Source organism: Vigna unguiculata, chromosome 3 (genome assembly GCF_004118075.2).
Source record: "Vigna unguiculata cultivar IT97K-499-35 chromosome 3, ASM411807v1, whole genome shotgun sequence".
Taxonomy (NCBI): Eukaryota; Viridiplantae; Streptophyta; class Magnoliopsida; order Fabales; family Fabaceae; genus Vigna; species Vigna unguiculata.
This window is the reverse complement of record NC_040281.1, coordinates 52,008,580-52,080,668: the sequence shown is the minus strand read 5'-3', so window position 1 is coordinate 52,080,668 and position 72,089 is coordinate 52,008,580. Positions and strand designations below refer to the sequence as shown.

The 72,089-nt window shown below is 30.1% G+C and overlaps 5 protein-coding genes and 1 long non-coding RNA gene across 9 annotated transcripts; 4 read left to right on the top strand and 2 right to left on the bottom strand.

The window, feature by feature from the left end:
• The first annotated feature begins 14,864 nt into the window (after window positions 1-14,864).
• Window positions 14,865-15,828, top strand: LOC114179697 (transcription factor WER-like). Its single transcript, XM_028066111.1, has 3 exons — window positions 14,865-15,134; window positions 15,208-15,337; window positions 15,412-15,828. Exons 1-3 carry the CDS (start codon window positions 15,014-15,016, stop codon window positions 15,770-15,772), a joined length of 612 nt encoding a protein of 203 aa, XP_027921912.1. The 5' UTR covers window positions 14,865-15,013; the 3' UTR covers window positions 15,773-15,828.
• Window positions 15,829-23,967: 8,139 nt separating this feature from the next.
• Window positions 23,968-33,250, top strand: LOC114176157 (peroxisomal membrane protein PEX14). 4 transcript variants are annotated; one of them, XM_028061098.1, is made up of 11 exons: window positions 23,968-24,500; window positions 26,599-26,846; window positions 26,989-27,028; window positions 27,266-27,459; window positions 27,631-27,814; window positions 27,955-28,044; window positions 28,428-28,465; window positions 28,597-28,639; window positions 28,722-28,789; window positions 31,145-31,189; window positions 32,366-33,250. In XM_028061098.1, exons 1-11 carry the CDS (start codon window positions 24,446-24,448, stop codon window positions 32,846-32,848), a joined length of 1,488 nt encoding a protein of 495 aa, XP_027916899.1. In that variant the 5' UTR covers window positions 23,968-24,445; the 3' UTR covers window positions 32,849-33,250. The 4 variants fall into 4 exon arrangements, with proteins under 4 accessions (XP_027916899.1, XP_027916901.1, XP_027916898.1 ...); XM_028061097.1 differs by having other exon boundaries at window positions 23,969-24,500; window positions 27,631-27,820; XM_028061100.1 differs by lacking the exon at window positions 31,145-31,189.
• An 11,414-nt stretch (window positions 33,251-44,664) lies between these two features.
• Window positions 44,665-48,897, top strand: LOC114179211 (1-deoxy-D-xylulose 5-phosphate reductoisomerase, chloroplastic). The gene is made up of 12 exons (XM_028065460.1): window positions 44,665-44,894; window positions 45,213-45,388; window positions 45,790-45,876; window positions 46,418-46,543; window positions 46,623-46,685; window positions 46,824-46,973; window positions 47,151-47,218; window positions 47,470-47,581; window positions 47,697-47,801; window positions 47,961-48,082; window positions 48,226-48,372; window positions 48,479-48,897. Exons 1-12 carry the CDS (start codon window positions 44,804-44,806, stop codon window positions 48,645-48,647), a joined length of 1,416 nt encoding a protein of 471 aa, XP_027921261.1. The 5' UTR covers window positions 44,665-44,803; the 3' UTR covers window positions 48,648-48,897.
• A 10,576-nt stretch (window positions 48,898-59,473) lies between these two features.
• LOC114179787 lies at window positions 59,474-60,288 on the bottom strand. The gene has a single exon (XM_028066244.1). The coding sequence runs from the start codon at window positions 60,213-60,215 to the stop codon at window positions 59,565-59,567; it is 651 nt and encodes a 216-aa protein (XP_027922045.1). The 5' UTR covers window positions 60,216-60,288; the 3' UTR covers window positions 59,474-59,564.
• A 3,131-nt stretch (window positions 60,289-63,419) lies between these two features.
• On the top strand, window positions 63,420-64,747 carry LOC114175655. The gene is made up of 3 exons (XR_003602873.1): window positions 63,420-63,558; window positions 63,661-63,730; window positions 64,541-64,747. It is a non-coding gene; the product is annotated as an uncharacterized LOC114175655 (long non-coding RNA).
• A 1,485-nt stretch (window positions 64,748-66,232) lies between these two features.
• On the bottom strand, window positions 66,233-70,036 carry LOC114179004 (probable inactive poly [ADP-ribose] polymerase SRO5). Its single transcript, XM_028065186.1, has 5 exons — window positions 69,276-70,036; window positions 68,905-69,143; window positions 68,671-68,804; window positions 67,844-67,939; window positions 66,233-66,910 (listed from the first exon to the last, which is right to left on the bottom strand). The coding sequence occupies exons 1-5, from the start codon at window positions 69,704-69,706 to the stop codon at window positions 66,830-66,832; spliced, it is 981 nt and encodes a 326-aa protein (XP_027920987.1). The 5' UTR covers window positions 69,707-70,036; the 3' UTR covers window positions 66,233-66,829.
• Between the last annotated feature and the right edge of the window lie 2,053 nt (window positions 70,037-72,089).

Genomic DNA, 72,089 nt, shown 5'->3' with positions numbered 1-72,089 from the left:
ATTATTAATATGTGCGTGTATATATAATTTGAATTTTATTAGCTAAAATAATTGTTATTTTTTTTAAAGTGTTGTTTTCAAATAATTTTATTCTAAATATTTTAGTATCATTAAAATAATTTCGTGTAAATTATTATATTTATACAATATTTTTATTTTATAAATGTACTTTTATTGGTCAAAAATTGAAAAGATGCTTAAATTATAAATATATTTTTCCTATTGTGATGGTGTACAGGTATTTTTATTTAGAAATAGTTAATATCCACCCTATTATTTAGGGATGGTGTGATAGTGAATCTTATGAAATAAGATAGACAAAAATTATGGTTTTAGTAAATTTTTAAATTTGTATGAAATATTTGTAAAAAAGAAATCTATACAATATGAAAATTTCTAAATAAACTAAATTACTTTTTGGATTCTGCATTTATATAAATTATTCATTTGGTCTGCATAATATTTAAAGCTCCGATTAAGTCGTCAATTTTAAAAATAACATAAATTTGGTTCCTTCATTCACATCAACACAAATACTAGTTAAATAGTATTGTGACTACAACCACTACTGTTGCTACTAAGCTGCACTTGCTATTGTACCTTCGTTCTCCATTTTGAGAGGAAGAAGAAGAGAGAGAAAAATTGGATATTAGTGGAAAATTTTGTTCCAAAAAGCTAGTTTTAGAAAATTTGTCTTAAAATTTTTGTTCTAAAAAAGTCGTTCCATAAATCATTTCATATATTACAAAAATCTAATTCCAAAATACATCTCATACCTTCTAAAAATATTGTTTTTCAAAATTTGAAAAAGGTTTAATTATTTTTTTGTCACTATTTTTTTTTCAAAAGTTTTTAAGTTTCAAATTGGACCCAATTTTTAAAAAATTGATACAATTTGGTCACTTTCGTTAAATTTCTTGAAGTGAATCAATAATTTTTTTTATCAAAATTGACACTATGATTATGTTAATTACGTCATTAAAACAAATCATCATTATTAACAACTTCAATTTTGATGAAAAATCCTAGATTTGTTACAAGAAATTTAACGAAAAGGACTAAATTGTATTATTTTTTTAAAAATCGGGACCAAATTAAAATTTAAAAAACTGGAGGACTAATTTGATATTTTAAGACAAATACAATGACTAAAAGAGTATTCAAACCTTCGAAAAACTTGTTCCGAAGGATTTCCAAAATCATGAAGGATAGAAGGGTCATTTTAAAATTATGAGGGTGTTGCAAGAAGTAAAAACCTTCATTTTTTTAAGGTGGCAAAATGGGCTAGTCCAGCCATTTTTGCCCAATCCATCGTTGGCCTATCAAAAATGAGTCGGATTGGACTGGGTTCGTCCGTCATTTTTTTTTTAATTTAAAAAAAGTTAATTTATGTTCTATTTTTTTATTTTTAAAATTTATTGATATATAAAAATAAATATTAAAATCATATTTAATCATATAAAATATTTTCTAAATTTTTAATTGATAAGTTAATATTTTTAATTAGATAAATTAAAATAATCATTACATTTATATATTAAATTATTTTATTATAACCAATAATTAAAACTTAATTGATAAATGTTAATAATTTAAATTATAATATTATTATATATTTACACTTTTAAAAAGTATAATACAGAAAAATTAATCTTTTAAATTATTTTTAATTAAAAAAAAGGCCAATAAATCGAATAAAACTAATCTATATTTTAGTTTGTTAAATTGATAGACGGAAAATACGGTCAAATTACCTAACATGTTAAAATTTACATCCTATTTCGTCATATCAATCCATTTTGTCATCTTATTTTTTTGTTAATTGTATCATGTTGATGTTGGGTTGGTGTATAATACAAGCACTTTCTTTAACTAAAGTTTGAACCGTGATTTGTTATATTGTTGAGACCAACCATTTTTCTTATATTTAATCCTCGTAGATAAGTTTTTGAAGAGAGGCAAGAAAATGTTAAAAGAAAAATTGTAATTCAAACATTTTTGTTGGAAAATTTATAGTGAAATACATTAGGGAGATTCACCACTTTTGAGGATTAAGTTGTCTCTATAATAGAACATAACACTACTTTTAACAAAAAAAATCCTTAAAAGCTCAATGTTAATAGATATTTTCCTTTTATATATTACTCAACTTTTTTCATATTTACATATGAGACTTTCATCTTATATTTAAATTTTTAAGAATTTTATCTAAGTGTAAATTAGGTTTTACAACAAGTTTCTACCATAATAAAATATATTTATCTCCACCCTTTTTCTAAACCAAACAACTTTATCGTTGGATCTTACCACAATCTACTTACCTCCCTTTTAAGTTGAATATCAACAAAAATATTAACTATGATATCAATGTTGAGATTTCTTTCATTGATAGATCGGAAAGAATTATTAACTATGATATCAATGTTGAGATCTTTTTCATTGATAAATCGAAAAGATTCTTTGCCGATTAAATATAAGTTAAGAAACCTAATATCACATTCAATATAAACATTAAGATTCTAGATTTGTGGGTTTTTTTTTTCTTTTTCTCGTATATTTTATCTTTTTTATTATTATTTGATGTGAAATTTTGAACTCAAACATATATTTCTAATAATTATTTTATTACACACTAGCTGTATTCGTATTTTTAGAAAAAATATTGTCAATTATTATTTATTTTATTATTTGATGATTGTTGTATTCAAAAGTTCCTGGGATCTCTTAAAAGTAAATTATTTTACATCAAGATCTTATGTTTTCTTGGATTCAAAACCTTTATTTACAATTTAGTTCTCCTCTTATAATTATGTCTAAATTAAAGATTCATAATCCTTATGTTTAATTATATTACTCATTACTTTGTTTTGGTTAATGAAATTTAGTTAGTTGTACAAATTCATTATGTAATTAAAAATTATTGTCGAATAAAAGTACGCTTAATGATGGAGGAAATTATTAGAATTTTTAGATTTATATAATTATCTCATGAAAAATCCTATTGTGACATCTCATTTAATAGATAAATTATAGTAAATAAAATATCTCATATTATGATAAAAAGAACACAACAAACAATATATAAGAATTTACTGATTACAGTTATCCATAATATACTGAAAAAGAATATCAAATGCACAACACAATGCCATTAAACATAACTTAGACATAAAACAGTTGTCCAACAGGATTGCTCACAGAATAAAAAATTACTAAGATAACAATTTCTCCAAAAAATGTTCAAAAGAGCAATAACTAATACACATGAACTAGACAGTAGCATCACCACCATCTGAATAATCTCTAGGAATCTCCACATATGCTTACACCAATTTTGGTGATCATCGCAAAAATGAAAACCAAACAAGAAACAAATACAAGAAGAAAGGGTAGACTAGAGAAAATATTTTTTTTAACATAGAAATGAGCAAGTAGATTATAAACAAATGAATTAGTAAGCATACAAGACATGTGATGGTAAACAATACAAGACCCTCTAACTCAATTATTCAGATACATGTAATGAGATCGAATTCACTGGTTGTTTGCACTTGTGGCGACCTCTATTGTTCTGCAGAGTCATTGTCAATGGATTTCACCCTACCACGCACAAGGTTAGTCCATGATGATCTAAGGTCATTATCCTGCCAGAGACTAGGACCTCCTACTACTCTCACCATTTGAACCAATCTACTTTATGTAAGTCTGACTGGTTCATTAGAATGTCGGGATGCAACCTTGCTTGAATCCTTATTCCATTACATACACTACCAACACCACCATGAAGTCTTTCCAAGAGCCTCATGGAATTACATTAAGCTCATACCATATACATGTTCTTACACATCCATAATCATTTCATACCGAGCACATCAAAATGTCGGCCTCATTATATCACATAAATCATACATGACATCATACTTCATACTTTAAGGTAATCATGGAGACAAACAACCAAATTAGAGAGGAGAGCAGCAATAAAGCATGTCCTTGCACCAGTCTCGCTCAAGCTAAAAGTCCTCCCTAGGGGTTCTCGCTTAAACTAGGCGTTCTCGTTTGGGCAAGAGCTCGAACAATGAGCACTGTGAGGTTCTGTGAATTCTCGCTTAAGCGAGACCTTCTCGTTTGAGGGAGATTACTCTTCGCTCAAAACAGAAGTTCATCGCTTGAGCAATAACTCAAGTAGAACCTAGGTGAGTTTCTACTACTCTCGCTTAGGCGAGGCTTGCTCGCTTAGGCGAGAATAGCATATTTCTCCCTGCTCACGCATGCAAACTAGAAAATCAATACCAAATCACGGTCAGGCTCATTCTCACACAACCATAATCATCAAATACATCTTAAACATGAAACAAAACCAAAACACACAATATACTTAAAAAACGTGAACAAATCTAGCTCCCCTTACCTTGACAGATGTTAGCCCAATAAAAACAAGACCCCAAAAGAAGAGTACCACAGTACAACTTAAGCTTACGCCGGCACAAAAGAACAAGGGGGACAAAACTGAGATCCTAGTAGAGATTGAAGTGAAATCAAAGCTCCAACATATAATAGAAACATAAAGAGACTAGGGTTTGAGTCCTACTTATGCGAAGGGAGAGCATTCGGTTGACTCAAGAGAGTACCTGTTTGTCCTAACTCAGCTTCTGGATCACAAGAGAGCAAGGGTAAGAACAAATTTTTGAGTGAGTGAAGGAAAAAAAAAGATAATGGTTGAATGGAAAAACGAGGAGTTTTTCTAAAATTGGAAAAAAACTGGTAGACTGACTTGGGCCTCATCACTTCACTTGGCACAACTAATGAAATAAAAGTGAGTCTCAAACCTATACTTACATTTAAGAGTTTATTATAAGGGACTAAGTATAGCGGTAAAATATAAAGAGAGTCTCAATTACAATATTTGTAATTACAATATTGTTTCAGTAGTAATTTTAAATTATTTTACTACTGTGCTACCGATTTGAGAAAAGTGAATTCCGGTATATTTTTTCACTTATCCTATTAAGTACAAAGGACATGGTACGAACTTATATAAGTATAACTGTACCTAATTTATTTATTATTAATATTGACAATTTCAGAAAGAAAAACAAAACTAATAGTTTGGTAGAAATCAATATTTTTCGTGCATGTATTTATAATAAATAGTGATTTCCATCTTGTTGCTCTTACTGGAAATCGGTTAACTAAATAATAATTAAACCGAACCAAATCAAATCAATTTAAATAAGTAGGTTTTTCCTAGAAGGACGACTATTTGGTATGAATTGGTTAAAAAAAATCCATTAGGATGTTTTCTGAATTCATTTTTAATCGACGATTCATAATTATTTGTACAAGGTTTGGTAAAAAAAAATTGGAACATGATCATTGTTCAAAACATATTTGTCGTACTCTGAAGGACTCGTTTGAATGAAAATGAAAATTTCCCAGAACAGATTCTTGCATATTTGGTTCTAAGTGCCATACACACACTATGTTTTTACTAACAATGGTTTTCAGAGAATTAAAAAGCCCTTGATAAAACACAAGTAGACCCAATTGTCTTTTTTTATTATTGTTCTAAAATAACAATTAAGGCAGTACAACCAATTATTTTAGCTTTATTTAGTTTTATATTTCGTAACAATTTAAGGAATTATTTTAACTTTTACTTGTCATTTATGAAATCCAACCGGTTAAAATATAAAGTTACTTTCATTGTTTATATTGTATTATGTTTGATTTAGATACTTATAATATATGACCGTATTTGATATTTTATATTTGATGATTCAAAGATCAAAGTGGTCAAAATTTAAAGAAAGTTATTTGTGCAGGTAGTTTTTCCCCATTCATTAATGACTTTTTTTTATTAGAAATGAAGGTATTTGGGACTTATATTAAAGTAATATTTTTATTTTTAAACTAATTGGAAATTATTAATGGGATCTAAAAAAGGTAATTGGATGTTTAATTTTTGATAGAAAGCTTTTTTTTTTTTTTTTGAAATTGACATAGTAGAAAAGAGACGGAATTGGGTATTATGTCCTTTTTGCTTAGGTTTAGTAGAAGAATCCAAAGGCCATTGATTATTACACGGACTCACGTACACCGTCGTCTTCTGTGCAAATCAACCGCACAGACACAGTTAAGATCTTCCTGCCCCCAAAACAAACTACATACAATATCACTGCACCATATTCACCGTCAAAATCAAAGTTTACCCAAACACAAACGAGGTGAAGAACAAAATCATAATAGTCTAAAATAATCCTTTAGGTTCTCTTATTTTCCTTTGAGAGGAAGATCAGAAGAAGAGGGAGAGAAAGAGACGAGAAAGATTAAAGGGTGAAGTTGATATTGTTTCTTTTAAGATATTAGGAGGTGATTTAAGAATAGATTAAAGAGTAAAATTTATAAAAGTTTGTGATTGAATTGAGTGATGTTAACATATAAAAAAAATTAAAAGATAAAAAAAATGAGATTATCAAAATATCCCAAATCTTAAAAGTAATATAAAATGTTATATAAATCATTTAGAATAATCAAATTTATTTGGTATGAAATTAAATTAGAAATTTATCAATTTAATGTTTAAATGAAAAATAATTTATTTATGTTATATATATTTTTTGTTTTTAAGTCTTTCAAATATAATTTTTTTTGTTTACTTGATATCAACATATTTTTTTAATTTGATTATGTTTGTTAATAATATAGGTAACATTTTTTAACATTTTTTTCCAAATTTTATAGAATTATATATTGTTTATATATTTTTAACTTTTAGATTTTTAGATGTTTATCAATAATAAAATTTTATATATTTTTATTAATAAATTAAAATTAAAATTACATATATTTATTTGTTAAAAAATTAAAATCGATAAATATTAATAAATTAAGTAATCTTAAAATTTTAAAGGAAATAATAATTTCACATGGCGTGTAGAAAAAAAAATATCAAAATTGAAAGACTAAAATAAATAAAAATCATATTTTTACTATTTCATTAAATGATTAACAAATAATTGAAAACAAAATTTTTTTGGAAAATTTATTAACAAAATAATTTAAAATTAAAAGATAAATTTATGGATAAATTATAACGTCTTATTTAATTAATAAGCGTAATTAAAAGAACGCTACAACAGCGCAGTCCTGAAGTTTAAAACTCAACTCCTTACAACCCAAGGCATACCACGATGCCCAAAGGAAAACTGGATAAAAGTTTACAAAATGTATATAAATCCAAGGACAAACAAATACATGGGCCATAGCCCGAAAAAAAAAGCCCATAAAGAAATTTAAGTCCAGTCCACGTGGACTCTGCAGCGGAACCATCACCTCCCTGTTGTCCACGGGTGTTCCTCGCATCTGCTCACACCAACAAGTTGATGATCATCTCAAGAGAGAGTACCACACAACAAACACACTACAATAAAAGTAGGGTAAGCTAGAGCACAAAAGATTTCATCCATACAATCAACATATTTTCACATTCCCATATACACATATCAACCAAGCATGTTATGACTTCTCAAACAATACACTAAGACACGACTCGACTCATCTAGATACATATAACTCGGTCGGATTCAACGGATGCTTGCACTTGTGGTGGATACCTCTGCTCACCCCCGAGCTATGTGTTATAAGTGTTACAATGAATCAATTTTCCCCACACACAAGGTTAGCCCTTAATGGGTTTCAGGCCTCCTGCTACTCTCACCACAAGAGTCAGTCTGTTCTAAGTGAGACTAACTGACTCCTTAGAGTGTCAGGATGCAATCTTTACCTTGAATCCTTACTAAGTTATATAGATGGGGCATCACTATGGACACCCACTAACAGGGGCCATGGAATTACGTTTCGACCACTGAAGCACGACCTTAAAATCCCACCTAGAGATTTTCAAGGAATTACGCACTGACACGGACCAAGCATACCAGATCAATCAAGAAAGATGTATCACACACATACATACACATCACATACCAGCTCTTTATAATTCACCCCTTTCATTTCTTTCCCAGTGGTTCCATACCCATTCATTACTCTCAAACCATAGTTGTGGAATTTCATCTCATGTCAATACCATGCCACTCTAACACCAACCATCTCATTTGTTTCACATGCCGAGATCATACAATCATATCAATCCAATTTGTAACCACAACTTATATCATGCATATCATTTCGTAGGTCTCATGCATTATATAAGGTACATCATAAACCAAACATTTCATTGAAATCGCATGCCAAGATTTATCCAAGTTTATCATTCACAATCCATGAATCACATCACTCATGCAAATTCATTCATCTCATACTTTATAAATGCATACCAAGACATACATATATCACAAAATAGTATTCATCCCAAATAAATGTGTGCCAACATTTAAGTACCTGCAATTCCATACAACCAAGCACAACCCACAACCATAATTCTTACACCAAAATTCCTAAGAAAATTTATTATCACAAAACCAAAATCATTGCAGTAATGTGTGACACATTTCACAAGCTATAGACATCTAATCAACGATCCAACCGGTCAAACCATAAAATAGCATGTTATGAACCAAATATCAAAATTTAAGCTTAATCCAACGGTTAATGAGTTGGGAAATTCAATTTTACTAAAACTGCACATATTAGAAAAATACACAATCGTCCAGCTACCAAAGGCACTCACCCAACGACTGTGCGACGCATCAGCAACGATAAATAACGTCAGATATCACAGTTTCATGAACATTTGAACCCCTAACTCATAAATATACCAAAAACTAACGTTTTCCCCAATCTATTCTCATATTTCATAAAACACTATTCGTATAAAATAGAAATAACATGAAACCCTAACTTCCCTTACCTGGGAAAGGTTTAGCAGAGGATTCTAACACCACAGTAGTGACTACAGCAGCTCCAAGAACAATTTAGGGAGCTGGAAAACAGTGGAACCATTTAAAATGGGTTACCAAGGTGAATCCTAGTTAGACTCAAGACCTCAAAGCTGAAAACAAAGAATACACGGGGAAATTACTTATGTGAGCAGGAACAATGGAGTTGTGTGAGCTCGAAGAGGGAAATGTCCAAACCTGTTAGAAGGGAAAGAGGTAAGAGCACTGTCTTTGAAGTGTGGCAGAATGAGAAGGGTTAGGTTGCCTTAAGGGCTTTGGACACCCTATGGGTCAGTCCTAGGCCCAACTAATTTGGGACAGCCTTTTTAAATTAGGGCAGAAATAAAAAGAGGGTCTTACACAAATTACAAAATTAAACATACAAATAGTTTTTGATATATTAAACACAATTAAAATAAATTGTAAAATTAATTTAAACATACAAATTAATTTAAACACATGCAAAAAAAATGACGAGGATAAAAAGATAAAAAATAAATATAACGAGAATAAAATTCTAATCTCTTAAAAAATAGAGGGATGAAATCTTTTAGCCATCCCTCTGTTCCATCCCTGTCATTCCCTTGCATCACCTCAAAAAGAATAAGGTGATCATCCTCCATGTCTTCCTCTCCAATCTTTTTGAACAATATATTCCTTCAAAATAACACAACCTTAGTGTTATTTTATTTATTTTTTTGTCAACAAGATTATATAAATATTTCTATTTTTTTTCTAACTCGATGATGAATTTGCATTTTCTTTCAACTTTTTCCAACTTCTTAATCAACTCGTTCTTAAAAAAGAAAAAAGAGAGTATTGATCAATGAGTTAAAAAATTGTAAATGAAGGAAGGAAGTAGATCAATGACTTAAAAACAAGACAAGATTAATATTTGCATCATCTCACAACAAAATTAATTAAATATATGATACTTAGAAAAAAACAAAAAGTAATTTAAACACTCAATATAAATAAAATTCTTAGTAGAAGCTTAATTCAAAATGCTTCGATCTATTTAAAATACAATGAGTAAATTCCTTTATTCACTCGCTATACAAATGAGTTACTTATCGAGCAAGAGAGTCATCAAAAATTCTTAAATTCTCTTTAACCTTTCACTCCTTTACAAAAGTTTCAATATAATTAAGGGTTAAATATGTTTTTGGTCCCTCAAGTTTCAGCGAAATTTGGAATTAGTCCCTCATCAAAACTTTTGACCAATTTAGTCCTTCATCTTTCAAAATGCGTAAATTTAGTCCTTTTAACCAAATTTTGTTAAGTTTATCTCATGTTTCAAGCGCATTTCATGATAGTATTTAAGTTAACATTGAAGCAAAAATGTGTCAAACAGTATAAATAATTTAAATACTATCATGAAATGCGCTTGAAATGTCAGATAAACTTAACAAAATTTGGTTAAAAGGACTAAATTCACGCATTTTGGAAGATGAAGGACTAAATTGGTCAAAAGTTTTGATGAGGGACTAAACCCAAATTTCGCTCAAAGTTGAGGGACCAAAAACATATTTAACCCTATAATTAATGTAAAAAAAACATTTAAATCTTAAAATTAAAAATAAAAGAAATTCATGACATAAAAACAAATAAAAAGTTTAATAAACATGATAAACAAAATATTATCACATTTATTAAGAAACCTCGTATCCTTTTATTTTTTACTTTGTAAATTTCAAATATTAATGATTCATTTATAACTTAATTAAATATTAACATTAACTTTCCTTATAATAAATATACGTGATAGATACAGAAAATGAAGCACGTCCTGATTTATATTAATAATTGAAGGGTTTACATATAACCAACAAAAATAAAATAGTTGTAATAAAAATATAATTCTTTATTATGTTAAAAATAAAATATATCAATTATAATCATACTCAAATCACGTTTCTTATTATTAAAATAATCTAACTTCTTCGCAGTAAAGCAAAAAGAAAATAACATAACCTTGACCTTTTTGACGGTGCTGTAAAAGAAAATAACTAATTTTAATACTAAAATCAGGGATGTACTTATTTCGATACTATGAGATGTGAACGGGGTAGGTAGGATATAAGTAATAGTTTTTTCGCATCTTATTTGTTGGATAAATATTTATTTTTGTACCCATATCTATATTCGTCGGATATTCGTTATGTGGGTACCGACATATGTTTTAAATATCTATGTATATTTACGGATACCAACACATATTTATAAAAAAATATTTAACAATATATTTTAACTATAAATTCAAATAAAAATACAATACATAATATTTATAAATTTTAAAAAAGTGCAAATAATCTCATTTAAACTGTGTTAAATGATAGTTTATAAGAATATGAAGATTTTTTAGAACTAATTGATAAAAAAATAACTTATTCAATTTCAATGTGTTAATGTTTTAATCATATTTTTTTCATTTAAATTATAATATAGCGGATATGAATATCACATGTACGGATATTATAATACTCGTATCTACTCCGTTAACATACGGATATTAAAAATATTTATATTCATTATTCATGTATATCTATTTACAATATTCATTTCTTACCTATTATATGCTTTATTATAAACTTTTTAGACATATTTAGGTATGACTCTTGTTTGCAAAAGAAAAATATATAGCATATATTTTATCTTTCATCAACTCTAGGTTACTCAACATGTTTTTTTTTGTTTTTTTAAAAAATAACCGCCTTTTAGTTTTTTTTAGTTGTCCTAAACCTATGTTTGATTTACGGTGAGTTTTGTTTATAACGAAGCATATTATATGAATCGTGGTTATGTTGAAATCATTTTAAGTATTTTTTTAGTTTATGAATTTTAGCGCGAAATTAAAATTTGACACATTTTAAAATTTTAATATATTTTAACTTTTAAATTTAAAAAAAATATAGTTCTTTTAAATGTTAAATTTTTGTTTGTTAAATATATTTTTTAATAAATATTTAAAAAGAAATGTGTTAAATGGTATAAACAATTCAAATATTATTATAAAATATATTTGATAGGTTAAAAAATATTAATTTAATGAAGTTAAAATGATTATATTTATTAAATTTAAATTTTTAAGATCAAAATATATTAAAATTTTAGATAATGACAAATTTTAATTTTTCATGAAAGATAAAAATTAAAAATATATTTATTCCAATTAGTATAAACAGATATACCTGTGGAAAATTGCAAAGAAAGTAAGACAGATATGGTTCTCAATTTTGAGAAGAAAGACCTAGGAAATCACATAATCAATCGTATAATGTCTTGATCGCCCTTAGTTTTTCCTAGTGCAATAATACACATACACACAAGAATGATGAATCAATTCTCGTTCTACTCATGGAGAATGGATTCTCGAGTTTCATAATTCTTTAAGAACGATTCTTCTCTTTTATGGTTTTTCAAGAACCCTTTACGGTGTTTTAGTGACCGCCTAAAGTCTTCGAAAGAAATAACGTATTATTTTCAGAATATTTATTGCTTCCTTTTTCCTTTCGACTTTGCTTCTTTATCATGTTTTTTTTATTAAATATGTTTTTTTAGTTTTAATTAAAAATTAAAATTAATTATTGTTTTAACTTTTATCCAATTTAATTTTTCAATTCTAAATATTTGAAAATTTAGTCTTTTAAACTAAATTTTGTTAAATCTATTTGATAAGATAGTTGAATCATCAAATAAATTTAACAAAATTTAATTTAAAAAATTACACAAACAAATATCTAAAATTAGAAAACTAAATTAATTACAATTCTCACAAAATCATATTTAATTTTTTTATACCAAAGTCTTCATATACCAGTGACCAGAAAATAAGAATTAAACTACAGTATTTTTTTTGTTATTTGAATTAAGGTGGCTGCTGGACCCGAACAAAATGGAATTAATAATAATAATAATAATAATATAGTATTATAAGTCTTAATAGTACAAAAAACTAATAATATTAATAATAAAATTAATAATAGTAATAATATAATAATAATAATATAAATAAATTTATATATTAATAATAAAAAAATTAAATATTAATAGTAAAACTTAATAATAATAATAATAATAATTTTTATGTTTGAGATAATTTAATCATCTTATAATTTTATCTATTATTATTTTCTTTATTATTTACATTAATCGATTCATTCAAAATTTTTCTTTTAAGTTTGTATATTTTCCTTCGTTTCTTACAATATTTTTCTTTTTATCTTTATCATCTCACATTTATTGCTTCTTCTATCTTCTCCCTCTATTTTTGTCATGTCACCTGCAGGATGTCATTGATATTTTTGTTACGCATACCAAAATTTTCTATTTTCAAACACCTTCTTTCAGCGGTACCCGACACCACTGAACCCTGCTACGCTGCTTTATCCTGCACTCATTAAATGGCCAAATGAATTAAAAGGGTGTAATTTAAAAAGAAAATTAAATGTAAATAATTAGGAGATTGCATGGACGAATAATTTATAAAAGTTATAAATATTATTTGAATTATTTATAATTGAATTTTTATTTATTAAATAATTTGTTTTTGTTGTTTAGATTCAATTTTTTTAATAAAGTTATTTAATTTTAATTTTAAGATAAATTTAACTCTAATTTTGAACCTGAGTTGAGATAGTTTGATTTTTAATTTGGGATAATACATCTCGATTTTTGATTTGGTTCAGCTCACGATAATTCAACTTGGGCTAATTAGGTCCGACCTTCAATATGAGCCAAATCAGTTTGACCTTTGGTCTTCGTCAACTTGGTTTGACTTTCGAACTAGACTAACTTGACTTGACCATCGGTTCTGGTCAACTCGCCTAGATCTTTAATCAAGTCGACTCGGCTCAACCTTTGGCCCGAGTCAACTTAGCACACCCATCAGCTTGGCTTTGCTTGACCTTTGGTATGGGTCGGCTCAATTCGACCTTTAGTCCGGACCAACTCATTTCGACCTTCGACAATGACCAACTAGGCTCAACTTTCTACATGGGCTGACTCGACTTGACCTTCGACCTAGACCAACTCAGCTTGACTCGGTTTGACCTTCGACTTGAGTTGACTTGGCTCGACCTTCTGATTTAGATCGACTCAGGTTGACTTCAGCTTAGATTAACTCAGCTTAACTTTGGCTTGGACCGACTCCGGTCTACCTTTGACCTGGACCACTCGACTCAACCTTTAGCCTAGACCAACATGGTTGCACCTTTGACTCGAGTCGATTCAGCTCGACCATTAACCCAACACTACTTGGCTCAACCTTTGTTTTGGGCCACTTGGTTCAACTTACTGTACTTGTTGACTCAGCACAACATTCACCTCATACCGACTCAGCTCGACCTTCATCATGGGTCTACCCAGCTCAACCTTCCTGAGTGAATTAATAATGGAAAAAAAAAGGAATAAATTTTCAATTTGCTTCTTTTTTTTAATGAATTTCAAATTTACTATTTTAATTATTTGAAATACTTTCATGTCAATTTTAGTTTCCTTTTAATTTTTCCATTCAAATAAGTCATTTTATTTAAAAAAAATTCAAATCTTCTAAATAAATAAATTATTCTATTAAATTGTCTCGTCTAAAAACAACCTAAAAATTTAAAATTGTAATTTCTAGCATAATTTCTATTATAGAACTAGATAGTTACAACGTATTGTACCATGAAGTTAACTTTAATTTTAACTAATTGTATAAAATTAACTTAAAATTTAAATCTATTTATATAAAATAATTTCACCTTATGTGTCGTAAAATTTTAACTAAATTGTCTTTTCATATCACTAAATCAAATCATCACTCGACTTCTATTTTTCTTAACCTAGATCCTCCTCTCTTTCCATCTTCTTTTTGCTACTTCTTCCCCAAAGAATATTTCATTTAGAGAAAAATTAAATGTGAACTGTGCCTGCTGCTATATATATGTATATGAGGTAATGTAAGTGTGTTATGCCGCAGGTTGTTTATATAAGCTTCGAAGCTTATATATTCATACCGAAAAAGAGTAAGACCATTGATCCCATTCAAGACCTCTCTCGAAGTTTCTAACTTATAGTTCCTTTGCAAGTACTTTCAGAACTGAAGCAAACAAGAGAAAGGCTTAAGCTTTGCAACAATGGAAGCTTATGAGAACGAATCCAAGAAGGGGTTCTGGAATGCGGAGGAAGACTCAGTTCTGACTAATTACGTGAAAAAGCATGGAACTGGGAAGTGGAACCGGATTCCTAAAGTGACAGGTATACTATAATGTCGGTTTTCACAGTACTCTCATCGATGCTCTCCATTAATTTCTTCTGATTTTGATTGTAGGGTTGAAGAGAAGCGGCAAAAGTTGCAGGCTGAGATGGATGAATTATCTAACTCCTGATGTCAAGCGTGGAGATTTCTCAGAAGAAGAAGAAGACCTTGTTGTTCGGCTTCACAGTCTCCTTGGAAATAGGTTCTTTCTTAATTCTTACAAGAAAAAACTCTTGTTTTGATGGTACTTACGATCGATTAAACAATATTGTTAAGGTGGTCTTTGATCGCGGGGAGGATTCCTGGGAGAACAGACAACCAGGTGAAGAACTTTTGGAACACTCATTTAAGCAAGAAGCTTGGTGTTGACAAGAAGAAAAAGAGAAAAGCTTGTGTCACTGCAAAATATATCCCCAGAGTTGAAGCTGGTGAGCGTGATTGTAAAAGTGCATCATCATCAAAGGGGAAGCTTGTTCATGAAAGTTGGAGTGATGATTTAATGGAGTTGGGAAGCATGCATGAGGGGATTATGAGAGATGATTTTGGATGTACCTTTTCTTTTCCTAATACTGTCTTTGATCTATGCACTTCTCCTTACTGCACTCAATCTTTTCACCACTCTTTCTTTGCCCTTTGATTGCCTTCTATGTAAAACCAATATCCTCTCTCAACAAATCCATCATCTCTCTCTATGTTACTTTTACCTAATTTTTATATCTTATATTTTTGTTTTAATTTATGAAAAGCAATATTCAGCTTGGCGTTGTGTGAAAATTAGTAGAAATGGTTCTTCTTAATCATCTAATAAGTTGTTTCTTTTAATATATTACATGAAACTCAAAAGGAACCTAAATCACATTTTAATCAATTCAACCAAACTAATAATAAAATTTAAACATATTTTTGGACCTAGAAAAAACACGATTTACCCAAATTATCTATAAAACACTGAATTTTTACCCAAGTTTAAAATTGGTATAAATGTACTAACTCATCTAATTTGATTTCGATTCACACATGATCTATTTATATTCATGAATAAACACTAGGATCATAAATGCTTTATTTAAATTTCATACGATCCCGGTTTAAATGTTATTGTCACTAATCGTTGTGCTAAAAAAAAATTCAAAAGGACACACACTCTCACTCTCTCTCTCTCTCTCTCTCTCTCTCTCTCTCTCTCTCTATATATATATATATATATATATATAGTTGAATAGGAAACATGTTAATTATATAAGGATAGAGCAATTAGGGACGCTGATCGAATTCAAAATTGCACTTTCAATGTAGGCAATAAATTAAAGTTTAAATGATCACCAATTAGTTGAATCCTCACAATAAAATATCGGATCTTTAATTTCTAAAAGATTAAAAAAATGAGTATCTAAAATTTGTGAATATAGCAAGCAAACGTTTTTTATTTCAGTGATTTTATTAGCAGAGACAATCGCCGCGATTTTAAAAACTAATAAAAATTAAAATTTTAAGTTATATTGAATATATAGATTAAAATTATAATGGTTAGGTTATTATTTTTATATCTTATTATCATAAATCGAAATTTTTTTTATGTCTTTTTCTCTAAATTTTCAAAGTTGTAAACATATGTTCAAGAACATCTTGTTCATCTAATCTAACCTCGACTAAAAAGACATAGCAAAATGCAAATGAAATGGAAAGATACATAAAAGAGACATGAGTCCAATCCAGGATTGATATCACTCTTAATTCAAAACTTTAAAGTAATGAGTTTATAATTATATGGTGCTTATTTATCAATTTTACTCAACGTGAAATTTAGACTCACACTTTGTTGATTCTCAAGTGGGTATTCACCAAAGTCTCACATCGAGTCACATCGAGTAATATGAAGAAGAGAGTAGCAGAAAAGTATTATAAAAATAAAGAGTTGGTTTTAAAGTCTCTTGGGTGTATATGAGACTTGGGTAGTTGTGTGTCATTGGAAAGTTTACAATTTTTGCTAAAAAAATTGCACTGTGAAGGATTTGCAGTTTTGGTCCATAAAAAATTGTATGAAGGTTTGCAATTTTTCGTTGGTGATAATATTTCTTGTTGAGTGTTTGTAGATGTAGGCTTTAATAATTTAGAATATATATATATATATATATATATATATATATATATATATATATATATATAACGTTTATACAGTTTTATATGTTAAATCTAGTTAAGGATTCAAATACAAAAAAGTTAGAAGATAAATTACTCGATTTTATTTATTTGTTAGTTTTGAGACTAGTTTAAAAATTTACAATGATTTGTGGATCAATTAATTGGTTTAGTATGAATTAAATATAACCTAATTACGAGTGTTTGATGTCAGGTTGAAACGAGTTTACATGTACTTTTACCGAACTCGAAATATAAATTATTTTTTAAATATGTGAAGTGAAACAGAACCATGAAATGACTGAATGAGTGAAAATAAAGCGGTTTGGTCTGACCACATTTTTGTTAATTGAATCTAACTAGGCGTCTAAAAATATAATATTAGAAAAACATTATTCATTAATTAAAAATTATACTTTTTACGCGATCAAACAATTAGAAATACTCTTTTCTTTATTTCTTTTACCCTTTGGTCTATGAGAAGAAAAAGATAGATGAGAATGGGCAAAAAGAAAAAATGGATGCATATAGGTTCGAAAGTGAAAGAATCCAAAGGCTATTATTAATCGATTTACGTACACTAACTTCTGGTTCCATGTTTGGTGACAGGACATGCTCCACCTGGCCAAATAACTACAGAGGCCATTGCTATCTTTCTGCCACAAAACAAATTCAATGCTTCTCTCTGTCACTGCACCATAGATACCCTTCGTGCACTATTCTTGTTTCTTCCACACATTGGGATGAACATAGAGATGAGTATGAATGTTTGGTGGAGGTGATAATAGAAATAGCTTCAAAACTAATGATATTCGCTTATTTACTTTGTTTTTCATGTATATCTCTTCTTCTTCTTCTGTCCGTATCTTTCTTTAATCTCTTTTTTTCCGTTTATTTTAAACTAAACATATCTCATATTTTTAACTGTTGTGTCTTTCAAATTAAAGAAGAGATACAACATTAATGAATCATGAAGTTAATCTATATATAAATGATTGATACTACTCTTAATTCAAAGTATTAAAATAATGAGTTTTTGGATCTTAATCTTATATGATGTTCAACATTCTCATTTTCATTTAATGTGGGACTTTGACTTACACTTGAATTCCCAATAATTTTTATCTTATATATTTTTATGCCAATAGCTGAAATGGATCACTAAAGGCTATTCCTTTAGTTCAAAAATGATAAAAGGGAAGCACAAGTTTATCTACTGCAGTGAATTTGAACGCAAAATGAAATCGAGGATGGAGTCGGAGAGGGAATCTAGGGGAGGGAAGGAGGGGCCATGGATGACGGGTGAAGGAGAAGGACATTATATTAACACATGCATGAAAATATTGAAATAGTAACGTAAACATATGTGTAACGTATATGTAATAATGTCGTCTGTCATATCACATATATGTAACATATATGGAAAAATATTGATTGCCATATCATTAAATTTTTAATATCGTTTAAATTTTGCATAACAGGAACTAAAACACATTTAATCCAAAATTAATTAAAAAAAGGTGACAAGAATTTGGAAGGAGGAGAAACAACTTTAAAAAACCTTTATAATAAATATAAAAAAATGAGAAAAAAACCAACAAAAAAAATTACAACTAGAGGAATACTTAAAAGAGTTTGTTAAAGAGACTAGAAAGCATAAGCATATTTTGTAAAAGTTGAAAATCTTTTGCTTTAAATGTTCTATAATAACTTGGTTTCTTCTAGAATGAAGTGAAAAGAGATATAAACTAACTTGACTACCGGGTGGTTAACTTAGTTTATGAACTTAACTACCTTGTTGAAGAAGTTGCAACTTTCCTCTTCATCATAGGTGCCATTGTGGACAATTTGAGAAAGTTTATCCCATTGGTTGGTTTGTGTTGCTCATTAAATCCATTTTGTTACATGTTTTATTGTAGGACACGTTTAACTGACAAGGTCAAGAAGACTCTATTGGGTCTTTCGAGAGAGGATCACCACGGAGACACAACACTCATGAGACATGAGCCCAATTCATACACAAGGAATTGACACCACTCTTAATTCAAAACCTTAAGGCAATGGTTTTAGGGTCTTTATCCTTGTATGATGTTCAACTTTCTCATTTTTACTTAACGTGAGACTTAGACCCATATTTGGATTTCTAACAATTAGAATATTGAAAATTTTTAAATATCTTTTTACTTTAAGTGGTGAAATGATACATTTACTTATGAAAAGGTGGTGTTGTTATTCCATTTTAACCTTTATTTGCTCCATCTTTTGCAAAAACTTGAAAAATAACAGGGAAGAAATTATTAAATTTTTTAAATCATATGAATATTGAGATTTATTAAAAAAATTGTTGTTAAAATATCATATTTTACATGTAAAATATGCCAGTTCAAACAATGACAATTGAAAACATCATAATTTACTTGCAGAATGTGACAATTCTCCAATTGTTGTATTATACTTAAAAAGCAATGGTTTTAAACAACAATCATATTAAAATCGTCACATTTTACAATATTTTTTGTAGTGTCATAAGTTTCTACACATAGGTAAGACACTCTTTGGTATTCTTGGTTAACTCTTTTTTAATTCTTCCAATGTTCTTGGTTAACTCTTTTTTAATTCTTCCATGAGTATGAAAGACTACAATATGGTTTCAAAGAAAGAGTATAGAAAATAATACCAATACTCCACTTATAACATGATTTCATTTGTACAAAAGCATACATCATTAGTAATTGAATCCAAAATTACTTGATTAAATGACATAAGTATTATCATTTATGTCAACCAATGTTAATAATTGTCAAAAAGTTGAGATGAATTATTGGTGTTTTAGGGAAAATTCACTAGGAAGGTTCAATATTATTGAGCCATGAGTAACCCATATAAAATAATATGACACCACTTCAAATCTAAAACTTTAAGATAATGTGTTTGTGATCTTATTTCTCATATGTTCAACTTTCTCATTTCTACTTAATATAAAACTCAAACTCACATTTCGATTCCTAATAATCTATCCACTCAATCACACAAGTCACTTTCACATTAGTACACTCCTCAAGCAAAAACATTTTTAACCATGAGTACTTATTGGTGACCTTTACTTATCTTATTGTTTATCTTAGTGGGACATAGCTTGCCTAAAATACTTGCTAAGAAGATTTTCAATACAAAGTTTCAAACTTTAATATCACTGTTATGGGTCCCAATGTAAATAAGGATGATGAAAAACTTGTTAACAATGAAGAATAACAAAGATGAATAGTGTGACATCCCATTTAATAAAATAACTTTAATAAATAAAACATCACATATCATAATAAAATAGTACAAATAGCTGAAAATATATCAGAATTTAACCATTATAGTCATCCCAGAATATACTTAAAATAAAAGTACCATGGGCACATAACAAGGTCATAAACATGTCTTAAAACATAAAACAGATTGGCAAAAGATTGCTCAACAGAGCAAAGAATTGCATAAGACCAATTTTTCAAAGGTTGCTCAAAAGAATAACTTTAATAGAATAAGGATGATGAAAAACTTGTTAACAATGAAGAATAACAAAGATGAATAGTGTGACATCCCATTTAATAGAATAACTTTAATAAATAAAACATCATATATCATAATAAAATAGAACAAATAGTTGAAAGTATATCAAAATTTAACCATTACAGTCATCCCAGAATATACTTAAAATAAAAGTACCATGGGCACATAACAAGGCCATAAACATGTCTTAAAACATAAAACAAATTGACAAAAGATTGCTCAATAGAGCAAGGAATTGCATAAGACCAGTTTTTCAAAGGTTGCTCAAAAGAGCAATAACCAACATGGCTAAACTACACAACAGCATCTTCACCATCTTGATGTCACCAAGAGTCTCCTCATTTGCTCACACCAACATTTGGTTATCATTGCAAAAAGGAAAACACAACAAGGAAACAGACACAAAAAGAAAGAAAAGTAAGCTAGTGTATTTAAGCATTCATATGTAAATATTGTTACATATAAGTATGTGTTAGGAATCCAAGTATGAGTCTAAGTCCCACATTGACCAAAATTGAGAAAGTAGAGCACCATATAAGGATCAAGACCCATAAATCCATTGTCTTAAGGTTTTGGGTTGAGAGTGGTGTCAGTGTCTTATGTGGTTAGGCTCAGATCAAGACCATCACCCATTAATACAACACCAACATTTTTTGATTCCAAATTCAAAGCAATGCCTATAGTACCTTCTTCAAATTCCACCAATTCACCCGCCATTACTTCATAAATACGAGCAATACCATCGCCTACTTGAAGTACGGTACCAGTATTTACAATTTTTACTTCTGTATTATATTGCTCAATGCGTTCACGGATAATTTTACTAATTTCATCTGCACGAATGGTTACCATGAAAATATCTTAAATTTATTTTTTATAAGAAAAAAATGATGTTGTTCTCCCTAGTGAAACCCCCTCTATAAAATCTAACAAGTGGTATCAGAGCCAACTTATGACTCTTGACTCGATATCCAAATTATGCTCAAGTTTTCACTCAATTAAACACCCAACTGACTCTTGACTCGATATCCAAATTATGCTCTCGATATAGAATTCTAAGGAAGTATGCACTTGTGTTGATTTCTAAACTTTGCAGAGTCTAGCTACAAGAGGTTATCACCCAATCAATCACCAATAATTTTCCTTGAAACTATTTTATCATCAACATTCCACATGTTATCTCAGAATAATTATCATCCCAAGCTAAAGACATCAAGTACAGGTAAAAAAAATGTCACATCATTCATGCATAGCTTCATACATCATATTTTTAACATTAACTCAGTCAATCATAAGTTAAAATAAAGAATTAAAATTATGTAGCAATTCTTGCTTAAGCTAGACCGATCTCGCTTAAGCTAGAAACTCTCACTTAAGCTAAAATTCAAACAGTGAGCAAAGTGAAATTCTGCTATTCTCGCTTAAGCTAGATTTTCTCGCTTAAGCTAGATTTTCTCGCTTAAGTTAGAAATTCTCGCTTAAGCTAGACTGATCTCACTTAAGATAGAATAACATGTTTTGACTTATTTCAGCATGCAAAAACCAAAAATCCAAAACAACAAAAAAACAAAACACAACCACAAACATCAAACCAACATTTTAAGCACGATTCAAGACCAAAAACATGCAAGACACTTACAAAAAGTTTTAAAGCCCTAGCTTCCCTTACTTCAAAACTGAAAGCGAACCTGCGGGGAGAGAGCCCTAATGGAATGAGCACCACAACTCTAGAAACAAACTGAAAAACTGAAAAACATGAGCATAGGAACAAAAATGATGCTCTAATAAAGACACCAAGACTGAACCAATTACAATCGAACTGAAAAAAAGAAAAAAAATTGAAAGATTGATCTAAAATCAAGAAATAAGTGGACTGACTTGAACCTTTTTACTAAAGTTGGACTCAAAATATTAAGATAAAAAGTGAGCTTTACAAACCCAAAAAAACTTGACAAAAAGATTAAAGAATTAAAAATAAACAGAATATTTCAAGGAAGGTTTATAAGGAGAAAAATAAACAAAGAAACTTTCAAATTTGTAAAACTCTTATATCATAGAATATTTCTTGATTCACTTGAAATATTCTACAATTCAAAAAGTTACCTAAAGAACAACGTCGATAATTTTTGGAAGAGATAAATGAAGAGTTTAAATCTAACCCATGTCACTTTCATAAAATGTTTGGTTGTAACTTCGCATGTGTCTTAAACAAACTTGGAGTCAAGTATTTTGTAATTACCATGTGCTATAGGAATTAACTAAATAGTTAATTATAAAAGATTTAGCTCTAGATTAGTGTTTTATTTAAGTTTTCTAAGATTAAAAGATGTCTATAATAGGAAATATTCCCTTCTTGGAAAATCACTTTTAAAGATTGAATAAAATTTTCCTTTCATTGAGTTGAACTTGTAAGAGTATTAAGAGTTTTCTACTCTTATTTTAATTTATCTTAATAAGTTTTCTCAAATAAAGAATCTTCCCACACTTATTTTTGGCATTTATCGCATAAGTGACATTTTTTGTTTTTGTTTTTAAGACTGAATCCATTTTCTTTTTCAATTGGATTTTCCACAAGTGTCACAAGCTTAACCATGCTACCAATGAAACTCCCTGTTTTTATGGTTGTTTGAGTTCTCTGTAAATTGATCGTACCGTACCAACTTTGGAATCTTCAGATCAATTGATACTAGAGTTCTGTGTTGAATCATGAAATTATTTTGGTATGTTTTAAAACTTTAAAATATAATAAATTAAAATTATTTATTTTTAAAATTTAAATCATGTTAATAAAATTAGTTTAAATTTAAGTCAAACTAATAAAATTAATTTTAATTTTACACGTAATACTTTGATATATAAATTATAATACAGAAATACCACAAAATATAATCATATGCTTTCCATCTGCATAAAAGTGATGTTCTTATACCTACATTCAGAGGCGGACATGAAGTTGAGCCAAGATTTCATACATGAAGACGTTTTCAGTGAATTTTATAGTAAGTATATATTTAAAAATAATTATTTCATAATAAAAATTAACTTTTAAGAAAATTATTCTACATAGAAGTTAAAAAATCTATATCCTACTTATATAGCGTACCCAAATTTCAATCATCACATCAATCAAAATAATTTTTAGTTTCCATCTTTATCTTCTTTCCTTTTTCTTTCTTTTATTCTTTCTTTCTCTTCTTATTAAAACAACTTCAAGATCAGTTTCATTTTCCGTTGTTTTTTCTTTTTTATCTTGCTTAGCTTTCTTTATCGGGAAAGCATAGAGATTTGGTCTGCTGAAATTTGTGCCTGTAAAAATTTACAGAGGGGAATGAAAGATGTTGGTCGTTTTTTTGGGTCAATTGGGTATTGCGTAGAGTGGAAGAGGATATGGTTGGAGAAGTAGAAGAAGAGAAGAGCAAAAAAAACCCTTCATTCTGTTTGTTTTCTTCAGCTAATCCACTCATCCACTTCCTCCTTATCTTCACTATAATCTCATCCTCTGTTTTCCCTTTCTCATCATCACTCACCCTTACTATTATTGTATATCTTTTCGTTCTTTCGCTTGAGGGTTGAAATTCCAAAGCAGGACTGAGTTCTCAGTAGAGTAGTTGCCATGGCCACCCAATCGCCGCCGCCTTCCACTTCCACCGCCACGGACGAAAACCCAGGTTTTCATTTCCTTCTCTTTTGCCGTCGATTCCACCTTTTGCTTTGAATTGCAACTTTTTGCTTTCTTTTCTTCCTGTCTTTAGTCACAACGTGTACTATTACTATTCATTACAAATAAAAAATTGCTAAACTCTTCTTCTTCTTCTTCCGCTTTCTGGTACTAAACACCCCACACCATGTTTTAAATCATTGGAGTAACGGAATTACTATAGCTTTCTGAACGTCAGACATAATGCATAAGTAAAATGAATTCACAAAATTTGTGGTTCCAATCAGACTATAGATTTGCTCCAGAGAATATGGACTTCTAAAATACTATTATGCTATTTATGTAACTTGATTATTATTATTTTCTTAATTTCACCAAATGACCAATTTGTGCTTCCAACTAGTGTAAATAATTTTCTGCTTACTTTTTTATTCTCGCTTTAGATTAATGATTAACCGCCTACAGTAATCTTCATCAGATGCTACAAGAAAGATTCGTTAGTTTCTTCGATGACTCCTCCCACTTTAAGTCCTATATTCAATTGGAATTGGACATTTGCTCTAACTTAGATAGTCGGTCTCGAGCTTCTTTTTCTTTATTTTTTTTATTTATGTATATATGCACTACTACTATTGCTAATACTAAGGAATGAGCGGTGAGGGGCAGAGCATTTGATGGGTCATATTCATCCTTAGGCAGGACCGAAGAATGTACAAGGCTGCTAAAGGTAGGGAAATAAAATAAGATGCTTTGACCGAATGAGATGTATCGTTGAGATCCCACATTGATTATACATATGACTAAAGTAGAGCTTATAAAAAGGTTTAGGTATTCCTCACCTTGTTAGTTAGTTTTTGAGGTTGAATAAGGGCATACCCTAAATTTAGAAAGGATGAGAAAGATAAAGTTCTCTAATCACATGGCAAGATACCAGGGATCGATGGTAGGGCTACTTTCAAAATCATGTAATGAAGGACACTTGATTTTATTGCCCTTTGATAGGCTACATACCATAGATGGAGCTCCAAAATTATACCTTCGATTATAGACTTTGCTTTAGGATTTTGAGGTAAAAGAAGCATTGAATAGGATGGATACCGGAAAAGTAGTTCAACCTATAGTACACCTAAAACTTGAGTTGTGAAAGAATCAGGGAGAAAAAAGCATAGGATGGCTCATAAAGTTGTTTAACATGATTATAATCATACCGGATGAATGAAGAAAGACTTTGATCCCTATCTATAAGGACAAAGGTAATATAAAAATTGTCCAAATTAAGGGTGGTTAACCTTATTAACCATTCCGTGAAGCTAGCTTCTGAATAGGATCATTGTATCTGATAATATGTGATAGGACTCCAAATAGGGGTCATATGGTGAGAAGTGAGCATGGGCCTGTTACTCATCAAGGAACGATTATAGACAGGATAGTTAAGCCCAGAATATGGAATGTTTATACCAAAAGAAATAAAGTCGGGTCAAGTGGGGAAGGAGTGAGAAGTTAGTTAGGAAATGGGGATGACGTATAAGAAATCTCTATTATGTGGGATACTGGTATTTGAGAGAGAAGGAGAGTTTGTTGGAGTGGGAGGGGAATTGTGGTCCTTTTTGGACGAGAGTTACTCTGTTGAGGAGTCTATGACTCTATGGTTCACTGTTGCTATAGAGCTATCAACTCATCACTATTTTACTGCATAATCTGTTAAATAATACACACCTAGCTATTCAGTTCGCTTCTAGTTTCTATCAATATGCATAAACTTTCACATGGTAAGACACCCTTTAGGTGCACTACTGGTAATTTGTAACTTAAGCTAGAAGACATATAACAATAAATTATATTTTTTGACAGATTCTATCATGAGCCAAAATACCAATGGCTTATATTGTTAAGTGAAGACACACAAATGGTTTTTATACTGCATCTCTATCAGATTCCTTGTTTTTCTTATATCAAAGGTTTAGTGGCCTTCATCATTTTATTGTACTATTTGGTACTGAATTTGAATGTTTTCGTACTTAATTGGATTTGATAATGGATTGTTTTAGCTTAAGTATTGTTTTGAGTATGATAAAATTGATTTGCCGAGCCTTCTTTTTGAGGTTTAGGTTCTGAGATTGCGCAACCAGCAAATATGGATCAGCAAAACACCAGAGAAGCAGAGCCCGCTAAACCTAGTTCAACTCCATCAGTATTTGTAAACTCCCAACCGATGAGGGAAGAACAAGTTCAGAATGCTGTGAAATTTCTGTCTCACCCAAAAGTTAGAGGTTCACCTGTCATGTATAGGCGATCATTTTTAGAGAAGAAGGGCCTTACAAAGGAGGAGATTGATGAAGCATTTCGGCGAGTGCCAGTATGCCTGTTTTCTTAAAATTATTTTACCAGTCACCCAAAATTTTCTAGGTTGTTCTATCACAGGCAACCAATTGATTATCAGTGTATCAATTTCCTACATGTTCATTTGTTTTAATCCTTACCTTTGGTTCCAATCACAGGATTCAGCTCCAACTGTGCAGACAGGCGGTGTAAATCAAGGTGAAGTGTCTAATATTGAAGTTTTCCTGCGTAACTTTGGATCGAGTCAAATTGCATGTGAAATCTCTGTTTTTCTTTGAATAAATGAAGTTGTTTCTATGCATGGTTTCCATTATTTTGTTCAATGGGAACAAGAGAAAAAACATGACATGAAATCTCTGTTTACTTGATTTTCAATAAAGCTGGATAGGTATTGTTGGGTTTCACTTTGAACATGATTTATCGTAATACTAACAGATGGGCAACTGAAATCATCATCAAACAATCAGCAACAAACTCAGCTAAAAACATTGCAGCCGGTTTCACCTGCTTCTACTGGTGTTAATACTTCATCTGGAACATTACCACGGTCAAGATTTCACTGGTCCCATGCCCTTATTGCAGTTGGATTACTGGCTGCTTCAGGTGCTGGAACAGCTATAATAATTAAGGTATAACTCTTACCACGTACTGTCATGCATAATGTCAGATATTTTAAGGGGTGAGTACTTTTAATGACATTTTACATCCTTTCTTGTGCTTGATATATTGCTTTGTCTACAAGTTTTATCATATTGCTGTTTGATCTGCATATAACCTTCAAAGTTCACTTCATGTTTTAGAAATCTCTTCTCCCTCGGTTAAAATCTTGGATACGTAAGGTTGTCCTTGACAATGATGATGAAGAATTGAAGAAAAGTGATGACAAACCAACATTGATGGAAGAAGCTGCACAAGCTGCAAAATCAGCTGCAGCTGCAGCTGCCGAAGTGGCAAAAGTGAGCCAAGAAATTCTAGCTTCAAAAGGTGAAGGTGGGTTTATAGAACTTTAATTTGCATGCTATAAAATGTCTTTGATTTGTTTTAGTACTCCTACTCTCCTTGGGCTTCTTCTATTTATGAGAAATGACTGTAGTTATTATTGCATCTGGTGTTATAATTTGCAGAGAGGAGATACTTTGTGGATGTTGTGAGCCTTTTAGACAAGCAAGTACAAGAAATGAAGTCAATGACAAATGCCATAAGAAGATTGGAAGGTAATTGACCATTACCATTTAATCTATTAGACTGGCATAATAGCTTTTCAATGCTTTGAATATTTTATACAGGGTTTGATTTATAATTTTCCAAACTTGTATATTTATAACCCCTTAAGAGCCAAAAAAGGGGCTCATGGTGACCAAGAGTTTTGACAAATATTATGCACATTTTAACTATTCTAATTGGGTTCTAGCTTTATGATTCCCTTGTATTCGGCTTTCATCCAATTGTAATTATTGATGGCTTATCATGCCCAAAATTTTAGCAGATTTATGCTGGAGGTTTTAAACAATATTTCAGATTTTTTTTCCTTTAAAATTCTTATTTATCTGTTTGTCAATTTGTGAACAATATAACTTATAACGGAGTTCCGTCTCAGGGCAAGAAGATCTTCAAATCAGTCAAACAAGTTCAAAGGTCAGATATAAATAGACTTACATGGGACTGTCTCAGCATCTTTAATGAACTTTGTCACAGCTGATCCTCTTTTAAGTTGTTTTAAATAAAATTTTACTTTTGATGACTGCAACTTTTTTAAATATATGCAGCAACTGATTGTGAATGGCAAAGCGGATTATGACATGCGTTCAGGTTTTCATATTAATAATTAAGTCTCAGTTAAATTATTCTTATCTTCTGGACTATTTACCTATCATCAGAATATCATGTGCAGTGAGATCTTCATCTCCACCTGCATCTGTTCAACCATCAAGTGGTCTTCATCCAAAGTCATATATGGAGGTATTAATTATCTTGTTTTTTTCCATCCACTGCTTTATTTATGGGTCATATCAGAATGTTAATCGTTTTCCATTTTTGGTTGTCTTGTAGATTACTTGAATACTAATCAAAATATAAAGTTTAGGCATTAAATACTTTGGGACATGACTATAGCTTTCCTATTGTGGCCACTGACAGTGCTCAAGTCGGCACTGTTTATTTAGTGAACACATCTGATTTTTTTTTTCTTTTGTTGGATATCTTATTTTCTCTTAGCTGTATCATCTCTTCCGTCTCTAAATTTCTTTAAACAACTATCCAATTTATTTTGAATTTTTGCTAAAGTAGATAATTGAAGGAACAAAAGCCCATAAGAATATTTAGATGCTTTTTGTAGGAACTTCTACCCATCATATTCATAAATGTGAAAACAGAAACGATAAGTTATAGTGTAATTGTACTTATAGAGTTATTGACATGTCCTACGGTCCAAATTATTGAAGTTAACTTTTGCAAATGCTCATTAAGAAGCAAATTGGTACCAATGCTAGGAGGAAGAAATATACGATGCCATCAAATTGGCTGAATTTAGCTGGCTGGGTTTCTTGTGTTCAAAGGAGGAATGAGGTTGGAATTAGAGGGATTGTCACTGCTCTCACAGTAGAGAAGAGGACAAGTTTGTAAATAGTCAGGATAGTTGGCATGATGAGATTGGGGAGGGAATGGTTTGTGGGTGTAAAAGAAACTGAACAAGAAAGAATCTTGTAACAAACTGAATTGTATACATTTCATTAACATGTAAAAGAGGAAGGATACAAGTGAATTTATAGCTAACCTCCAACAGGGGAGATACCTGTTAACAGTAATTAAGAACTTTATTTAATTGATACAGGAGATAGTTGTTTGCAGTGGCTAAAAACTCTGACTATGTATACAATATTTACATACAAAATATAACTAAATATAAACTCTAATACCCCCCTCAAACTCAAGGAGAGAATTTTTCAGGAGAAAAACTCTTCACATTGAGTTCGCCTCTGTGAAAAGAAAAACGAGCTGGAGAAAAGGGCTCGGTCAGCACATCTGCCCACTGATCCAAGGCTTGTAATGTGATAGATGAAACGCAATTTGGTCACAATCTTTTCCCACACAAAGAAAACGTCAATCTCCATGTGTTTTGGTGTGGCCATGATGCGCCAGATTATGAGCAATTGACACAACATTCTTGTGGTCACCAAGAATAATCCGAGTAGTGAGTGAAACAAGCAACTCAATGAGCAAACCAAAAATCGATGTTAGTTCGATAGAAGTTTGAGCCAAACTTCTATACTCAGACTCATTATTGGAGCAAGTAGTAACTTTGTTTGCAGGACCACCAAGGTATTAAATTGGGGTCAAGATAGATGGTTGTTCCTGAAGTAATCATCAACATCATAAAAGGCTTTGAGTGACAGATTATGCAAGAGATGCAGGCTGAAGATGTAGTCCATGAAACAAAGTACCTTTAAGGCACCTTAGTAGCCGTTTAACCACAACCCACTGTGATTCTAGTTGTTTGCCCATACTTTGACAGAATTTGTTAACAGTGAAGCTAACTTCTGGTCTAGTGAGAGTAGCATATTGCAAAACACCTACCATTGAACTATATAGTGTATGATTTGAAAAGAGATTAACCCCAAATTTTAGATAGTTTGTAATTAACAGCTTTATTTAATTGATAAAAGAGATAGCTATAGGCCAACAGCTCTAACTGTGTACTGACAATATTTACAAACAAAATTAACTAAGAGGTAGGCATGAATTGTGAGGTTTTAGATAGGGAATTCTCTTTGCATCAGGGGCCCATTATTATCATTTTCTTTTCTGCATTTTTCCTGAGAATTATTTACTGATCTCTGAGTAATGGAGCTAGATCTCAATATATATATTCCTGTAGTTTCCAGTTCCCATCATTCTAAGGGTTTGTGTAGTGCATCCGTAATGCTGAAAACGTTGAATATAGACTATTATTAGCTATTTTCTGGTGAGACCCCCAACTTGTTGAAGGGGCTAATCCAGTCTGAGTGGTGCAGCCTTGCTTTTAAGAAAATACGTGCACTTTTTGCTGGCTCTAATAAATGCATCACCTTTTGAAAAGTCATCTACTCAAAATGATTTCTCTTGTTGTCTGTCATCTGGACAAGGACGTAAAGATTTGAAAAATCTCATGTAGAGCAGCTCTTGTAGTACACATGAAAGTGTTAATTGCCTCAGTTTTGAGAACTTCTTACTAGTAGTTAATGATTTGTTTGTAGTTTCTTCATATGTGATGGAATGGATACAGAGTGCTATCTATTTTTTTAAGATTTTGTTGAGTTTTACAATTTTTTCTTGCAGATAATGGCCATGGTCCAAAGAGGAGAGAAGCCTTCTAATACTAGAGTAAACCTTCATGCTTTTTAATCTAGATAAAATTAGTTGCTTAATAAATTATACACCTCGGGCACCATCAATATAAAATTATAAAATTGGTTGACTTTAAAGTTTGATTTGTGAGGAGAGGTGTTAATGTGGAGAAGACTATGGTGTGGAAATAAGATTACACGACAAGTTATGTTTATATTTTGAGTTTATTTCTCTCGAGACTATTAATGTCTATCATTAGAGAGATAGACACTGGATTTGAACATGCAACAATAGCGCCAAAAGATTTAAACATGACCCTGTCATACTAATTAGAATTTGACATGAGAGGATTCATTTCTACTCCCCTATATACTGAATTTTCAAATTTTATGTGGCCACTGTTAGTTTTATATAACATTGGGTTTTAGTGCAGGATATCAGTCATTTACCCCCCAACCGTAGTCAACAACCATCAAATCCACTCTTAGTGCCTAGATCCAAGCTTTATTACAAAATGTTTTGCGTTTCCTAAATATTTGAGGTTTATGAAATTTTTTATCTAACTGACCGACCCAAGTCTCAATATTTTTGAACTTTATTTTGGTAATCTGAGGATTTTCAATGAACCAATCTACAGCGTGGTAGTTTCCCGATTTTGGTAATCTAATTACGGGCCATATCTGTTAAAATATGTTCTGCAATTGGATCATCAAGGAAAAACTATTGATCTAGTTATAAATTAATTTCTAGATTTTGTTGTCAAGATCATAATATTTCAAACTTAAAGAAACTGAATTCTCTGGTAATTTTGTAATTATCTACTGTTTGAAAACATCAAATTACTGGGGGCAGTTCTAAATAGGTTTTTATATCTTTTAGAAATGAACTAAATTGTGTCGTAGTGCATGCCTTTTATACTTGGCCTCTACTTCTGGCTGAAGTTTTATTCAGGCGAAGATAGGAAAAAGGATTGGAAAGAACTGGAAAATGAATAATTTATTCGTTATATTTATGAAGACATGCCAAAGGCAGGTTTTTATGTTTCTAATCTGAAAGATATAATATTTGTTCCTTCTATTTAACCCATGCAACGAACATTGAGTAATGCAATAAAGTCACAAAAACATGCTTATGAAACGGTATATTCCTTTCTCAGTTGTATTATTTCAAATGAATCTGATTTTATGCTTCAACTTTTCTTGGTATATATAGCCTTGGGAGGTTGGTCAGGTGCAAAACACGTCTACTCAGATTCTTCAATCTCAAGTAAATGGTGAAGACCTGAATACCAAGACCCAGGATACGTCTCTAGTAAATGGGGATGACCCATTGCCCTGGTGGCAGAAGAAAAATGTGAGAATCACAGAGATTGACAATGAAAATGGGTCTAATGGAGTACCTTATGCTGCTGCAACCAGTCAGCAACCAGTTCAACGTGTATGGGTTCCTCCTCAACCTCCACCCATAGCTATGCCTGGAGCTGCAGAAGCAATCAGACGCCCAAAGCAGGTGGCCCAAAAGGAACAGAAGTCAGATAATCAGTCAGTGGCTCAATCTTCTGACACCTCTGATGACGTTCAAGGGGTCTCAAAACCATTGGAATCTGAAGGTGCAGTAGAGAGCAGCAATGTCAGCTCAGTTCCGAGCTCCAATGAGATACAAGAGGAGCATGAAGTCAAATATGATGAGAAATGAAGGTGAATCATAATGTATCACGAAAAACAGAAAGTTGGAACTAGCACTTGAAGTAGCCCGTGTTCTGAATAAACATGTCAAAATCTTTGTCAATCATATATATTTGTACTTTGAACTGGACATCAGCAAAAGATGCAAATGCACGTGTCTTTCTATGCAAGAAAAATGTTGTCTACGATTATGGATGCAGCCAGTCTCACAATCCTAAATACTTGTGGGGAATATGATGATATCATGTATTGTAATATTTAGAATTTAAAATATCTTAAAAACTAGTATTCTACTTGAACAGATCTTTAACAAACTAGCGGCAATTAATCTGAGGAGGAGCAAAGAAAATGTATCTTCACAGCTTAGGATCTCAAACAGTATGTTACCTCATAAGAATTTTGTTTCCATGAACTGCATCTTGAGTGGCAATTGGTGACTTGTGACATCGAAATTTGTGACGAGCAAAGATCGAGATTTGTGACTTGTCACATGTTGATATGCACTTTTAATGGAAAAAGATATATGTTGTTGTTTAGTGCACTTTTACTTGAAATAAATCTTAGTTTTTGGTGCGACAACTGATTTGGCAGTCATCTCCACATAACTGTGAAAGGAGATTTGTTAGGTTTTTCTATCTTCCTTCATTCTCTAGTCAAAAGTACTTAGTATGATCCCTAGTTCTTATAATTAGAACATCATGAATTGGATGTCTTTGCTCATGATGAAAGATGCATTTTATAGGTTTTGGTTGATTGTTTTTTGTTATCTGCATATAAATGGTATTCTCTATCTCTTAAAATGACATTAATTTTCCAATTGATTTCAAGTACCACAAGCAATTATTTCTATTATGTTTGCTTAAGATTATGGTAGTTTTATTGAACTTCTCTATTAATTATTACCAAACCTTGCAAGTGACTTGACATGTCGATTATATTTCCTTTTAATAAGTGGTTTAACTCTCTACCTATATACTTTCTTATGTAAACCATCCAGTCACAAGACAATTAATGGGCTAAGAGTAGAATAATGAGATTTTCTTTCTTCTTCATAATCTTCTACAAATTGTCTAGATGTAGAATATCTTTGTATTTTTGTGAGAATTTGTACGAGTATAAATGGGTTTTCTTTGAACTTAAATTAGACCTTGATTAAGACTCGGATAAAAAATCATTCAAAGAACACTAGAAAAACTCAATTTTTAAGCCATACATTAAAGGATGTCTTTTAACTAGAAATCTTATGTCTTGGTGATAAGATTATTCTTCTTTGTTTTCTTGCTCTTAGTGTTACTCGTATATTCTTGAAAGTTATAGACAAATTTATTCTAATACTTGTTGTTCTATTATTCAATTATTATTTAGTTATTTTGATATATCCCATTAAACGAACATATAAGAAAATTTCTTACAGTACCCGTTATATGAATTTGCCCGCGATAGGAGGGAAAGACATCTTTAGCCAACAAAGAGACATTGACCGGTGGAAGTCCTTTTGTTATTCATCTTGCTCATACAATAAAAAATATTTGTGCTGATTCAGAACATTGGAGGACCATTTTCCAGGTATGAAACCAAATAATCTGTAGCGTTCTCTCTCTTCTTCTGCAGTGGTGGTAGTGATGATACGGTGCAACGGGAAGGGTGTCCTGTAATTGTAGGGTGTAGTTATTAATTATGGAGGTGTAAGAAACAACAACCTTTATACTATACTCTATGAGTTTCTTACCTTTGTGTCTGACATGGGTCCAAATCATTGTTGACTGAAATCTTAAATGAGTTATTAACGACATAATCAGTATTAACGAAGTGGTTTTTGTGTAATTAGATGATTATGAATTATTTTAGAGATGTTGTAGGATTGAAGGGTAATGAAGATGTGTTCTCATGACTTGACTCATCTGAGTATCAGAGTTGTATCGTACACTTACATATATTATTGTAATACATATAACACATAGAAATCGGAATAGAAGAAAGGAGAAACATCATTTAATGGTTCTTTAGAAGCCTCTATTGTTGAACCAAATTTTACTAAGTCCATTTTGAATTGTCAATGGTTCTTTTTTTAATGTTCAATCATTTGTTTTTTGTTTTCCATTTTGGCTCCTCACTACAGTTGCAGCAGCGAATATAAAATACAGAGAGCCAGAACAATGTCAGCAAATTAATCTTTCTCAAACATGTGTATACTAGTACTGTTTTTTGTTTAAATATTGTGAACTAAAATTAATTTATTTATAATTAAAACTATTTTATGAAGATCCTAAAATAAAGATCTGAGAATGGCAAAGTCAAAGGAATAAACACATGAGCAAAAAGTTTAGTAACTTTTTAATTACACTGTGTTTGCACGGTAAATAAGGAGAGTGAATTAATACTTATGTGGATCTCTCTGTGCTCTTGAAAAAGTTTTACTTAAGTCATGTTTTCTGCGTTAGGAAGGAAAAAGTCCCTTCAGATTTCTATTTAAGAGGCGTAAATGTTGACATTTTTCGATTTGGATTGCGTTAAGAGAAATCCTCAAACGAAAAAAAATAAATAAATCTTACTATATTAAAACTACGTTGAATTCCTGGTTTCATGATAAAATTGGGTAATTTTGACCATCTCTAAGCAAGTAACACTAACCCACAGAATTTGATACATTCTATGAACATAAAATAAAGATGAATATATATAAAGCCCACTGTGTCGGCGTTCAAGAAATGCCGAACTATGAAGCATCTTTTTCGTTCTTAATTGATTTATTCCTTTGCTAACTTTTATGTCCAACAATTTGACCTTATAATAAATAATTGTAAGGAATAGTAGATAAGGATGCATAATCATTTATTTTAGTTAAAGGGTTTTACGATTCTAATCTGCTAAAATTTAAAGCTATACTTTGCTCAAATACATATTATTGTAAACTATTATTTTTAACTCAAATTTTAAAACTTATTTACATTTTTAAAATATTGCAAATGACTTCATATATACTATTATTTACTTAAATGTAGAAATACGTAGTGATTATGTTTTTTCTTAATAATAAATTACTTTAAAATACTTTCATAACTAGATGTAGTAAATGCGTCATCTTGCGAAATTACTGTCCCAAGATAACGCATTAATGTTTTCGAAAACGAAAGGTTGATAACGTATGTTTAGTTTGACTTAATAAAAGAAGTGATACAGAAATATCTTAAATCGAGGTCAATGTTTCTAATTAAAATCGATTTGAATATTATTATTGTTTTATATTATATTAAGTTTGAATTAGAGACCAGTTTGACAGTTTGAATTGGAGACCAATTTGAGGTATAAATTTGCAAATTTTATATATAGCAAAACATTTGACTTAGAAGTAATATATTTGAACTTTGAATGTTTACCACCACGACGTCGTTACGTGGTTGCTGGTATTTATTCAATCTTTATCCTGTTCTCAATATAATAATATAATAAAATGAGCGTTTTATTGTTTTAATTATGATTGATATTACATGAAAAAAGTCACAATTGATCATATTATTCATAATATTTTTTAATTACTTTATTTCTCATATGCTATCATTTTATTTTTATTTTAGGGTTAAATATGTTTTTGGTCCCTCAAATTTCAGCGAAATTTGGAATTAGTCCCTCATCAAAACTTTTGACCAATTTAGTCCTTCATCTTTCAAAATACGTGAATTTAGTCATTTTAATCAAATTTTGTTAAGTTTATTTGACGTTTCAAGCGCATTTCATGATAGTATTTAAATTATTTACACTGTTTGACACATTTTTGCTTCAATGTTAACTTAAATACTATCATGAAATATGCTTGAAACGTTAGATAAACTTAACAAAATTTGGTTAAAATGACTAAATTCACGCATTTTGAAAGATGAAGGACTAAATTGATATAAAGTTTTGATGAGGGACTAATTCCAAAATTCACTGAAACTTCAGGGACAAAAAACATATTTAACCCTTTATTTTAATATTATCTTTTTGATCCGCTACCTATCACTTGCCATATTATATGTATAACTGGTTAGATAAGTTTTCATATGTTAGGATAATATAATTTTACTTGTATACCAAGTTAAATGGTATAATACAATATATATATATATATATATATATATATATATATATATATATATATATATATATATATATATATGAAGTAGTTATTAAAGCATGGGGTACTCCTACTTGAACATTTATTTTGTCAAATTTTAAATTTATCTTTTTGTTGGGATGCTAGCAAGCACCATACTCATCTTTTGCAGTGCGACAGTATCAATCATTGCATTACAACGATAGGAGTGCTCCAATTAATTTAAAAAAAAATATTGAAAATTAATCTTAAATGACTTTATTTTATTTTTGAATTTATGTTTTCAACTGATAATCTTGATTTGGAATTAAAAATAAAAAATTTAATTTGTGTTGTAGTTTTTATATATAAAATTATTTAATTTATTTATAAATATAAAAGAAAATTAAAATTACAAAAAAAGTATAACATATCTTTTTATTTAAAAAATTGTAACTTGTTTTGTGTATGTTTCAGAATCTGTGACAACTCAAATTTCTTTTAATATGTATATTCATTAAATATTCAATAATTATAAGGTTATTGTAATATTAATAGTTGGACATGAAACTAATTTATAGTACATTTTTTAAAGTTAGATCATATTGTGTTTTAAAATATATTTAAAATGAACTCATAAATATTTCAAAACATGAAATAGAAATTTAATATAATTTTGTTTAAATAAATTATCTAAGATATATTAAAAAGAAACTAATAAATACACAAATGTAAAGGTAAGTTAATGCATGAAAGAATGATTGAGTAATAATATACCAAAAATAGTAGTATATCAAACTAATTATGAATAATATCGAAATATATTTCATGGAAAATAAGTTTCTGAATTATCTTACCTTGTTTCTTCATATATTAGTATGCAAGTACTTACTCGGTAACTATTTTCTTTATAAAGACCAATATATAAACTCACATAATGCATTTAAAAGAATAAGCTTAATATAAAAATAGTAATAACTTATAATAAAGATTATCAAAATAATTTTTTGCTAAAAATCAATCATTAACTTGTCTTTTTTTTATTATTTATACAACTCCATTACTTAATTCCTAAATTCCTATAACTCATTCAACAATACATATTATTACATGAATCAACCAAAAATGATAATTATTTCACATTCATCAATTCAAATACCACTTATTAGTCCACATGGCTCAGTCTAATGGTTCAAATAAACATCATTCCAAAGCTAATCAATAACAAAATAAACACAAATATCAGTTCCAAAAAACTAGTGTATTGAATTGACTCATGAAACTCTGCACATGTCATGCTTACCACCATCTAATTCTTTTTCTACAACTTGTTATCAAATGGAACTCGCATATCTCATTCAGTCATGACATGGTTAACCTCACTAGCTCCTCTGAGTATAATCATCTTTCATATCATATCGTGTCCCAAGTGAAGCTTCTTTTGATTCACACACCTAGTTATCGTCCTCTATGTGAGTTAGATATTAGTAGAGTCAGGATAGTCTTATATAATAAATCTCTTCAATACATTTTGATTGACCCTATATTCATAGTTCCTCTTTGAAAATAACTAATTTAAACTACTATATCAGAACCAAAATATCTCAAACAAACATACATCAATGGACGCAACTCAACCCAAACATCATTTCAAATCGAGGTATGAAAGCATCATTATAGATTTCTCTAACATAAAATTATTAAATTCTAGAAATTTCTTGAAAAGCACGTGTTTGTAATCGATTACACTCGATATGTAATCGATTACCAGAGAAGATAACATATGTATCCATGTTCCTAATTAGCCCATCAATTAAACAAAATTTAAAAATCACAAATTCTAACTATGTAACCCAAGTCAAACAATGCCAAAATAAATTCATAAATTTCTCAACAATAGATACCTTAATAAACTTCATATTCCTTAATAATTCATTCCTCATATCTTTATATTCATATTTTTTTATGCTTCTACTCTATAAGTGTTACCCTTCATATAATAATAAAGTCATAAGTATAATGACAAGTATACTTCTCTTAAAAAGTTCTCATTTTTTTTGCAGCAACATTCAATCAAAACAATCATACCATCAATTAATATCTTTCCAAAACAAAAAATTAGATTATAAAAGAACAAAAATAGCTTATCTTACTTGATAAAGTTTATCTAACTCTGTTCTCCAAACCTAAACAATCTCACATGTGAAAAATCACTATCTATATGAAAGGCTTGATCAACGATCAAGGAAAATTTTTCATGATTATAAACATATCAGGATTCCTTAAGAACGAAAGAGGTAACATGAAATTGAATATAAGCTTGCATGCAAGGAAAAACAAATTTCTCTTTGAGAATGGATAAAATTTTTACCATTAAGAGAGATTGACTGAGGGTTTTAATAGGGTTCTTCGCGTAAAGTAGTTCAGTAGTGTTGATTCTTAAGGATGAAAGCTGATTCAAAATTTTGGAAGAGAAAGGAAGATTTTTGGGGAGATCTAAGTTTATAGAGAAGAAAATGATCCTTATAATACTAGTATGAAAGATTGTATTTAACAAAATAATAAATTCCGTACAAAAATTTAATGGTACAAAGTATAATTTCGTACAAAAGTTTAATTGTACAAAGTTATTATCGAGGAAATCTACTAAGAGTAAAATTTACATCCTAATCCTATCAAATTATGGTATATATTGTTGAGGAATTTATGAATTTATTTTGACATTGTTTGATTTGGGTTACATAGTTAGAATATGTGATTTTGAAATTTTGTTTGATTGATGAGCTAATTAGGATTATAGATACATATGTTATATTTTCTAATAATAGATTACATGTTGAGTGTCATCGATTACAAACGCGAGTTATTCAAGAAATTTCAAGAATTTAAAGATTTTATATTAGAGAAATATACAATGATGCTTTCGTACTTTGATTTGAAATGATGATTGGGTTGAGTTGTGTCCGTCGATGTATGTTCGTTTGAGAAATTTTGGTTGTGATATAGTAGTTTAAGTTAGTTATTTCCAAGGAGGAAGTACTAATCTAAGGTCAGTCGAAGTGTATTGAAGGGATTTGTTATACGAGACTACCCTGACTCTACTGGCATCTAACTCACATAAAGGAAGATAACTAGGTGACCAGTGGCGGATCTTCAGTCAATATGGTGGGGTTGCCCAAATTTTGGTTGAATTACTTTTTTAGTTTATTTTTTGGTCTAAAAATATTGGTCGTCTAAAAATATCAAGTTGACCGTCTAATGTTTTTTAGTCTCAAATTGGTTTTGATTTTTTAAAAATTTATACAATTTGATATTTTTCGTTAAATTTCTTAAAGCGGAGTAAAAAAATTTCACCAAGATTTATACTAGGATTATGTCAATTACACAAACAAAACAAACCATTCTTATTCACAACTTCAATTTTGATGAAAAAATATTGGTCCGATTCAAAAAAAATTATTGAAAATATGACAAAATTACATCATTTTTTTCAAAATCGGGATGAAATTAAGAATAAAAAAATTCGATGACTAACTTATTATTTTTGAACGAAAATAGAAACCAAAAGAGTAATTTTAAAATTTTTATATAAATTAATAAAAACATTGTATTTACTTTTTTTTATAATAATAAAAAATAATAAAATTATAATTATTGTTATCATTATAATTATAAAATTAAATATAAAATAATTTTTATTTTATTATAATTAATTTTCATTAATAATATTTAAGTTTGAAAATAATCAAATAAAAAAATATTAAATTAAATAAATAATCACTTAAAAAGTAATATTAATAAAAAAAATTATTTAAAAAATAAAATTGAAAAATAAATGTGAAAAAAAAACTATTCCTAATCTATAAATATAAATATATAAAGTTTATTAAATATAAATATATAATATATATTAAAATTTTAAAAATTTAAAAATTTTAAATATATATATATATATATATATATATATATATATATAAATATAAGAAAAAATTGGGGGGCCATGGCCCCTATACCTACACTAAGGTTCGATACTGTAGGTGGCCAAAGTCAAATGAAGCTTCACTCGACAGACAGACGATATAATATGAAAGATGATCATACTTAGGGAGCTAGTGAGGTTAACTCTGTCATGACTGGATGAGATATGTGACTTCCATTTGATAACAAGTTGTAATGAGACGGTGGTAAGTATGACAGGTACAAAATTTCATGCGTCCATTCAATACACTGGTTTTTCAGAATCGAGATCTGTATTCATTTTGTTGTTGATTCGCTTTGGAATGATGATTATTTTAACCATTAGGCTGAGGCACGTGGGCTGATAATTGGTATTTGAATTAATGGATGTGAACTAATTGTATTTTTTGTTGATTTATGTAATGAAATGTATTGTTGAATGGGTTATTGGAATTAAGTAATGGAGTTGTATAAATATAAAAAAAAGAAGACTAAGTTAAGAATTGGTTTCTAGCAAAGATATGTTTTGATAATCTTTATTATAAGTTATTACGGTTTCCATATTAAGCTTATTATTTAAAATGCATTATTTGAGTTTTTATGTTGGTCTTTAAAGAAAATAGTCACTGAATCAGTATTTGTGTAGTAATATATGGAGAAATAAGATGAGATGATTCAAAAGCTTATTTTTTTATCAATATACTTCAATATTATTCACAATTAGTTCGATATATTATTGTTTTTGGTATATTATTGCTCATCATTTGTTTTATGCATTAGCTTAACCTTGCACGTGTGTGTGTTTTTTGTTTTCTTTCTAATGTGATGATCATTTATATTTTTTGGAAACAATGTTAGGAGCTGAAGGTGACAGTAGTGCAAGAACTGGAATGAGAGACTCAAGAATTAGTATAACAGTATCCTAGATAATCAATTTTAAAATAAATATATTAAGTTCCTATTTATGTTTTGAAGTAGTTATAAATTTATTTTTAATGTATTTTGAAACACAATATGATATAGTTTTAAGAAATGTAGTATGAATTAATTCATCTTCAATTATTAATATTACAAAGACAGTATGATTATTGAGTACTTAAAATATATATATATATATATATATATATATATATATGAAGAAATTTGGAATATTTACTATTATTACATTTACAATAATAATAAATTTACAAATTATTATTTTAATAATATTTTATAAATATATTTATTAAATTTTGGAATATTGACAATTAATTTATTATATTTTTGTTTGACTATGAATTCCACATTTTTTTTATCAACTAGATTAAATTTCTCTCATAAAACTTTTGGTATGAAATGATAGGACCACAAGGTTAGAAGGAGAACTTTATAAATGAATTTAAAACGTGAAAAAGAAAAAGAGTAGGTACGTGGACTGCTGCATTATTATCAAAATTGAATCTCAATGTATCAATTTTCCGTATCCTAAAAAGAGAATATATTAAATGCAAACAAGTTTCATTGAAAATAATGAAAATAAAATAAATATACACACCGTTTGATTAAAAAAATAAAAATAAAAACAATAAATCTCATCATATTTTAAAATTATATTTTAATATATAATATTAGAAAATAAATTTTAAATTAACTCAATCCTAAAAAACCGTGTTCCAAGTTTGTATCCATAATAAAAAATTTTAGATATTAATAGTAATTTAAAAATTAATTTCTAACGATCAACAAATCTTATTAAATATGTTTTAAGGCTAATTTCAAGTCTAATTTATCCTCCCCAAACTATTTATTCCAAAGTAACTAAAATTTATACCCATTCTTATGTTATAAATTCGAAAACTCTAAATTGTAATTTTTTAAGTTTTATTTTGTTTATTACTCCTCGAATTCATGTCCAAAAACATAGTGTGTTGAAAAATGGAAACAACCATTGGTTGATCGGAGCTGTCCCGTGAATAGAAGCACGTGTTTTTGTCAGCCTACTTGTCACTTCGTGAAATGGACTTGTCTTCCGCTTAATTATGGCTAACAACCTTTTTCCACTCTCCTCACACAACAATTTTTTTTTCTTGTCTGTTATTAAAACATGTTTATCTTTTAATTATCATATTTTTGCTTCTAGAGTTGAGATTAACGACCTATTTCGATAAATAGCTCTAAGTTTAAATGACTACATTGCATTTTGTTTAAATAATTTGCAATTCAAAATACGATGATTGATCATTTTTAATGCTTTCATTTCTATTATAGGTATTACCTTCGTATTTTATTACCATTTAAACGCATTTGGAACTTTATTTGTATTTTTGTTTTATAATTAGTAAATTAAAATTGAATTTGAAGTATAAAGGTGAAAATTCATCTACCATTGGCTTGTATGAAAACAATTTTTAAGATATAATATCACTTTACCGCTTTACATATGGAACAAACACCTTAATTATTTGTTTAGATGGATGGAAATGTTACACTTTTTTTTCATTTGTTTGACAGAAAAATCGAAATGACATGATAGCATCTAATTTTGTAGAGTTTATGAAAGTTACTTCTATTTCAAATAAAAAGCCAAAATAAAAAAAATGTTCATTTTTTATTTGTGTTGAAAGTCTCCTATAAATTAAAGATAAAAACAATTTATTATATATAATTGAATACAAAAGTTGAAATTGAATTGTGTTTAAAATTTATTCTTAAAATGGCATAACAATGATAAATTATAACTAATTTAAAGTTCAACCATTTATTTTTTAAATTATAAATACCATTTTTTAAATAGTGAAAAATTATAATAATTATTATATTACAATAGATTAAAAAAACTATTTTCATACTTGTTATATATAACGTATTTGTTTACACTCTTTCAAACAAAAAGAGAAAATATTATGTTCTATTTACTTGTTTTCTTTCCCACATTTAATCCAAACCAAGCAACATATTGTTAACTATTCGTTTTACATGACACATATTTGTAACACTTTATTTGTATTTTGTTTAGAATACAATATTCTTTAAGTTGTAAAGAATCAATACGAACACCAAAAGAAAACTTTTGATTATTCGCAACAAATACATATCCAAAATTTTAATTTAAGGCCCCTTGGTAGTAAATTTAAAATATTAAACATAAATTATGATAAATAAAAGTACATAAGTATTTAAAGTTGAGACACGCATCAAAGGGCATCATTCGATAAAAATGTTACAGCATTTGAATTAAAATATCCTGATTAACGTCTCATTAATTATGTCAAATTTATTAAACCAATTAATAAATAGATTCATAGATGAGAAAATAATCAATTGCAATTTAGAACATTAATAATTTTTTTAGAAAAAGACAAACACCAATAAATATAAAACTAAAGTTATGCTTGTTCTTTAAATAAATAAATAAATAAAATATTAAATGTGAAATTAATAAATATTAATTCATATACCGGTGAACACTAGAGAAGTATAAATTTTCCTAGAGAGATTTGATAGTATTTGATTAATAGAAAATGGTGATATACCAAATTGTTTTTATCGAAGTTCTTATAAATTAGTTGGGAATAGTTATTTGGCAGTGAATAACTAAACTATGAATGGAGTGGAGGGGCGGCGAGTGTGGATTCCAATTTCCACTCATTCTTTGACACCCTCCTAACTCTCTTTTGTCCTTATCTCTTCCCTATTTTCGCCATCTTAAAATTAAACTCTTTCTTCATTATCTCACGTATAATTAATTATAATAAATAGTAATACTTGAAAATAATAAATAAAAAAAATAATTTTTCATATTGATAACATGTCTGAGACCACATCCACTGTTGTCTATTAGTATTAGTATAAAAAAACTCAGCAATTCCAGGCACCACACAACCTCCCTCTGCTGCCACCATTCTTGTTGCTGGAGATTTCAATTCCTTTTCTCCAAACTCAACTTCGGTGTATGTGATGGCGCTCAATATCTCTTCTCTGGCTGAAGTCAAGTCCCTTTTTTTCTCTGATTCCTTCAAGTCTAATTGTCTCACAGCAAAATTCCCAGGTTCTTCTTCTCTTCCTCTGTTCATTTAAACCATCTTTCCTTCCTCCTCTCTTCTGGGAATGTCAAAGTTAACGACTTTATGCAGAAACTCCCTCCCCATTGAATTATTGATTTCTTTTCTTTCCAGAAATTATGCTATTTTCTGGTCCTATACTGTTATAAACGACTTTGTTGATGTTACGGTGATGTTTTGTTTTGTGGAATGGCAATATTTTTTTTTTTTGGAAAGGCGATATTTGTTTGTTGTGTTATGTTTTGATGTCAATTGATGGAGCATGCAAGGTTTGACTTTGATGGTGTTTTGAATTTGATGCTCAGGTGGTTTTGCTTTTAAAAGAAAAGATGGCGGAAGGCGAGTTAATTGCTCACTGCAGGCATCACCACCACCGCCACCAGCCTGGCCGGGACGAGCGTATCCAGAACAAGTTGGCAAGACTTGGGAGGGACCAAAACCCATTTCTATTGTGGGATCTACTGGTTCTATTGGAACTCAGGTATTGGTGCTAATGAAGTCTCCCTCTATCATCATAATCTGTACTAAGTAATATTAGAGTTAATGGCTAATAATAGTCTTTTACAAACATCTGGGTCAAAAGCTAGCTTAAAGAGAGGCATTTGGGGTTAGTCTTATAAAGAGTATTCGCCATTCGGATTTTATTCCTAACCAATGTAACAAATCTTAACATGCAAGATGCTGTTTGCTTGCAAACATTTGTTGGAAATAATTTTATATTTTGTGTTTCTGTACTCCTGTAAATCTTCCAAATGAATATTCGATTTTTTTCGGGGTGTTATAGATAGATGGATGATGTTTGCCCTTTGTAGATGTAGCTTAACTTGCCTTTGTCTCATATTTTTTGATGTAGTGTATCTTTTCCCCTGTATGCTTTTGTAGACTCTAGATATTGTGGCAGAGAATCCAGACAAGTTTAAAGTTGTGGCACTTGCAGCTGGTTCAAACGTTACTCTTCTTGCAGACCAGGTAATCACTGCACTCCCAGCATGGAATGGAACTGTGGATTGATTTGTGTCTATCTATGACCAGATTTAAATCTGAAATTTCACAACCTCAGTGGATTTACTTGACCAATTTAATCACAAAGCTAATTTACAACTGTAATTGTCGTCACATTAGTTGCAATGAGGAGGATCTTCCTGGTTATGTTTTCTAATAATTCAGGTGCAGCAGGCATGTTGTTCTTTTGCATTTATGTACGAAGGGAACCAATGAGTTCATATCATACAAAACAAAAGTATCTTAAAACTAAATTAACTACTATGGTCTAAGGTTCAGTTAATGTATCTCACACCTAGTCTCCCACGTAGTGGAATTTGAGGAGAGTACATATGCAGTCTTATCCCGCAAGTAGAGAGGTTGTTTTTAGGATTTGAGTCCAAGACTCACCTCACAAGGCAACCTTACTGTTGTTCCAAGACTCGCCATCATTTGTAGTATTTAATATTTCAATATAACAAGCACAAGAAAAAAGAGAATAACCCCTTTTAATATTTATGTTGCACAGATAAAAACATTCAAGCCTCAACTTGTTGCTGTTAGAAACGAGTCACTAATTGCTGAACTTGAAGAGGCTTTGCATGATGTTGAACAGAAACCTGAGATCATCCCTGGAGAGCAGGGAATCGTTGAGGTGGACATCTGCTTTATTCATTTGTTGTAATTTTGTTAGAGCCTTTTTTTCTCATGACCTATAGCTTATATAAACTCAGGTTGCTCGTCACCCAGATGCAGTCAGTGTAGTCACAGGAATAGTAGGGTGTGCAGGACTGAAGGTAAATTTCTTTTCCTTATTTTTGGCCTTTCTTGGTAACCAATCTCTTTGCTGTGCCATGTAATGTGGCCTTCTGTGTCCTTGCATCTTACATATCTAAAAATATTAGCAAGCTGAAATCCTCTCATTCTTTTATTAGCCTACAGTTGCTGCAATAGAAGCAGGGAAAGACATAGCTTTGGCCAACAAAGAGACATTGATTGCCGGAGGTCCTTTTGTCCTTCCTCTTGCTCAGAAGCATAACGTAAAAATACTTCCTGCGGATTCAGAACATTCTGCCATTTTTCAGGTAAGAAAGCACATAGTCTATTGAAAATCATGTGTGCAACAAGATCCATAGACATACTCATGCTATGTATTATCTATATATTCTCTGGCCTCTGCGCCTTTCTTATTGACTGCAAGCAATTATTTTATCATATGATCCACTTTTTACTGCAAAAGCTTAAAGGATTCTTTGCTGCAGTGTATCCAGGGGTTACCAGAGGGTGCACTTAGGCGCATTATTCTAACCGCATCTGGAGGTGCTTTTAGGTGTGTACATGACTTCATTTGACCCGTTTTGCATGTTCAGTGTAACCATATATCATTTTTATGTGTTTTCATTGGAAGAAAACTGAAAGAATATATAGCACTATAAACATTCCTATGTATATCTGAATGTCTTGTGGTGTTTTCTGTCAGAATTAATATTCTTTGATCATGGAAAACGATGAATTGTTGCTCTCTTAGTTTTGTTTCCGGATCTATATAATCAATTTGACAAGTCCCTTGGTGATTGACAGGGATTTGCCAGTTGAAAAGCTGAAAGATGTTAAAGTAGCTGATGCATTAAAACATCCCAACTGGAATATGGGGAAAAAGATAACTGTGGACTCTGCTACACTCTTTAACAAGGTTTGTTTCTCTTTTATGTCAACATATTGGATGAAAAAAACCTTTCTATTAATCTGTTTGCTTATGTAGTATGAAATTCCTTGGTAAAAGTTAAATTTGTTGCACTTCTTTGCAGGGTCTAGAAGTAATTGAAGCACATTACTTGTTTGGAGCTGACTATGATGATATTGAGATTGTCATTCATCCACAATCAATCATACATTCAATGATTGAAACACAGGTCAATACCGTGTTTTAATATCCATATATTTGAATAACCATACCCAGGCCCTTGCTAAATTAGCAAATGGGTGGGAGTAAACTCGTGTATAGCACAGGAGAAAAAGATCATTAAATATTTTTTATCATTATATAATACTAACTTATTTCTTGATTCCAGGATTCATCTGTTCTTGCACAACTAGGGTGGCCTGATATGCGGTTGCCGATCCTCTATACATTATCATGGCCTGACAGGGTTTACTGTTCTGAAGTCACTTGGCCTCGTCTTGATCTTTGCAAGTACTATACTTTTCCCTTCTGCTTACTTATTTCAACTCAAGACGTTATTATGCAAGATGAATTAGTTAATTTAATTTGAACTGTGATGGAATAGTTGTTCTTAGTTTGTCTGACATATCTGTCTTTGAAATGTGGTTATGTAGGCTTGGTTCACTTACATTTAAAACTCCAGACAATGTAAAATATCCATCCATGAATCTTGCCTATGCCGCTGGTCGTGCTGGAGGCACAATGACAGGAGTTCTCAGTGCAGCAAATGAGAAAGCTGTAGAGATGTTTATTGATGAAAAGTAAGATTCAGTTATTTTTCCTCGTTGCAAATTTTCACTGACATCTTCAAATCTTTAGGAATCTGTTACCTTGTTTGAAATTGTTCTTGTTCTAATGTGACTTTAGGATTCAGTATTTGGATATATTCAAAGTGGTGGAGCTAACATGTGAGAAGCATCAAAATGAATTGTTGTCCTCGCCTTCCCTTGAAGAAATCATTCACTATGACTTGTGGGCACGAAAATATGCTGCTAGTTTGCAAGACTCTTCCACCTTCACGCCTATTCTTGCATGAGAAGGATTATCAGAGTAGGGATATGGCTGGTTCCTCCCACAAGGCCCTTGAACAATTTATCCAATGTAGAATGAAGCATTCCCTTGATGATGAAAAATAAAAAGGTTTATATTTGTGGAATTTTTGGTCTCTCAACATATCTCAATTGATCTTATAGTTTTTGTCGTAATTTCATTGAAAAAAAAAAAAAAACTTTTGATAGTCAAGAGTAGAGGATGGTTGTCCATGACTTTATCTTATTCAAATTTTACATGGCGTAGTCAAATGCAATTTTTTATTTCGCTTTTTTTAATAGAGGGAGACAAAAAAGCTGACCCATAAAAGGGTTCGTTGTAATGTTTTTACACGTATTCGTTGCCTGATATTACTGTCTGCATCATGGTTTTGCTTTTCTCATCGTTTGATTGTTAGCACATCATCCTCTAGAGTTGAGAAATTCTTACAAACATCACCTTCAGAAAAAAAAATCTTAACATTTTTCTTACATGCTTCTTAAGAACCAACAAAAAAAAAACATTGAAGGCTTTTCCTTCCTGCACTCTCACAATTAATTTCTTCGTACCCCCTCCCCAGATTTTGAAAATGACTATTTTATTGTAAAAGTAACTTTGGAATAATATGTTTTGGAAACTTTTTAGAACAAGTTTTCAGGATTTTTTAAAGCGAACTTTTCAGAATTTTGGAAATGAATAAAATGCATTTCAGAGCAATTTTTTGAAATAAGATTTCGGAATATGCGTTTCAAAAATAACTTTCCAGAAGGAATATTTTTCCGTGTTCTCTCTTTTTTCCTCTGCAATGTTTTTTCTCTTTTTTCTTCCTCTACAGTAGTGGCAATGGTAGAAGCGGGAGCAACTACGGTGAAAGTAATTTTAAACTTTTTATGTTACTGTGAGGTTTAGTTAGTAATTGAGGGTGCAGAAAGCAATAGTGTATATTGGCAATAAACTCCCTAATTTTCCTTTTTCCAGCTTGAGCCACCCTCTTTACATGGGTTTCTTCCTGCCCCTTCAACTTTTCTTCTGCGCTTTTCCAAAATATCTTAAATGATCTTTGACCTTTTTTACTAGCACCCATTTATAGATTTTGAAAATTAGTTTACATAATACCGAATTTCGAAATTTCATTAAAAAAAATTATCGAACTTTCAAAAAAATTATCAAATTTCAAAATTTGATATATATATATATATATATATAACATAATAAATTTATTATTCATTTAAGTAAAATCTTCTTCTCTCAAAATTTAAGTAATTTGGACTCTTTTTAAGATTTTTGGTGATTTATTTTATTTTCTTCTTTCAAAGCACACGATTTGTAAGGTAATAAAGTTTAATGCAATATTTTTGTTTTCAGTAAGTCTCTCGCCCTCCTACCCTTCTCTCAACTTTCAAGTTTTTTTTTTTTTTTATGTGGATGATTATTCTTTCAGATATGAAATTTAAGCTGAAAATATAGGTCTCTACTATTACAAAAGTTTTGAATTGGTTTTATAAAGCAAGTTAAGACACATTATATTTTAGAGTTAATTTTTTGTAAAACGAAAAATTTTGAGATAAGAGAAAGTATTATAGTTCAATTAAATCAAGTTGCTTTAAGAAAACTTCATGCTAGACAATTGAGGTTCATTGTTATTTTTTATTTTATTTTGAGTAAATAAAGTATTGTGTAAGAATATATTATTTTGATTCATGAGTGATTAATTTGATATGGATTAAATATTGAAATATTTGGTTGTTTTTTAATATTGAATGTTAAATATTATGAGATAGAATGATTTGAATCAATTGGACAAAAATATATTTATAATTTAAGTTGTAGTAAAATTTACTTTGCCGAGTTAGTTTTTGTTAAATTGGGTAAAATTTTGAAATGTTCTAGCAATAAGTTGGTTGCTCAGTTAAGAATAAAAAAAAAATTAAATATATTTGTAATTCCTAAACTTATATACACGAAATTGGAATTTTATCTTGTGTCAATTTTTTATACATTTTTATCCTTAAACTTTAAAAATAAATAAATATAATCATGTTAACTCAATTGCGTTAAATTTATTTTACGTGTTAAATGATATTTCGAACTTAAGCAAAAAATATAAGTCAAATTAATATTTGAGTTGTAACATGTTAAATGGATTAAACAGTTCACACGTATATCAAAAACATCATTTGATACGTGAACAATATTTAAAACAGTTGAGTTAGAAAGAATATATATATATATATATATATATATATATATATATATATATATATATATATATATATATATATTTTAAAGTTTAAGAATCAAATTATATCAATATTTAAGATAAAAATAAATTTTAATTTAGGATCAAATTTGACAACTAACGGTATATTTAAACCATCAAACAATGAGATTATGACAATGACCTTATGACATTTAATGCAACTACAAATATTCATTACTTAATACATAAGTACCAAAGTGGTAGTTTGAGTAGCACAATGCTCTCATTTGAGTTTTGATTACTAATGGATGAATGCTTTAGTGAAAAAGAATTCATAGTAATTTTCTCTTCTTAAAGAAATTAGTCGCGCAAACAACCAATTTAATTGCTTAAGTGTACAATTTGATGTTTAAACAACAAGTTGCTTAGTTCAAGTGGTCAATCTAACGTTTGAAAGAAAGTTAAAATCAATCTTTTTGTGATATTAAGAAATATCATTTTTGCGATATTCCTTGTGGTGTAGGGTGCATGCGTCTTATTCAATTTTTTTTTTGTTGAATTTACATAAATATGTGTGTATTAGTATTCTTAACTAAATTTATATGTGGTGATATGTGTTATGTTAATTTTTTAGCAAGATAAATGAAAATGGTAATAACCTAGGTGCTAATTGATGTAAGAATATTAGGTGTGATAAGTTGATAGAAAAATTTATATTTTTGCACTGATACTCATTACACTAAGTGAGCATAATTTTTTATGGATTGTTTTATGAAGGATAAATTCTTATTTGAGTCAAATGTTAATATATAATAAAATTGTAATATTTATTTTTCAAAACTCATTGTATTATATGACTCTAATTTTAATTAAGTTAACTTTCAAAACCCGAAATGAAGCTCAAAATGGGATCAATAAACAAATTTATAAGAAATTGATATTAATGAAAAATGAAATTATGTTTTAATTAAATCGTGTTCATTTATCTTGATTATTATAGGGTGTTATTATGACTCTGGTGGTAAGTAAGTAATGATTAAAATTCAAATAATCGTCTTTAACCAATATAGAAAATAAATAATGTTTATATGAAATTTAAATATATATATATATATATATATATATATATATATATATATATATTATAGGTATAGTTATGGTAGTTTATGGAGAGATTTCATTTTCCATCCTTCTAAAATTTGAAAGTTTTAATCCATATCATATTATTCATCAAGATAAATGACATTCGTTATATATCTTACTTTTGTTTTTTAAAAGACAGTACTTAGCTTTATTATATCACAACAATAAAAGACACCATTTAGAATACTTACTTGAATTTTCGTTCAACACATACACAAATAATAAGTATCACATAGTAATTAGGAATAAGAAACAACAATTTTTAATTAGATAAATTTTAAAAATATTACATATTAAAATTAAATTATCATTATTATTTTAAAAATATTAAAAACATATTTAAATTAAATTTATTATTTGTCATAAGTAACATTTATAGGACAATTTCTTCAAATATAATATTGAATGGCATGTGCATCGCTGCCAGAATTTATAGAACGTCCACAACTCACCCCTTACTGGACGACATAGTTGGGCCTCCTACAGCCTATTATATCTTCCTAACTACTATTTCTACATATGTAATTTTTCAAATAATTTTTTTATCATTTATGGTATTGGAATAAGAAACGACATTTACCAACTATTAGAAAAAAAAAACCATACTTGGGTCCAAACTATTCTCTTCTCTCTGGATGCTATTTGTCACCTTCCATTTTTCATTTTTATGATTTTAGTTCCTAGTTTTGACTGAACGGAGTTTTGGTTTTTTATTATAAATTATAAATCATGTTTTACACTTCCTTTGAGTTAATTTTTAAACCTAATTTTGTTCATTCCATCTTTATTATTCAGTAATCTTTAGTCTTTAAATGTTATGCGGCTCCTTCTTGAACAGTACATACATATCCTGTCAGACAACTGTTTATCTGTGGCTATTTTGCTTTTATTCGTAGTAGCCGTAGAAATGGATGGCCTTGGATTCCAAAATTGAGACTTCGGAAAAATATAAAATTCTTCATTTAACTTGTTTCTCCTGCTATTCTTTTTTCTTGTTTATGCATGCAAAGTACATTTGGAGAATAAATTTAGATATTTGTAACAGAATCTTTAAGATTTTGTTAATATAGTTATGATATTATGCAAGAAAATAAATTTTATAACCATATATTTCAGTAATGCTGTATTGTTTGAAATATATTGCACTAACCCTAACTGCGAACATGTGCGGTTGCTGTATCTGTTTGTGTTCACATTTTTTAATTTTCAAGAAATTTAAGTTAAGATCAATAATAAAAAGTTTTAAAATTTAAGTTTAGGTAAGATCAATAACAAAATTTTTAGAAGATATTTGAAGGTTATTGAGGTTAAGTTAACATCAATAATATTTTTTAATTTTCAAGAAATTGAAGTTAAGATCAATAACAAAATTTAAAATAGTTGTTAAATGTAAAATTAAAAAAATAAGATATGTACAAAAAAGTTTTTAAAATAATAATTTAAGACAAAAGATTTTTAGAATAACAATTAAAAATAAATTATTTATAAAATAATTAATTTTTAAAATAATTAAGGGTAAAATTGGTATTATAAAATGTGGACACAAAAGAGAATCTTCTTTATATCTTGTTATAGATACTTCCACGCCACACAATTAATTTTTAACAACCTTAATGACTTTACCAAAGTTTATCTCAAATTATTATATTTGTGAGTCACTAACTTTCCTTTTCAATCTATTTTCTTAATTTTTAATAATATAATAACTTTTTTTCTTTGGTTTAATTAGTCAGATGGTACCCACTTTCGTGTTTGGATATATCAATTTGGTATCAACTTTGAAAAATATATCAATTGCGTCCCAACTTTTCAAAAGATGTCTCAATCAAGTCTCTCTTATAAAAAAATTATTAGTTAATGGTGTGTCACATTTAAGTCTATGATTTTTTTCATTTTTCTATTTTTTTAATTTTTTTATGAACTTTTTTTTGTTGCCACGTGTCAGGTACTATTATATGACCACATGACAAGGTACTACCACATGTTTGTGTTATTACCAAATGTCATTGTCATGATTTCAATTTAGTTCCCACATATATTTATTTGATTAAATTTAGTCTTTACATATGTCTCTTTGTTTCAATTTAGTTCTCACATGTCTTTTTTCTTCAATTTAGTTCTAATTCTTTTTTTTTTCAAAATAAGAAATATTGTCTCTCTTAAGACGAAATTTATTATTTATATAAATGTTATATTGATATTTGTCATTAAAAAATGACTTACAAAATCAAAATATATATATATATATATATATATATATATATATATATAAATTTAGTGATAAAAGAGATGAATAACAAAACATGAATTAACAGTTAAGAAAAAATGTAATATGTTATATCATTATTTTAAATACAAAATATGAGTATTATTGAAAATGTTATACTCATATTTTTTATTAAAAATGACATTATAACATATATTTTTTTAATTGTTAACCTATGTTTTGTTATTCATGACTTTTACCACTAAATTTCAATATAAATATCGGTAATTAATTTTGTAAGTCATTTTTAATAACAAATATCAATATAACATTTATATAAATGATAAATTTGGTTTGAAGGGAGAGACATTATTTCTCTATTTTGAAAAAAAAAATTGAGAATATATTGAAACAAATACACATATGTACGAATTAAATTGAAACAAATACATATGTGGAGACTAAATTGAAATAAATAGACATATGTGGAAACTAAATTGAAACAAATAGACATATGTGAGGATTAAATTGAAATCAAGACAATGACACTTGACAGTGACACTAACGTGTGGCAATACCTTGTCATGTGTCACGTGTCACACTAGAGACCTGACACGTGCAAAAAGAAAAACATAGAGACTGCCACATGACACACCGTTTCCGACATTAATAATTTTGTTGTGAAAGAGATCTAATTAAAGCAATTTTTCAAAAGTTTGAACGCAATTGAGACGTTCCTAAAAGTGTGTACCGAACTGACACATCCAAACAAAAGTTGGTACCATCCGACTAATTAAACTTTTTTTTTACCTTTGTCTTTGGTTTACTTTTCTTCCAATTTTTTTAATTTGCTCTTTTAATCGTTTTATTTTTCTTTCCGTTCTATTTTTCGATATGCATTTAGGCTTCACATTTAAAGTTTATTTGCAATTTATTTTCTAGCGTAACTCCAACTCTTCAAGATTCATTATCTAAGCTAAATTCAACCTATATAAAGTTAGACATTTGTCTTTAAGTTTCGATATTGAATTAGCTTAAAGGATTCAATTTACATTTTCGAAGTCTTAATTTAATGCTTTGTGTTCACTAACAAATAGGGGTTAAAAGACCATGAGTTAAAAGTTATTATCAAAATACATTTGAACAAATTATTATTATTATTCTAGTATCTTAATAGTTAAATTCTCGACCAAAGATAATTGCATTAGTTAAAAGCACATCGGTAGTTAGTTGAAGAAAAGTGACACCCATAAGTAATTATAAGAAATCCATATATATATATATATATATATATATATATATATATATATATATATATATATATATATATTACGAGAAATCATCTTTTCGCTAAAATATAATTAAAAAAATAAGAATTCCTAAGAATTCTCTACTATTGAAATTAGTTGTAAGTCCTTAATGATGGTCTCGTGAAGGGCTTAGTTAGGCTAATGGCTGGTTGTTTCACCCAAGGATTGGGAAAAGTTCCGTAAATGGATTAGCATTGACTTGGGTCAAATCAAAATATACATAGTATATAAGTATGTGAAAGTGACTCCAAAAATGTCATTACATTCATCAACCACATTTAGGAAATAATTAAAGTTTCCATGATGGAAATTAGATGGTGAGTATTCAAAGGAGGCAAACATTTTGAATTTATCTAATTTAGGTGAATAAGTGAAATTTAAGCAGTTTAATTCATGAAAAAAAATGATAATAGACTAAACTAAATAATTAATTAATTAAGCTAATTACACGTTAATTAGTAATTATGGAAAAACTTAATAGTATAATTAAAGTTAAGGTAACTATTTTTTATATAAGTTCAATTTTCGTTGTTAATTTAAATATCTTTATATTACTAATTGAATATAATTATTTAAAATACGATTTTTCAATTAAGTTTTATAAAAAAATCATCGGACAATCTGTGATTCCAAAACAGCATATAAAACTCTATATTTTCATTATATTCTGGTTAAATTTAAAGATAATTGTAATTTTTGGTTCTCATATTTCAAACAATCTACAATTTTTTTATTTTTTTTATTTTAGTCTTACATTTTAGGTATCGGTAGTTTTATTTTATTTTTATTTCCTTAAGAAAATTTAATAGTAAATTGATATAAAATTACATTTATGAAATCTCATTTAATAGATAAATTCTAATAAACAAAACATCACATATCATAAGCACATGACATAAATATATAAAAATCAACTTTTTACTTATCCGAAATATACTAGAACATGAATACCATGAACATAGAATAATGTCATCAATATGTCTTAAAATATAAAATAGAATGGCAAAAAATTGCTCAACAGAGTAAGGAATTACAAATAAAATTGTTCTTCAAGAAGAGCTCAACAAGGAGCAAGATCTAACATGCCTACTAACTAAACAACATCATCTTCATAATCATAGTGATCACCAGGAGTTTCCACATCTGCACACACCAACATTGGTAATCATTGCAAAAAGAAAAACCAAATAAGAAACAAACACAAAGAGAAAGGGTAAGCTAGAAAAAAATAATTTAACATGTAATTAAATAAGCATATTATAAACGAGAACAACATATGATAGCAAATAATTCAAAGACCCTCTAACTCAATTATCCGGATACATGTAATGAGATCAGATTCACTGGTTATCTGTACTTGTGGTGATCTTTACTGCTCTGCAGATCCATTGCCAATGGATTTTACCCTACCACACACAAGGTTAGTCCATGATCATCTAAGGCCATTATTTTGCTAGAGACTAGGACCTTCTGCTACTCTCACCACATGAACTAATATACTCTATGTGAGTATGACTGATTCATTAGAATATTAGGATGCAACCTTACTTGAATCCTTATTTTATTACATACACTACGATAACATCACCATAAAATCTCTTATGAAACTCATGAAATTATATCAAGCACGCATACATTATTATTCCATACCAAGCACAACAAATCTCAATCTCATTATAGCACACATAAAACATACATGCAAACTTCATGCTAAAAGGGGTAAATCATCCGATCATGGAAGCAATCAAGTAATTAAAACAATTCTGTTGTCAATTTCGCTCAAGCTAAAAAGCTATCGCTCAAGCGACAGAAATCTCTCGCTCAAACGTCTACGAGTTTTCGCTTCCGATTTCGCTTAGGCGAGATTACTCTCACTTAAGTGAAAGGCCCTCACTCAGGTGACAACTCGAGACAGAGAGCAAAGATGAGTTTCTGCTATTCTTGCTTAGGCGAGAGCTTCTCGTTTGGGCGAAAAACTCCTCACTTAGGCGAGGATAACAGATACCCAGATGCACTCACTCATGCAAAGCCAAAAACTAAAGCAAAAACAAAATACAATTCAATACAACCATCAATCCAGTAACAGAAAACACATACAAGGGTTAAAACAAGAAAATCATTAAGGAACGACATGTTTGCAACTTAAAGAGCTGATAAGCAAGAATAAAGGAAGACAAAAATAAGATCATTAACAGGAACAACGTGGAACCAAAGCTTCGGAATTGAAAAACAGAAATGGAATAGAGGTTGGGGATTGACTTACATGGAGGAGAGGAACATTAGGTTTGTTTCAATGAGAACTTCACAAGAGTCCCAATTTCAATGTTTGTTTCAAGTGATAGAAATTGAGTTAGAACTGAGGAAACTCGTGAAATAGAGGCCAGGAAGGGGTGAGTTTGAGAGAAAATGGAGAGGGGTTAAGTGAAAAAAGTAGAGTAGAAGAAACTAGAGAGTTCTTTTTCTGGGAGTGAAAAAGAAACAAGTGAAATGACTTGAACCTCTTTAATTAGACCAGACCCAAAATTTTAAAAACATAAGTGAGTTTTGCAACATTCATCTTCCTTACATATTTTTTCAATTATATAAAAAAGTCACTAGAGTATTACGCGTATTTCTCTTTATCTAACTATGTTTTGTTAAACGTAAGAAACCATTACATAAAATCGAACTAAATGTTAAAGAAAGATGTAGGTAATTAAATATTAAAAGAATAAAATTGTATAAAAAATGAAGTTCAAGTAACAAACTTATGAATAATTAAATACGGAAAGACTGAAATTTGAAGAAAAGAATTTGGTACTAAAATTGTGGATTTTGCAAAATAAAGGATAAAATTATTTTTAAATCTAAATTTTATGCCAACGCTAAAATGGGTTAACTCCGGCAAACCTGCGTACTAATCCATCACTCATTTAGCGGTAGGCTTGTATTTTTAGTATGTTAGTTTGTCCTAATTTGCCAACTTATTTTTTTTATGATAAAAAACTAATTTAAAGTATTAAAATTGTTATATTCTGTTATTTGATTTGCATATCCTATAGTAATGATGGGGTATGAGAAAGGCATGAACTGTGTGGATAGACCGTCAAGTTGACGTGGAAATGAAGAAGAAAAAAGAGATTATGATACTTTTCTCCTTCTATCTAGCCTTGATCCCTCCAATGTATTAAAAGCAAATAATAATGACATGTTCGCTACATGTCAATTTAAATCTCGCTCCAATAACTCCAACAATCCATCCTTAAACATATTTTCTCCTACTCCTAACTATTGTCAATTTTACCCCAACTCTATGCCGCGTGAGACCCACACCGCACCACACCGTTCTTTCCATCATAGATAGGATCGGAGCATACTCTCTCACTGCCACCTTCAGCATCGTTAACTCACCATAAAGGAGCATACTCTCTCACTTCCACCGCCTTCGTGTTCTAAGCGTCCTTTTCCTACCAAAACATCATCCATTCTTTTTCAATCACTAAGTTTATCACTTTTTTCTATGAACAAAACAATTTGGCAAGTTATGCAAATTTAACTTCATCTGCAAATTCTACTCATGCCTCTTTACACCTTATTTGACCTACCTTCTCACATTTTCCATAAACACTACGTTACAAAAGAATATCAACTTTAATCATTTTTATTAGATCTCACTGTAACTGTTACAAATGCTTAGTATAAAATGTAATATTTTCATAAAGCATCAACCAAAGTATTGACTTTGTAATTTTTATAGAAATCAAAATTGCAATAATTTCTTAAAATATATAATGACATAACAATGAAAATCACTAAATCACTAAATTCAGTGAACTACTTATAAGAGTGACTTGCCCACTATATTCATAATTCGGAATTAAACATTAACTGTAAGAAGTGAGTTAATCATTTCCGCAATTACAGACATTAAGCTAATGATTGAAAGATTATTTTCTCACTTTTTTTCTCTCTATGAAATGTTAAATCATCCATAATTTTTTTCCTGTAACAATAAACTAGATTAATTATTGACCAGACTAAGTACAAAGTTACCAAAAGAAAACATGTCACCCACTTCAATCTGTACTAACTTGAGAATGGTTGAAAATTATTCCGACAAGGTCCATTGGCGTTAGTGAAAAACCCGACCAGCTTTGCGGCGGCGCCACCATTGTTTTGGGTGGAGGCATGCTTAGGCACTACCTTGCTGGTCCTTTTAGACGGACCCACAAAAAGAAGCGAGTCCTTCTGACCACCGGTGTGACTCCTACGCACAAGGTCCCGAAACCTCCACCGCTTAGCTGATGCGGTTGTCTTCTTGCAGGGTGGGGTCCACACACAGTATGTTCCTTCAGCCACGCCTTCGAGATCATTGTTTCCGCCCACAGTCTCTCGCTCTTCCAGCATCAGCGTCTTCAAAGGCACACGCGGACGACTTGTGGTTTTGACGGGAATGGACGTAACGGAAGAGTGAGACGCAGCGTCACGGTGCAACGGAGCGTAGAAAGGTCTGATTTGGCCATTGCAGAAAATGTCGTCGGCGGAGACAGGGGAGGAGTCCGTGTGACCGAAAGAGAATTCGAAGTCATCCACCAGGTCAACGTCGTCGTTTTGTTTGCAAAGAGTGTCATCGATGTCGCTGCGGAGTTCGTGGACGACTCTAGTAGCGATGTGAGGAAAAGAGTCGGAGGAGTGAGCTCCGAAACTTGGAGAAGACGGTGGCTCTGTCTGCGTCATTCCACTATTTGTGTCTGTCTCTTCGTTTTCTTCTGTTTCAGAAGAATACAGAAAACAGAGAAAGGAGTTTGGTAGAAACTATGGAAAGTGTGTAGAGAGGCTCTGAGATGCTATATATAGACAGGGGAGTGGAACGGTTGCTCACTCTTGCTTATTTTATGTCACTTTTCTTTTTCCTCTATTTTCGATTTTCTTTTCCTATTATTTACTAACATCAAATTTTATTTATATATATATATATATATTATTTGTTTTTACAGTCATATATCCTATTTATTATTATAATAGTGTAATTTAGTACATTACTGTCTAATTTATATATAACTATTTTTTGTGTAGATTTTGAATACTCCAAATAATTTAATTTTATATCTTAACTTTTACATTTGTATTTTGTCTGTTTTATTATTCTATTATTTATTTTTACTTTCCTTCTTTTTATCTCCTTTTTACCTAAATTATTTTGCGAACTAGTGAAGTAAACCTGTCATTTTTTATATTTTTAATAAATTAATTTATTTACTGTTACAATATTTATTTTATAATTTGCTCTTTTTTTTCATTCATTTATATATATATATATATATATAAAATAAAATTATACTATTCCTTTTTATTTTTTTACCAATTTAAATTTAATATTTTTATCATCTTATTTTATTTTAAATTCTTTCCTATTTGTCTTGAAAATGAATTAATTAGACTTGGGGTAGCGGGGTCCTAGTCCCAAAGCTTAGTTTGTGGAGTGCAAAAAAAATGGTCTATCTTCTGTACTTACTGCCACCCTACACTAATCAATTATTAAGTGCTGATGTTTTATGGCCTCTTTAGTTTATTGCATGGGGTGATTTATGTTGAAATAAATTATTTCTTGAGAAAAATTAAGTTAAAGTCCACTCTAAGAAACATTTAAACTTCATCTGATTGGGTGCGGAAAGTTGAAGAATGATCTAGAATGATTATGAGAAAAATTGAATAAAACATAAAGTATTGTATTTAATGAAAACAATAAATTTAAATATAAAATTTATTAATATATATATATATATATAATTAATTAATTTAATTTTGTAAAATTTACATATAGAGTATGATAATATTATAGTTACTTCCGTGTACATCTTTAAAAATATAAATATTTTGTAGGTAATATATATATATATATATATATATATATATATATATATATTACACACGAAATAGTAATTCATATGATAATTTTCATTCACACTTTTTTTTTCTTCATATTACATCACTTTTTCACTTAATCTTCACAACAAACTATTTAAAATCCAATTGTATTTTGTGTAGTGTACTTCGTACTTGCTCAGTTTGTCTACTTATTGTTAAGATAATATATATTAATCACAGAAAATGGTAGTTGAGAGATTATTTTATTCCCGATTGAAATAACGTTAAGTGTTTAATAAAGCTGATTTGTTATTCATTGAAATGACTAATAACATTTAATTCGGGGATTATTTTATTATGGACTAAGATAACTTATTACTTATTTAAGAGTTTGTTTTATTGTTAACTCAGAACGTTATGCACTACTTAAAAAATAGTTTATTAGTAACTCACATGTCATGTACATTAATTGTTTATTTAGAAGATAGGATAGAAATTGAAAAGGAATAAGGAGAATTATAGTAGATAATGACATTTTTTTAAACTACGTAAAAGAGTGAAAAAAAAATAGGTTTAATATTTTATTATTATAAATAACTTTCTTTTTATGGTTAAATATGATTTTGGTTGTTCAACTCTTAGAAAAAATTGAAATTAGTTCCTCGTGCAAACTTTGAACTAATTTAGTTATCCAGTTTGTAAAATATGTAGATTTAGTCCTTTAAAACAATTATTTTTTTTAAGTTTATTTCACTTTTCTAACACGTTTCTGAGTTAATATTGAAACGAATATGTGTCAAACGGTGTAAATAAACTAAAATACTATAATGAAATGTGGAAATGTGTTTGAAACGTCAGATAAACTTAATAAAATCTGGTTAAAAAAAATAAATTCACGCATTAATAGAGTTGATGAACTAAATTGGTTCAAGGTTTCCAAAAGAGACTGATTCTAATTTTCACTAAAAATTGAAGGATAAAAACATATTTAACCCTTATTTTTAATACTTTTCTATACATAAAATATCACAATTAATTATAAATGATCTAAAAATACTTATGATCTCCGAGAATTCATATTTATATATTATAATTATGTGTGCAACATAGTTATTATATACACATTTTACAATATTTTACTCTTGTTTTGACTAGACGGAATTTGGAAAACAAGAAAAAATAGAAAAAAAATATTAAAAAAATGAAAAATAAAATATTTAATAAAAATATTTATTTATTATTAATATTTTATTTTTATTTAATAAAAATATTTTAATTATTTATTTTATTATAATAAAAATATATGTAAATTTTGATAAAAGTTACATATTTAGTTACATTAAAAACAAAATTCATTCATCTTCATAAATAATATTGATAATACACTCGTTGATGCTATCGAATTAATTCTATTTTACATTACCAATGTAACTCAGTATTTTCTTGAGAGTATTCAAAAATACTAATTAGGATAGAAGTAACTTAAGTTGTTTCTTAGAAATATAAATCAAATAATAAAAGAAAATGGTGCAAATAAAAATAAATAAAATAAATGTGCTAGAATGTTATACACAAATTAAATGAAAATAAATAAACAAAAATAAATGATAAACTGTCTAAATGCCTATCTATAATAAAAAGGTAGTTATATTCTTCCATGATTTTTATGGCATCACCTATAATGATTAAGGAATCATTCTCATCGCCGTCATTGATGAGATTTTACTTATTTATCCAACACGTTTTCATTAATGATGATGACGACAACTCCTGATCATGTAAGTGATGACATAAAAGTCAAAGAGCATAAAGACATTATTATCCACACGTTTTCGATAAGAATCAGAAAAGTCACTCATTATTTACCTTAACTACAATATCATTTTTATATTAATAAAAAAATCTCACATTCTTTTATATTAATCAAAAAATCTCACATTTTTAACATGCGATAATAAATAAGTAAAATGATAGAATAATATACCAAATGTAAGATCCACTTTTTTCTGCTCCTTATGTTTAAAGGCCTAGCCTTAACTGTTGGGCCTAAGGCCAGTCCATAGGGTGCCCAAAATCCTTTTCCTAACCTAAACCTCTCATCCTGCCCCCATTTCGCAAGACAATCCTTTCTCCTCACACACTCTTCTCTCTTTTCAGCACTGTTAGGGTTTGAGCCAGTTTCCTCTACGGGTCAATCAGAAGCCCCCTTCAAGTAAGTCGAACATCCATTTTCTTCTTTTTTGTCGTGTGTGCGCTTATACAGTACAAGGTTTATCCTTATAACCCTATCTTCGTCCTTGTATGCATTTTTCAGTTCCTTAATCAATTCCTGGAGCTGTAGCGCTCTTTCTTGGGGCACTATTACTTTTTCTAACATTTTTCAGGTAAGGGAAGTTAGGGCTTACTTGTTTATTTCGATTTTCTACTTATCTCGCTTCTGTTTTACGATTGTATGGCTTATGTGCCAGTGTGAACGTATGGAATACCTTGTTATGTTGTTTGGGTTGTATGTATGGTTGATGCAGGGAGAATAGTAGCGAGAACTGATACTCTCGCCCAAGCGAGCCTGTCTCGCCTACGCGAGACTAGCAGAAACATGCCCAGGTTCCTACTCTCGCTCTCGCTCAGGCGGAGAGCTCTCGTTTTGAGAGAGATACTATCTTGCACAGGCGAGAGGGGCTCGCCTAAGCGAGAACTCGTAGGAGCCAGATGCGTGTCGCTGCCGTTGTAGCCCAAGCGAGGAACCTCACCTTTGGGTGAAGGGTGGTCTCGCTCAGGCGAGGAGAGCTCGCCCAAGCGAGAATTCGCGAAATCCTACAGAGCTCTCTGTTGGCAGTCTTGCTTAAGCGATGGCCTGTAGCTTGAGCGAAAGACCTCTTTCGCATGAGCGAGGGTCCATGGCTTGAGTGAGACTGGTGCATGGATTTGCTCTGTGACTGTTCTTCCCTCTGTTTTTGGTTGGTGATCTTTTGTATGATTGGGTTACTCTGTTAAAGCATGAATTGGTTGTGTATTGTTTGTCAGTCATTATATGCTTTGTGGATGTATGTACGCTTGACCTTTAAATTGTATGTTCAATTGCATGATAGAAAAAAAAAAACAATTTTACTCTAGCTTACCTTTTTTGCTTGTTTGTATGTTCTATGTGTGGTTTACCCCTTTTGCGATGATCATCAATTTATTGATGTGAGCAGATGTGAGAACTCCTCGTGGTCATCAGGGTGATGAAAATTCCGCTGGTTAGCTCGACTCGGGTCGGATCCCGCCTTTCCTAGTTATCTTTTAGGGTTGTAGCTCACGTATTGTCTTACTCTTTGAGCATTTATTTTGAATACTGTCAAACTATTCCTCTACCGTGTCAATGACATCGTGGTGTGTTGTAATATTCCCCTTTAAGTACTCTTGGATAACTGTAAGGAGTAACTTTGACACTCCGCAACTTTGCCCTTTTATTATTCATCGTGATGTTTCATTTAATTAAGTTATTTATTAAATGGGACATAAAAAAAAATAAACAAGAGAAATATAATTAAAAACTTAATATGTTAACAAAAAAATAAAAAATGTTAATAAAAATACTCAAATTTTTGAAGATTTTGAAACTTAATTCAATTTTTTAATTACTTCTTCGTTAATAATATAAAACATGTTTTAGGAAAAATATTTAGCCTTTTATACAAGTATTTTACCATTTTAATAAATTTAATTGTTTATTTTTGTTATACACTTTATTAAATATATAATTATTGTGTTCTTAATTACATGATCAAAATACATTTTGGAAATACCCCATAAGGAGCATTCCTGAATACTCTTCTTTCAATATGTGATGTTCTCATTCAACTACCAAGCTATATAAGATATATCAGGTAAAGATATCTCTAATTCTGTCATACATTTATTATTAAAAAATTTATAATATATTTATATATATTTTTAAAATAATTTAATTAATTATTAAATTTGAAAAATATAATAATATTTATTATCACACTTTTACTTACTCACTGATTATTAATTAATAATTGTTACTAAATTTTTATTATAACAATTCTAACGAATTTAACATATGATACATTTTAGTTTTGTTTTTATGTGAGCTAAGGTGAACTACTTTGTACTTTTACATCACTCATTTTATTTGGTTGGTACTTTGCTTTCTTATTTTATTTATCAAATCATAAAAGTAATGAAACTATTCAACAAAAAGATATTTATGAAACTTAATAATACTTCAAAAAATTACGTTAACTGTTATATAAACTAATATTTAACATACAATTAATCTTACAAATCCTAAAATTTTATTTCTACAACATTCTCGAGCCAAATTATGAAATTAAGTTACAAATTTCTAAATATACATTCTGAAATTATTTGTCAGAAAGAATACTTTTATAAAAAAGGTGCCAATAAAATTCTTCAGCCGTGTGCGTTTGGCCGAAAAGCTGTCGTGCCTCCTTCAATCAATTTATTGAAAAAACATCCAAAATTGAAACCACTATTTAGTCAGGCAAATAAAAACAAAAAATGAGACAGTTCTACGTTATTCTTCGATTCAGATTTCTGTTCCCAACTTTGATTTTGATGCTTTCTAAAATTTGGTCAAACCAAGCAAAAATCCATTACCGTTTGCTAACGACTTTACATTACAATCTTTATTATTATTTTTTCCTTCTTCGCCAAGTAACTAAGCCACACATTTTGACTTTTTAAGAATGGCTTTCTGCAGTCTTTTAAACATCAGTACACCCCTTTTAATTCCTTTCTCAATCCTCTATCAAGTACCAAAAACTCCATAAATTTTCAAGCAATTTGCCACTGAGAAGAAAAACTACATTTATGAATATAATAACTTTTTGACGGTTAAACAGGACAAAATGAGCTGACTTACCATACTAAACCAATTATATTTCATAAGTTCAATTTTTTATCCGAGCATGGAAAGATCCGTCCTTCCACTCCATTAACAATTAAAGACTTTCATTTTGTGCATGCAGTCAAAGACTTTTGAATTTGAGTTGGCTAATTCAAGTATACAAGGTCAAAAAATTCTAAACCATGGAAACAGATGCGAGAAACAATTTGGATGTACGCATTAAACCCAAACTGAACAATCTCTTGAGTTGATTTTCCAGAGTTTATCAAACTACTTCAAAGAAGTCCCGTGTCCGTAGCCAATGAGCATAGATAAAGGAGCATTTGAAGTCGGCAAATTGCAGCCACCATGGTAAAGGTATATTTATTTCAACCAGTAACTGTAACTAGCTAGAAGAAAAAGAATCACCTATATCCCAGAATATGAGTATATCATCCTAGAAGCAAATTAAAAACTCTAAAAAAGTGATGCTCTACTTCTTACTCTGTGGTTTCACTCGCCCCCTCAATGTAAGTTTGGTTAGTATTACGAGCATTGTGTTTCTTCAAGTATTCTATTCACTTCGTGTAATAGCTAATAGAATTCATATGAACAATCATTGCGTTCATGCTACTGGCTGTCCCCTTGCTCTTCTTTCCCCTGGCCCTTGTTTCCCCTTGTTTGCTTTAGAGCTTGCAGGTGTTTTCTGAAAAACAAATTCAGCAAGGTAGGTTAGAATATTCATTACCAAAATAAGATAAGACACGAAAACTATCTAGTTCATACTGTAAAAAGGCATACGCAGTTTCGAAGCCAAGTTAGATTTTATCACTGTAAATGATATCTTACTTTCGCACTTCATTAGCCTGAAAAACAGGCTTGCTCTTGCTCTTAATAATAACAATACAGACAATATTTCATACACATAATTACAAAGAAGACAACGGAATCAACGGGACGAATTTTTGAATCAACTTTATCTTTCTTTCCAAAGGAGGGTGTTTTAAGTATAAAATCTCATTCAATGCCACTGGAAAGTGACTGCCTTCGAATAAATTTAATCATACATTCAAACAACTCATCATTTAACAATGTTGTTAAACTAATTCCAGCACTACCGCTATTCACTTTGAGCTAAATTCACTTCCAGGGTTTCCATAATAATACACAAGTAGGAATTACATTCATATCCTCATTGACCGACCCCCAACAATTCAGTGAGGAGAGAACCAGCAAAAATATGCACATTAACGAAGGACTAGGAGAAAGTAATGCCGATGAGGACCATTATCATTTCCATTTTCTACAGAACTTTGTCTGTCCAGCCTTTTGACACCTTAATTGAAGAAAATTACAGTCATTCATAATGATCTCTTTCTACAACTTACTTACAGTTGGTTTATAATAGTTCAAAGATAATTAGTATGAACCAAGTCAATACTTTACAATTTCAAAGCGTTTAGAAAACATAATGCAAGATGTCGTCTTGGTGTAATTAGCACAATGAGTATTATTAATTTCATTCGCAACAAGATCATTATGTTCAATGTTTTTAACCTCCTAGACAAACAAATCTGCCACCACAAACATTCTTTAAACTTGGGAAGAACATATCACAAAGAGGACAGGACAGATGTACCTTGGCTCTGAAAGATCTGATGATGGAAACTAGCAATTTGTCACCTGCTATATTTCTCACTCTCTGTATCATCTCATGTCGAGAAATTTTCAATTCCTGCAAAGCAGAAAAAGGCTCACTTAATATATGTATCGATTACACAAATTAGAGTGCAATGGCTAACTCTGGATTATAGCAAGATAGCAGTACGCGGGATGAATGCCATTTTAAACATTATAATACCAACTAAAATACTTTACACATAATTATAAACTCCGTAACAGATCACACAAAAAAAATCAAAATTAAGGAAATTCATGATAATTAGTAAGTCACAGTTCATGCAAAACACAGTCACCATCAATCTCTCAGAATAACATAGCAATGAAGTAAAAAAAGGTAAGATGACAGGTGAAATTAATAGAAAAACGAAAATTTGGCGTGAAGTGAAAGGAGTAGGAAGAAGAAAGTTCGAAACTAGGATAAAAATAGTCCTATAATGTGTGAAGGTCTAGATGTCAAACAGAGGCACATATGTTTTTTTTTTTAAAGAATATTTTACCTAAATAAACCCAGAAAAATATCTTTAAAGGGTAATGGATTTTTAAGCCTACATCAAGATAGCATTGCTATGGCGCGCCAAAAGCCACTAGTTTTGGTGGTGATTGCAACAGTTGTGGTTTGTATTGAAAAGTGCTATGTTATTAGAATCCTAAAACGATCGATGGCCACTTCACTCAACTATCCTGCTATACAGCTGCTACAGTGTGCCGTTGGCTAATATGCTCAATTTATAACCATTTCAGGAGAAAAAACTAGCCACGGTCTCAAACTCTAAAAGCACTTACTGTATAATCTTTGCGTATCTTGACAATGATGGCAACTTGATCCGCAGGCAAAATCCTCGAAAGCACCGAAACCAAAGCTGGGAATGGCATCCATGGCGAAGAGGGCCTTAAAGGTTCCCCAATATTCACATTCCCTACAAAATCAAGCACACGCAGAGTCTCAGAACAACATCAGGAATCAGTCACAAAACTGACAAAGGCAAGCACCACCATAAGAACTCCCAAACACCAAACCTTTCAAGGAAGGAAGCGTGAAACTCAAAACATATTCGGGCAAAACATGAGTGTTGATCCGGTTACACCAAATAACATACTCCTTGGGAGCCAAAAGATCGTCCACCCCAGAATCGTACTCTTCAGAACTCGAACGGCGTTGATTCGAGCCATGTGGTACCACCTCCGTCTTCCCCAAGATAACGCTACACAGCAACAAGTACCTCACGCCGTCACTGTCTACACCGGATCTCTTCACACTGCATTCCGCACATGCCAAAAACATAGCAAAATTCAGAAAACTTTCAAATTCACAAACCAATATTGGAACACACAACAATGAAATTAAATGGAAAAAAAAAATATTAATGAAACAGTGAAATGACGCGTGCCTTTGGAGTGGGCAATCCAGCGGAGAGAGACGCAGGCCGTTACAGTGCGCGTGGCCGAAACCATGTTGGGCGATATCAGCTATCTCTTCCTTACCGGACGCACCATACCAAGCGAACCTCACGTTAGCATGACCGCCGTGCAATTCCGCCACCGCACGAGCAGAAATCTGAAAGCACTGAGCACGCGCACGCGCCAAGACGGAGGAATGCGCGTTCTTGGCAATCGTCAACACCTCGGGCCTCAACCCGTTAAGGGCCAAGCTCCGGACGAATCTAGTCCGGACGTGACGGCCGTCTTCCGCCGCCGGCACAAAGGCTCCCGAAAACGTCCCCTCGTCACCGGAAACCCCGCTCTCGCAATCAGAAACCACTGATTCTTCATCCGAAACATAAGTACGCGTGTCCGATGAATGGTGAATTGGTCGGTCCATAATGCAGAGAGAAGAGAGGGGGAATTGAAATTGGGAAGAGGGGAAGAAGTGCGATAAAAGAATGGAAGAATTTGGGGAAATTAAAAGAGTTGGTGGCAGAATCTGTAGATCATGTTTATAGATACAGAAAACTTGGGGTTGAAGAAAAGAGGAACACGAGTGTTGTGTGTTTGAGATTTTGTGAGGGTAACGGTAACCGGCAGAGGAAGAAAAGAGAGGTTAGGGCGAAGGCGGTGGAAGAACATGGCTAATACCACATCAAATTTTTAAGAACCGACCTTCGCATTCATCATGTAACCCCTCTTTGATTTTTATTTCGCTTTCTTTACCTATACGTGCATCCTTGGGCGTTAAGGCACTGGTCAAACTTTGCATCTATTTATATTTTTTATTATTTCTTAATTCATTATATAATTTGTCAAACCTATTATTTTATTTCCATGCTGATGATGCCGCGTGTCACCGCTTTCCCCTTTTAGAGCGATTATGCATCATTAACATTTTTTATGTTTTCTTAATTATCCCTTCAAGTTTACTAAAAAAAATATGAATTTTGATAGATTTTTTCTTTTTCAATCAAAACGTTGCCAATACTTCTTATTTTTATAGTTTTCTTCAATGTTTTCAATTTATTTTATTTTAATTCGCTATCGCTTTCATAATGTGTAAACTAGATAGTTGCTGAGGTTTATTTTCTTAAGAGTGATTGGATGGAGAGAATGCTTAGTTTAGATGGTTTAGGAAATTATCTACGGTTTAATAAAAATGCATTCCTTGATCCCACCTCAGAATACTGAAAAAGACCCTATTTCTAAGGCAACCACAAAATACCAAACTTTAATTTAAGTATAGCTACTATTCAACCCAATCATTGTCTTTCTTGTCTTAATTTTTTTTTTCAACTTTGATGTATTGTGTTGAGTGGTCATGAAAAGGGTATTGGGCCGGAAAAATTTTGGATCGTTTTGGTTGACGTATTTAAAAGTCTGGTTAAGGAGGAAAAATCAATATTAAAATCTATCTATTGAAAAAATCATAATCTCCTTGGAATTTGACTTGTATCATTGCACAGCTTTGGCACAAGCAAAAAACAGTATTAATGAACTTATCTGGGTTATTGATCCTTTTTTCCTTTTATTTTATTTTTTATGAGAATATCTTTATTTCAGCCACTATTATTGTACTTCCTCTCTCTTCTTTACAATAAATTATGTTTTTTGAAAAGAAAAAAAAAGAGACTTTGCCTATTGAATTTAATTAGGTAGAGGGTGTATAACTTATAGTGCAAGGTTTGTGACATTTATACTAAATAACTGAATAAGGAATCTATTCTAATGTGTTAGAAAAAGGAACTCCATTGTTTGCTCCTTTCTAGACTTTCGTTTTCTAAACATCGTATTTGGTAAATTGCTTAATGTGATCGAAGAGTATATATGCCTTTTCTATCTAAAATTTATAATGGCATCTTATTCACCTATTTTTATTTTTATTTTTTCCTAAGCATAAAGGGATTAGCACTAAAGAAAGTGAGGAAGAAAAAGTTTATGGGTTGTCATATTATGATCCAAAGTGAAGGTAGAGTATTCATCACGTGAAGGTTGATCATTAAGAAATGTACATGAGTAGGGTGAAGCTGAAGCTGAAGCTGAATTTCAACAACTTAACGTTTATTTCGTTGAATTCTACTTCTCTATTAAAGATTCAACACGTAAGCTTTGAAAACAAAAACGTATCTAGATATCAAAATTTTCATCTCCATTACCCTATTCTTATGTTGAATTATTGGGATTTGAAAGGAACTAAGTTATGTGATCGTGTTTTGTATTCGATAAACTTCGTTTTAGTTCCATTACTTGTTTAAGGAATTTCTATTGAAACATGTAAAGCAGTTTGAGTGTGAACTTGGGTTTGATGTAGTTGGCCCAATTATGTTTTAATACGGACCCAAAACTAGAAGGTCGTTGTTTTTGTTGAGTACTCATAACAACTTTGACCAAAAATAGATCAACCCATTTTACTTGCACGCCACCGTTGTTTTCTCACTCTTGCTTCGCTTGGACCAATAATAAAAATAGCCCACACCAAGTAGAGCTTTTATATTGAATTCTAAATTTTAACTAATATATATATATATATATATAATATGTTTATTAAAAAAATATCTTTATAATATTTTTGTTCCTATACTTATAAAGTTAAAAATAATTTCATGATTTTTTTTATGAAACCAAAAATTAACTAAGTTATAAATGAATTAAGAAGTTTAAGATTTTAATCAGAATCAATTAAATAAATGAGTCAAAATTGAGTTATAAATTCTTTTACATATTATGTTCAAGTTTCAATAGTTGAGTTTGACTTAACACGTATGTTCATTTTCATG

What these genes read in the sequence shown, in the direction of transcription:
- LOC114179697 (XM_028066111.1), top strand. Translation starts at nt 15,014, where the DNA reads ATGGAAGCTTATGAGAACGAATCCAAGAAGGGGTTCTGGAATGCGGAG. An exon ending in CCGGATTCCTAAAGTGACAG is followed by an intron (nt 15,135 to 15,207) that starts GTATACTATAAT and finishes TTTTGATTGTAG; the next exon opens with GGTTGAAGAGAAGCGGCAAA. An exon ending in CACAGTCTCCTTGGAAATAG is followed by an intron (nt 15,338 to 15,411) that starts GTTCTTTCTTAA and finishes AATATTGTTAAG; the next exon opens with GTGGTCTTTGATCGCGGGGA.
- LOC114176157 (XM_028061097.1), top strand. Translation starts at nt 24,446, where the DNA reads ATGGCCACCCAATCGCCGCCGCCTTCCACTTCCACCGCCACGGACGAA. An exon ending in TCTAGCTTCAAAAGGTGAAG is followed by an intron (nt 27,821 to 27,954) that starts GTGGGTTTATAG and finishes TATAATTTGCAG; the next exon opens with AGAGGAGATACTTTGTGGAT. An exon ending in TCAGTCAAACAAGTTCAAAG is followed by an intron (nt 28,466 to 28,596) that starts GTCAGATATAAA and finishes AAATATATGCAG; the next exon opens with CAACTGATTGTGAATGGCAA.
- LOC114179211 (XM_028065460.1), top strand. Translation starts at nt 44,804, where the DNA reads ATGGCGCTCAATATCTCTTCTCTGGCTGAAGTCAAGTCCCTTTTTTTC. An exon ending in TTACTCTTCTTGCAGACCAG is followed by an intron (nt 45,877 to 46,417) that starts GTAATCACTGCA and finishes TATGTTGCACAG; the next exon opens with ATAAAAACATTCAAGCCTCA. An exon ending in CCTCGTCTTGATCTTTGCAA is followed by an intron (nt 48,083 to 48,225) that starts GTACTATACTTT and finishes GTGGTTATGTAG; the next exon opens with GCTTGGTTCACTTACATTTA.
- LOC114179787 (XM_028066244.1), bottom strand. Translation starts at nt 60,215, where the DNA reads ATGACGCAGACAGAGCCACCGTCTTCTCCAAGTTTCGGAGCTCACTCC.
- LOC114179004 (XM_028065186.1), bottom strand. Translation starts at nt 69,706, where the DNA reads ATGGACCGACCAATTCACCATTCATCGGACACGCGTACTTATGTTTCG. An exon ending in AGATACGCAAAGATTATACA is followed by an intron (nt 67,940 to 68,670) that starts GTAAGTGCTTTT and finishes TCTGCTTTGCAG; the next exon opens with GAATTGAAAATTTCTCGACA. An exon ending in TCAGATCTTTCAGAGCCAAG is followed by an intron (nt 66,911 to 67,843) that starts GTACATCTGTCC and finishes TTTGTTTTTCAG; the next exon opens with AAAACACCTGCAAGCTCTAA.